The following is a 72089-nucleotide window of genomic DNA, read 5'->3' as shown; positions in this document are numbered from 1 at the left end:
GTTAGGCAGGTGAGGGGGGGTGTTACTCAAGGGGAGGAGGTGTGGTCAAGGTGAAGGACACAGAACAAGATGGAGTCCGCCGGCGTAGGCCCGCCCTTTCAGTACTGCTTTCTCACTGGAGCGCTGCCCCGCCATCCATGTGGCAAAACTATGAAAGCCTCTGAGTGGCCTGTGGCAGGCAGGATCTGGACCAGTGTCCCTCATCAATGCCCGGCAGTAATGCGTCCCAGAGTGGTGCGCGAGGCCCCGCTTTCACGCGTGGCCTCATGTGGCTTGTTGCCTTTTCCCTGCTACTGCCCTTCTTTGCCCTCCCGGGATCACATTTCACGGTGCGGTCCTAGGACTCTGCCTCCAAACTACACCACAGGGCCCTATATCAATCAGTACGTTGTCAGATACTCAAAGAAATATATGCTCAATCTCCGTCTCTTTACGTTAACAATATCTTCATTGAAATGACTAATGATTGTGTCATTAGGATCATCCCTGTGATTGTCACTGTTACTCGCCATGTATTATTATGGTTATCATGGATCTTTTGTGTGATTGTTATGTAATGTTGTGTAAAGCTTCTCGGTTTGCGAAAGCTGTCCAGACTACTGCAGATGATTAGAAGAGTAACCCGAAGACGTACATACACCCAGCACCTTGGGGCTCCTGTACTGTCTTGTCTGGTGCTAGTTCAAAGGATGGGCCCCCTGAAATATTCCACGCTCCTTCTGGATGCAAGGACCTGCCCATACCAGCAGGGGGGGACTTGGAAAGGACACCCTCGTCTTATCTTAGGCTCTGGAAAATATTAGACACATCGTCCACATGCCAGCAACTCTATATGCAGACCTGCAGCCCCTAGAGAAGGCTTCCTTGCATCAACTGGGCCACCTAAAGTTTCTCTAAATAAACTCAGGTCCACAAGCCCCTTATGCCAGCAGGGATGGGTCGTGAACAGTTTCTGTTACCCAACTGAGATCCCAGGGGGAATCAGCTCAGGGCCCAGGAAACACCCTTTTGTGACTGGAACGGGCCCATGTGTTCACCAGAGCCTCCGAAAAAATTTTAAGACTGTTCAGGAGCCCATGAATCCACTGCCACAGGCAAAGGATGCTCACAGAGTGCTTTCCAGAATTCCCGAGCTTCTGGAAATTTTCTAAGTCTCCTCAGGTGTCCAGGGATGGCTGGAGCTATACGAAAATGCACTGAGCAGGTGACTGGCCTGTTGGAGCAAACACAGAATCTTCTAGCAAAGCCGGGAACCACTGGTTTTGTCTGTCTCGCCGCTGCAGGTAGGGGAGAATGGAGGGTGACAACCCCTCCAGCAGCCTTTGGAGGAGATACAAGTACCCAGATGTCCCAGCCATGGAGGGCCACGGAAGAGCAGACAGCAGAAGGGCAGCCAGATGGTTTGGGACGACACAATGCTAGGGGCTTATTGTTTGTCAGAGTCCGTGCTTCTGGGCGCCATATGTAGGTCTGGAGCCCTGCCTTCTTGGGACGGGGCCCTGCCCCATCAGCCAGCTGTCTCATCTCCCCAAAGCTGCTGGGTCTTGGTTGGCCTGGATGCTCAGGGCTTGGGGTTCCTTTCGGGTTCCCCGTGTTTGCACACGCCTACTTCCAGCTGATTTTCTTCTCTTTCTGGCTGGTCACCTCTGCCTCCTAGGACTCCAAACTACCTCATGAGGCCCAGTATCTGTACCTACATTCACTAAGGGAAATCTCTTCTCTGTGTCTCAAGTCCATAGGTTTACTATTATTGTCAATATAGTCAATAGGTATGAGTGTCAGTATCACATGCTTATCATCATGATTGCTGATACGCATCGGTTTTTATTATGACCGATTATTATTGTTATTACCGATTATAATTGTGATTCTATCTTACAGCATGGCATATAGCTTCTCTATTCAGGAAGGGCATCTGGCTGCCAGACACGACTACAAGGGTCCCCTACAGACACACAGACACACAGCTGCCTCAATTGAGGTGTCACAAGGGTGCCCAAAGACCACCCAAGCTCCTGGAAGCATTCCTAGTCCCTTCAGTGGCCCCAGAAATCCTGTTACCACGCTGGAAGGCACAGGAATGTCCACCTGCCTGCCTGAGTGACTTTGGGGTTTTCTAAGTCCCACAGGAAGCCCTCAGTGTCCTATAAGTTGACTACAAAATTATAACCCATGGGGCACCTGGGTGGCTCAGTCAGTTAAGCATCTGACTTCAGCTCAGATCATGATGTCATGGTTTGTGAGTTTGAGCCCCATGTCTGCAATGACAGTGCAGAACCTGCTTGGGATTCTCGCTCTTTCCTCTCTCTCTGTCCCTCCTCCCTCTCAAAATAAATAAATAAACTTAAAAAATCATAATCAATAAGAAAAAATAGATGAATACTGTTACTAAGAAAATACTCGTAAGAATAATAATGACTAACAATGAAAATGAAATGATAATCAACATAATGATTATAATAACACCACCACTACTAATGACAAGAACAATAAACCTAAGGTAATGGGAGGTGAGAGTACAGACTCCCCTGTATGAATGGCAAGGGACCAGTTTCTGGCCTCATGGGATAGTTTGAGGCCAGAGTCCAAGGTCTGAACAAAGAAAAAAAATTAAGGCAGAAAGTAGCAGCAGAGGAAAAGAGAGAGCCGAGGAGAAGGATGTGAGTGAACTTGGGAGCTCCGTGCACAAAGCTCAGAGGGGTGTCCTGAGGAAAACAGAGGGACTTCAGTCCTGGGCCTGCCCATCACTGCACACCCACCGGGTTTCAGAAGTTCCGCCTTCTGGATGACGGGTCTGGGCTCCAAGCAGGGAAGGCAGGAGCCAGACCCACCCTCTGCACATAGAGGCCCCAACTATACCTACGTTATGTCCCAGCATTGCCTCAGCTCTCGCTGCCTGGATGCCCTTCCAACAGCTCTTCCCCACAGAACCCTGGGGGACTTGTTTGGGGGAGGCCACGCAGGGCAACTGCAGGGGGGCTGTGAGAAGGTGTCCTCAATGCTGTTCCTGGACCAGCAGGGGGCGACAGACCAACACAAGTAGTTCAAGGATGCCCTGACCTACTTCATGAAGGCCATCCTTGCTCAGGCCAGAGGGTCATCATCTCTGTGCCTTCCAGGGCAGTACCTGCATTTCCAAGACACCTGAAGGTACTTAGACTATTTCCAGAGGTTCAGAAAGGCCTAGGACACTCTTCGGGTGTGGCAATGGCAGTTTCTGGGCTCTCAGCAGACATCAAATTCTAAGGAGGCACATGCCGGTATAGACACCCTGTCCATCCTTCCCAGGACAACAGGGCAGTTCCCAGGACCCTGAGTAGACTTAGAAGAAAATTTTGTGATAGATCTTCCTGGGTCATCGATGCCAGAACAAGAGGTGCTGGCACCGTGAGGGGACTTGCAAATTTTTAGAGGTTCAGCAGATCAAGAGTACTCCCCCTGGACACCCTGTCTGCCTACAGAAGAGTCTTGGGAATGCCATGGATGTCATTCGTGACTCATCCATGCCTGCAGGAGTGGATCCTGTGCCCCAGAGTTAGCTTAGAGCATTTAGTGCTGACTTAGATGTGACAAGGAGACAGGACAGCAAACGTGGTTGCTGGGTCCTCAGGGGTATTGCCACATTTTTCCAGAGGCTCTGGAAGTGCAAGGATACCCAGGCAGTGGAGAGTAGGGTTGCAGCTGGATTGTGCGCGTCTGAAATCTTCTTCAGTAAATATGCAGCCTTAATCAACAGTCAGCCTCTCTTCAGTGTTGCATAACCACACAAAAATGACTCACAGTAAGAATGGTAATAATTAATAAAAATTAATGGTGAATAACAATCAGAACTATCATGATAATGAACAAAGTGACAGAAATACTAATGAATTTAGTAGTTACAGTAATATTAAACTAAGGAGGTAGCGATCATGGTACATCCTCCTCTACGTGAATGACGAGGCACGCATATGGGGTGGGTTGGAGTCAGAGTCCTAAGACTGCACCACTCCCTGTGTTCCATGGTTGTACATGTGAGCCACAGGAGGAAGGGTAGCTGTCAGTGGGCATGCGTGAGCACAGAGACCCGTGCATGGACCTCTTCAGGAGAAGAATACTGAGCGGAGGGTGAAGGGCTCTGGTCCTGCACTGTTGTCAGTCACAAAACCCAAACGTGAGATTTATCCTAAGACAAGCGAACTTAGGATTTTCTGATATTGGAGCTACAAAGAAGCTTTGAGAATATTCAAGTTGACACCTTCCAATGAGTATTCCAGAATAAATTTCAGAGTAATTACCAGGGAGCCTTGTTCAAGCAGACTTCCAGGCTCCACCCCACCCTACCACACTGAAAATGTTGAGAGTGCATCTACACGTTCACATTAAACAGCAACTTTCCCTGTTAGTCGCACACACAATAATGATTAAGAGACCCCCGATGTGGATTCAACAGATCCAGATCTGTACAGGCGCTGTGGACATCCGAGGAAGACAATCTTCTGCCAACGTCCATACACCTAGTCAGTAGCAGGTCTGGAGATCCAGCACCTCCATCCAGACCTTGTGTCTCCACGTTCAGTGGCATGTCACTGCCCCGCATTGTTCCATTTCATGAGGAGCGTTTGAAAGTAAATGACCATGTGATCCACGCTTCGAGGAGCATAGTGTGATCCCCACAAGTAAGAAGCCCACACCTTCGTGGGGGAGGTACGCGTGTGTTCAGCAGACTAACACACAGGGTGGTAAGCACCGTCCCAGGAGCAGGGCACCGAGGGCGTTCAGACCAGGAGCGAGCGAGGTGGTTATTATTAGGAAAGCCCGGGCAGCATTCACCGACAACATGTCTAGTCACTAACTAACCCGACTGGTTTCTCCTTGTAACTTGATATAGATGGCTCTGTTCCTACACTTTGATCTGCCACCAAGGTGTTTGGAGCTTCTGTCCCCATTTAATAAGCTTTTCTGATCAAACGGTGCACCCACGTCCTCCTACTGAACTGAGTGTCCGACCGAACAAGGATGCCCAGTCTTCCCTTGAAGGCAATTGTGTATGCGTAGAACACCTGGGTCCATGAATATCCCTAATGAGGTACAGAAGGGTGCTTATCATCCAGACAAAGACATTCTGCCAGTGCTGGAGAGCCGCAGACGGAAGTCCTCTCTGCCTCTCGGAAATGAAGCCAAGCTTTCTCCTCTCTCCAGCCCTCCTCTTTACCGTTGTCTATGAGCCAAGTTCTACCAGGTAACAAAAGAAACTTTGCCAAAGTCTTGGTAAGAGTCGAGTGCCTGAGACCTTATGGGGATCCAGTACTTGGAGCAAAATCGCCGTCACCTGAACCCCGAGAAGCGGGCTCGCAGGAAACCGGAGGACCCTGTGGCTGGGACCTGCAGTCACCTGACTCATCAGTCCCCACTAGCAGCTCTCAGTCAGATGAAGGGAAGTCGGGGTGCTTTAAGTGTCTGAAACCCTCTTTGCTCCACCACTGAAGATGGATTTAATTAGGCAAGTTTACCAGTATTTTCTAGATCCACATAACCCCCCAAATGGGGCATTCTTCTAATAATTGTTGGTTTCCAAGGTCCTCTACCTACCTGCAGCAAAAGTCCAGGGTATTCCAAGGTACTGGCGTAAAAGCCCCACCAGAGCTGTATGGGCCCCGGCAGAGGGATGAGCAAGGGGGTCTCCTCGAAAGGCTTACTCTGATCTCAGAAATGTCCAATCCTTTGCTCCTTAGTGCTGCTGGTGTCCTGTGCTTGACTCTGTCCCTTGAGGCTCCACCCCAACCCCTAGTTTTTTCCCCCCTTTCCGACATCTAGTCTTACAAAGTTAAACTTAAACACAGGCATCAGCAACGACACCCCAGTGGAGTGTATCTTCCTGCATTCAGCATGCAAACACGGGTCACGGGTGTGAGGCGCCCTGCACAGACATGTAATTGGATGGGCACTCCTCGCTTTCACCCAAGGAAGTGGCCAGATACCCAAAATGGATCATTAAATTCCCTAAAACTCGGGACCTGTAGCTCCAAGGAGGCACGAGCAACGTAGTGCTCTCCATCAAGTGGAATGTCTTGTCATCTGCTCCTGACAATTCGGGGCCTCGAGGATCGGGAAGGGATAGGAAAACAGGCAGAGATAAGAGGAGCTGGGCTGTCCTCTTATTTGTCAGGGAACTGTTGACTCCTGCGTTTTATGTTGTTTGCAAAAGGATGCTTCCCAAAATTTCCACCAGAAAATATAATGGGAGGCACGCTTAGTCTCGGTGAATCCCGACTTCCCCAGCGAAGCCTGGGTTTTAAGGGACTGCTTACTGCGAACAGGTAGACAGTACTTTAGGTTGGTGGGGAGGGTACGGCTTATAAAGTGGCTGCAACTCGGTTCCAGGAGAGCTACTCTGGAGGAAGCAGCGGGGGCGAGATTCGGGTGCGCAGAGGCTGGGGGTGGGAAGCCGGTCCAGTTTATCAGATATTGTCAGGCTCCCACAGTAGGGGAGGCCCTTACCAGGAAACAGGCATGCCAAGGAAGATATGATGGCCCCTGATTCCCAAGAAGTCACAGGCCAGTCACTTTGGTGGCTGTATAGCCCAGGAGAGAGTCACCAAGCCCCAAAACAGAGCTGTGGCACAGGATGAAGGAGAGCTTCCCTAAATGAGAGGTGGGAGAGGAATAAGACATGACCAAACGAGTGACAAAAGCCAAAGGCAACACAAGGTTGGAATGCTTCAGGACCCCCGCCCTGCAGAAGCAGGCTTTGGATGGAAAATCACGGCAGCAGTATGGTACTGGGAGTGTCTGAGGCTGTCTCTCCAGGGCTTTCATTGCATCTTGCCCTTAGTAATAATCTGTGTGTGTGCATGTGTGTGAAGTATATCCACCGTTCCACACGCACAAGGGTTTGGGCGGGAACAACAGTCTGGAATCATACCTCTGGGTCTGGGGTCAAGCTACTCCATCCCACTGTGAAGAGCTAATATGCAAAAGCCTGGCTGAGCTCATTATGAATTAACTTGAAAATGTTTCTCTTATTTAAAGGGAAGAATAAGTATTCTTTTATTTATTTATTTTTAATGTTTATCTTTAAGACAGAGGGAGAGGCAGAGAGCGAGGGAGACACAGAATCTGAAGCAGGCTCCAGGCTCTGAGCTGTCAGCAGAGAGCCCAGCGTGGGGTGGGGCTCAAACTCACAAACTGCGAGATCATGACCTGAGCCACCCAGGCGCCCCAGAATAAGTATTCTTTTAAACGATGCAGAAGTATTTTCTTATCAAAACAAAAGAGCATTTATCCTTGTTACAATGAGCAGAGAAGCTATGTATGACAGGTGCAGATACCTTGTCGTTGACAAGGTCTCAATGTTCTAGTCTATTGTTTGTATTTTATAGAGGAAAAGTCAAGGCTGTGAAAAGTGAGGGCCTCAGCATAAGAGACTCTTAAAAACTGAGAACAAACTGAGGGTTGATGGGGGGTGGGAGGGCGGGGAAGGTGGGTGATGGGTATTGAGGAGGGCACCTTTTGGGATGAGCACTGGGTGTTGTATGGAAACCAATGTGACAATAAACTTCATATATGGAAAAAAAAAAAGTGAGGGCCTCCCCCAGGCTGCAGGAGGGAGCTGTCACTCAAGGCTTGGTCTTCACCTCCTCCCCGCCAGGGCTCCACGGTCCTGCCTCCTTTCTCGGACTCCCGGACCTGGTGAGAGGTGAAGCCATATCCGAGGACATTAACTCAGGAGCACACAGAGCTGGGAACTTCAGCTTAAAATGTCCACGTGGCATTGCCACAGACCCGTCTGATTGGTACTTACTAAGCAGTCATCCTCACTAACCAGATGGGTTGCATGGAAGATAGGAAATGAAGTCTTACAGCTTCCAAATTTTGAAAACTAATTCTTTTTTGTTTTGTTTTCAGTCACTCAACCAAAAGAAAGGAAAGTAGTGTTGTGTTTAGAAAAGCAGAGGCAAACCCGTTTCCGATACCTGTGCTGGGTGCACTGGGATCTCTCCTGCTGCCCTCAGGGGTCGTTTGCAGCGGGACTGAAGGTTTTCCTTGGGAAGCCAGGAGAGGGGAGGGGGGTACCGAGTGGAAGCATGAAGGGGAAATACAATGGGGCCGAGAACACAGCTCCACCTCTGTCCCGCTCCCGCCCTCACCCAATCATCGAGCTTGGCCAAGGTGCTTCTTTTTCCCTTGGCCTCATTTCCTCACCTGGAAGTTGACTAAGCAGACCAGATCTTCTTTTGTGTGCATGGTGACTCTAGCTTCTGTTTTGAAAGCAAAAAGCTAGATATGACATTGTGCAATCTACAAGATTCACTAGCAAAGAACAATTTTAAAAAAGTAAGAAAAATGCCTTTGGGGTGCCTGGGTGGCATCCGGGCTTCAGCTCAGGTCATGATCTTGCAGTTGATGGGTTTGGGTCCCGAGCTGAGCTCTGTACTAAAAGCTCGGAGCTTAGAGCCTGCTCGAATTCTGTGTCTCCCTATCTCTCTGCCCCCCTCCCCCTCTCTCAAAAATAAATAAATAGTAAAAAAAAATTTGTTTTTAATTCAGGGAGTCTTATAAATAGTTACAATAACCCTCCTTTCTGCACAGCCAGGGGCAAATTCAAGGAGATCTGTGAGCGCCCAAATGGCTCCTGCCAGGAATTTTGCCTTGAAAAAGAAGTCCATGCCAGGCAATGTTTAAATGGCCTAACATGCTGCCTGCCTGTGGGGAATGAGCCCTTCATCAAGCCTACAACACCCAAGGAAAGATGAATTCTTTTTGAAGCTTTGTGTTTCTTTTGACATTTTATTCTCTCTTCTGTGCTCTCTCTCTCTTTCTGTCTTTTCACAGGGATTCTTATGGAGTCCTCAGTAAATAATAAAGCAAAACTAGCAAGCACAAGACCAACTTCAAAAGTTCATCTTGTACATTTTCACTCCATTACTGTTTGGTCCCCATCTTTCTGTCGGGTGTGGACAAGCTTCTAGTTAAGTGACCAGGGTTGGGTGGGGGAGCTGTGATCATACCTATCTTTTGCCAGGCACTGCTGCCCCTGAACCCAGCATCTGGGGGCACCGCTCCCCTTCCCACTGGCAAAATGCATTACCTCCTTCCATGCAGCCTCATGGCATCTCTTCCCTGACAAAGAGGCAACGTACAGGAAATTTTCCCAGACAGAGCAGCACCCAGATACAAGACAACCTCTTCTACATTCTTTCCAGAGGTAGCGCTCTGGCCTGTCCATGTGTTTCTGGCTGAGATCCATGGAATTTCTCAAGTTCCCACTTTCACTGGGCATGGCCATTCAGCTTTCCTTCCATCCTGTAAGCCACTGCATTGCTCCCTCTGCCTGCTCTAACAAATTACCACAGATCTTTGTTTTGTTAAAGCAAAAACAATTCATTATCTGACAGCTCTGTCGGTCAGAATCTAACCAGAGATCCATGGACGTGGATCTCAAAGGGGTAAAATCAAGGTATCAGCAGGGCTGAGTTCCCTTCTGGAAGCTCTACGGCTCCCTTCCTCCATGGTTAGGGCAGCAATGGTGGAATGTCCCTGTGCATGATGGGCCATCATCTTCACCCATCTTTAAAGCCAACACCAGGCTTTAATCCTTCTCACATCCTAACACTCAAAACTAACCTTCAGCCTCTCCCTTCCCTTTTTTAAGGAGGCGTGTCATTAAATTGGGCCCACCTAGATAATTTCAGGCAATCTCCCTATTTTAAGATCAGCCGACTGGGATCTTCAGTTCCAGCTTCCAGGGCAACCTCCTTTGCCATGTGAGGTGACATATTCACAGGTTCCAGGGATGGATGGATGAAGTCAATGTCATACACACACAGACACAATGGAATATTACTCGGCCATGAAAATAAGGGGACCCTGCCATTTATGACAACATGGATGGATCCTGATGGCATTACATACACTAAGCGAAATAATTCAGAAAGACACAGCAAGACAGATGCCATCTGAGTTTACTTATATGTGTAATTCAAAGAAAAAAAATCACAACAAACTCATTGATATAGGGAAAGACTGGCAGTTGCCAGAGGCAGGGGTTGGGGGATGTGTGGTGAAATGGATGAAGGGGGTCAAAAGGTATGAACCCCCAGTTATAAAATAAATAAGCCCTCAGGGTGTCATGTACAGCACTCGACTACTACACGTTTGGAAGTTGCTAAAAGAGTAAAACTTAAAAGTTCTCATCACAAGGAGAACTTTGTAACTGTGTGTGCTGACAGATGTTAATAAGACTTACTGTGGTGATCACTTCACAATACAGACATACATTGAATCATTATGTGGTACACCTGAAGCGAATATAATGTTATGTATCAATTATATCTCAATAAAAATTTTTCTTTTTCGGTTATCAGTAACATGAGAGGACATTCAGTAAGCATATCAAAGATCTGAATAAGATGACCACCAACTTAATCTAATTAATATTATTTAAAAACTTCACACAACCACAGAATAAACATTCTTTTTAAGTTTGTTTATTTAATTTTGGGAGACAGAGAAAGAGAGTGCATGTGAGTAGGGGAGGGGCAGAGACAGAGGGTGAGAGAATCCCAAGCAGGCTTTATGCCATCAGCACAAAGCCCGACATGGGACTCGATCTCACAAACCATGAGATCATGACTTGAGCCAAAATCAAGAGTTGGACACCCAACCAACTGAGCCACCCAGGTGCCCCAAACATTCTTTTTAAGTGTGCACTTACCAATATAAACCACAAAACAAGTCTTGATAAACAAAATTATCGAAATCATACAAAGTATGTTCTGCAACCCTAACAAAAGTAAAGTAGAAACCAATATTCAGTATTGGGGAAATTCCCATATATTTGGAAATTAAACAATGCACTCTGAATAAAAATGAGTAAGCATTTTGAACTGAGTAAAAAAGAAAGCACATCATATCAGAATGTGTGGAATAAAGCTAAATTAGCATTTTGAAATACATTGTAGCATCCATATGTTCACATTGCCAAAGAAGAGAAAATCTAAAATAAGAAAGACAGGAGAGTAATAAGGATAATAAGAAAAATTTATTAAACAGAAAATCAACAGAGAGCAAAGATGAAATCAAAAGCTGGCTCATTGGAAAGATCAATAAAATGTACAAACCCCTTATGTGCTGATCTGAGAGAAAGTCAAGGGAGAAACTAAACACAAATGACCAACATCAGTAATAAAAGAAAGGAACACATCTTGGATCAATAAGAAGGTCTTATTGGGCATAGCTTTATGTCATTAAATTCAACAACTTTGGTGGAAAAGGGTAAATTCCTTTAAAGAAACAAACTACCAAAACTTAAGAAAGAAGAAAAGGCAAAACCATATGGACAGAAAGATAAGTGGTGGTCAAGGGCTGGAGGCCTGAGCCGTTGACTGCACAAAGAGAGGAAGAAAGGTAAGGGAGCCATCCAATGCATGATTGTGATGCTGGTTACACGACTACATGCATTTTTCAAAACTCATAGAAATGTACCCTGAATTTCAGGATGCCTGGCTGGCTCAGTCAGAAAAGCATGTGACTCTTGATCTCGGGGTCATGAGTTTGAGTCCCATGTTGAGTGCAGAGATTACTAAAAAAAAATAAATAGGGGTACCTGAGTGTTTCAGTCAGTTAAGCATCCAAGCATGGCTCAGGTCATGATCTCACAGTTCATGACTTCGAGCCCCACATCAGGCTTTGTGCTGACAGTTTGGATCCTGGAGCCTGCTTTGGATTCTGTGTCTCCCTCTCTCTATGCCCCTTCCCCTGTTGCACTCTGTCTTTCTGTCTCTCTCTCTCAAAAAACAAAAATTAAAACAAATAAATAAAAATAAATAAACTTAAAAAAGAAAGAAATGTACACTAAATTTAATGAATAAAATTTTACTGCGTATAAGGGATAGCCCAATAATTCTGACTTAAAATACAACAGAGCAAATATCATGTCTTCCTGTCTTAGAGTTTTGCTGTTCCCTTTACATAACTCTAATAACTTGTGCCTCCTTTTCATTAAGCAGCAGTGCCATGATAGGATTCATTTATAAGAATCTGTTTTATTTGTCCGCCTAGAACATGGTCCTCCAGAGTAACCACAGCTTCTATCCCCATAACTTCCCTGGATTCTTGAGGCCTGGCTCAACTACAGGGGCAGACAACAACCCCGAGGAGGTCCAGTCATGCAGAGAACCCACCTCATTCTCTCTCACAGTCCAAAGTAAAAAGCCCTGTGCACTGATAACGGGGTAGCAGACAAAGCATCCCGTGAGGCCCCGCTCCGGATACATTCATGTAACCTTCATTTCTTCCTAGGTTCTTTCAAAGTCAGTTGCACCCTGATAACGCTAGAGCCAAGCCTCAGCCCTAAGAATTGGTCCAAACAGCCAGAGAAAAACAAACCTTGCATGAGGATTTAGATGTCATAAACCAGAAGTCCCGACAGGACAAGGTTTGGCCCCAACACAGAACTGGCGATGTCTGGAGACACTGTAGTTCTGACCATTAGAAAGGCACTACTGGTGTCTAATGGCCGGTGGCCAGGGATGATACTAAACACCCTACGGTGGACAGGGATGACCTTGAAGACAGAGCAATAAGAATTATCTGTCCCCAAATGTCGACAGTGCTGAGGTTGAAAAACTGCTATAGGCTTTGAGGCAATGAGAAGAACCAGAAGAAGATCAATGTCTTGCCTCAAGAGCACGTCCTGGCCTCCCTAGGAGACCCCAGATCACCTGTAAGTAGGTATGAGGCACCAACCCACTCCCACATCTATTCTTCTGAATTAAAGGCATAGCCTTTAATTCATGGGCACGCAGCATAGGAAAGAAATTTTTGGACACTCCAGCGTCATTATTAACATAGTTTTTCTTACAGACTGTTTGTCCCTTGCTTTCACTTCTCCATTGTTTCCTAAGCCTACCAGATTCCTGGCCCAACCAGAATCAGGTCTGATTGTCCAAACGAATCTGATGAATTCACTCCCCGTTCCATGCTTAATCTTTTGTGTGATGCCGTGGAACTCTGTTTCCCTAGATGACTTAAAAATGCATCCAAGCAATTATAAATGAGTGTACAACATAATCACTTAAAACATCTGCACGTCAGAGGAAATTATCACTATTCAAAATGTGGAATGCTGTCTCTGCGGTGGCACCACTGTGTCCCAGAGTGATCCGGTGACGCTGGGACAGCGGCTGGCAAACTACGCCTCCCAGACTCCTTTGCTGACCTGCTTCCAGTTGAGTCACAACAAACATCAGGCACTGGGGAGGGGGAGGAGGCTGGAGCCTGGAGAAGAGGGGAAGAGCTTCCTTAACCACTCAGCTGCAGTGTCCCCTTTGTTAGGGCACGGCCAGAGCCAACCTCGTCGTGCCCACACAGAGACACCAGCAACAGCTAGTTCCTGTCCCCTTTCCATAGGAAGAGAAGTCTCTTCTCAGAGCTCCAAGGATGCCCACGACATCTGGGCGGCATGTCCGTCCTCAGGAGCTGGAGAGCTGGGAGACCCCTCTGCAGGCTCTTGGTTCCTTCCATTTTGGTGTCCCCCTGCGGGGTAGCACCTGCTGCCTGCCATCATCTCTGGGTAACCTCAGCCCTCTCTTGAGCCCTTCTTTACCTGTGCAACCAATCTGGTTTTAAATTTGTTCAAAATACTAGTATATTCCAGTCACCTGAATCCCAGCTCCTATAAGTCCTGCTGTCACGGCTACTACTTGTGCCCTTCTGTTGCTGCTGCTACTTACTCGTCATCCTCTAAATCTGTCAGACAGGTCTAGGTGCCTAACGGATAAAGAGACAAAGCGTAATGGAGGCTGTATTTCATCACTGACAATTGATAGATCAAGTAGGTGAAAAATACATTAAGACTATAGAGGATCTAAAACAACAGTTTGTAAAGTAAAATCTAGAAAACATATGTTCAACTCTAAACATTATCAATGTGAGATATAATTTAATTTCTCTTTTCTTTTTTAAAGTTTATTTGCGTTGAGAGAGAGAGAGAGAGACAGCAAGCTGGGGAGGTGCAGCAGAGAGAGGGAGAGAGAGAGAGAATCCCATGCAGGCCCCATGCTGTCAGCACAGAGCCCGATGTGGGGCTGGAACTCACAAACTGAGATCACGACCCGAACTGAAATCAAGAGTGGTACACTCAACTGACTGAGCCAATGGGGCGCCCCTCAATTTCTCTTTCTACAGAACATAAAGGAGAACTGACCCAAGATCCCCAATCATTCTAAGTGAAAATAGCACAGACAAGTACATTTGATCCTCATGCAGTGTAACTGGAATTTAATAACGAAATGAACACTAAGGTAAGAAAGCATAAAATAATTAAAGAACATTCTTAATAACCAGAAAGGAAATGATAATGAAAATCTTCCTTATACTGGTTTACCTAGCAGAGAAGCCAACATTTCTACATACTATACCGGATTATGATGTAAAATAATGTAAAGTGTAAAATGTTATTCAACTGAATGTGATAACAATTCTGATGGTGACTGTGCTCTGCAGTGTATCCACTGAAACATAATTTTCGTGTTTCTTGCTTCTCCACTAGCAGAAGAGCATCACTAAAATCCTCTTCGATATCTACTTAAACATCCGCCAAGGGTTTTAGTACAATTTCAAGGACTTAAAACGTCAATTTCCTCATTATTTAACATATGACACACTGGTAGGTCCATATATGTAACAGAACACAACAAAATCTTACAGGAATTGTGTTTCCTTCTACACCACAATCAATATGTGCTGGGGTGTAAATGAAGAATAAAACAGTGCAGTAAAGGTACAGAACGAATGAAAATAATATTTAGCAAGATAAAAAATAAACAAGACAATATTTTTAAATAGTCAGTGGCTCAGTGAGGTTTGGTGGTGGGAGAAGGGGGGTGAGACAGTAGTCATGGTTGGATTAAGGGAGGGGGAGTCGAGCAAAAGTGAAATGGCCACACTGGGAGGGAATCAGAAAATGTGTGAGATCCGCCAGGTTCAAATCCAAAAATGTGGTGGATTTGGCACTCATAGCTCTTGCTGGCTCAGAATCAGTTGGCCATAAGCGCTGATCTGTCTGAATCTCTGAATGAAGCAAAGAGAAGAAACAAAGAAGCAAAAGCTGTTAAATGGGTATTCGTGTGCTTTCTTTCCCTGTGATTATATAGCTCCTGGTGACATGAAATGGACTTTGCAACTGACCACTGTCATTGTCTCTGCTCACCTCCTTATTATGGTTATTACCAATAGCAATGATTTTTTTTTTCAGCAAGATCTAAAATGTCTCTTACAGTTTTATCATGGAGTATTCATTGTTCTTCCTTCTTTCAACAACGAACATAAAGTTGAAAAAGAAACAGCAATGCTTTTTTATCACAGGGAACACTCCTGAACCAATCATTTTTTCCTGATGGTATTTCTTTATTCTCTCTCTCTCCCATCCCATCGTGCGCTCTCGCTCTCTCTCTCTCTCTCTCACACACACACACACACACACACACACACTCAGACACCTAATTGTACACAAGGTTGATAGGGTCATTTGCGTGGCGATTTTACATATTTTTATACGTCCCCCTCTTTAACGCGCGGCTGGAAAAGACCCAAAACACAACTGTGACACGTATGGCATCCTCACACCTGAACTCATGCCCTATGAAAGCATTTTTGCCAGAGGACAGATGCACTGTTGTATTATTAGCTGTCTATTGTCGCACAACATATTACCCCAAGCTTAGAAGCCTGAAAAAACAAGAATTTACTATGTAAACAATTTATGTGGTGAGGCTCAGGTGAGTGCCTCTGGCTCAAGGGCTCTGATGAGGCCCCCATGCACCCACAGTCCAGCTTTTGGCCCGGATTGGGGGTTCACCCGGAGGATGGACTGTGAGTGCATGGGAGGAATCTGCATCCAAGCTCACCTATGTCATTGTTGACAGGGCCCAGGTCTTCATTAGCTAATTGCTAGAGTCATCAGTCCCTTGCCACAAGGGTCTTTTCATAAGGCAGCTCAGAATATGGCAGCCGCTTTACTCAGAGCAACTGAATAAGCCAGAATAAGGGTTAGAGAGGGTGCCCAAGATGGAAAAAATGTAACCCAATCTGGAAAGTAATATCCCATCCATTCTGCGGTATCCTATTCCCATGTCCAGCCTCCTCTGAGGAAAGGAGACTGCACAAAGGCATGAAGAAAAGGAGGCAGGGGTCACTGGGCACCATCAGAAGAGCTGAAAATCATAGTATCCAACAGAGTAGATTTTTATCTACAGAGTGCAATGTAGTTTAAAATGAAGTACAATTATCATAGTGATTATTCTGCCAAGATAGCAAAGGATACCTATACTGGGAGAAATTTCCTAAAATCTTAAGCTATGATTGAATTTCAGTAGTGGAATTCCAAGCAATTTAATGTTTTTATGCTTTTCCGTGTTTTCTAGATTCAATTCCAGGTTTTAATTAGAATACAAATACTTAAATAAATACTAAAAATACTAAAAAGTTAAAAGGATATAACATATAAAAAGAGATTGGATTATGCTTTCAACATAACAGTGTTGCTATAAAGATGAAACACAAAGGTGATACAGAGCATGCTTCACGGAACTCTTTTGAAGCATGCTCCGTATCACCTTTGTTACGAAGCCTTTCCTGACATTCTCGTTACCCCTCCCCTCTCCTACCCTTTGGTAGAAACTAATACTATTGATTTATATAAAATAACCACCGTCTCTTCTGGGTTGTGTCCTTTACCTAGACTACTGCCCACACTCACTTAACTTTCCATCTCCCATTATCTGATTGTGATGGATTTGGTGTAGCCCTGGGTTTTGCTGTACTGCCTGATGCATCACAGATACATAAGGCATGATCGATGATTGTACATGCATGCATGCATGGAGCCTACTGGAGAACAGAGCTGACAATGAGGAAGTCCTCAGTGTGTGGGAAATGGACAGTATGACCTTCTGCTTTCTCGTCCATGAGTTTCACCACCTTTGTGTACTTTGGCCCTGGAGATTTCCTGTGGGAGCCTGACTTATTCCCTTTTTGTTAGGCTCTACTAACCAAGAACAAACCACAGGCCCAGGAAGCATCATGAACAGCCATGGATCTGCCCGGCTCAGCAACCCCAGGCTCTAAGCATGTCGATGCCTCTTTTCTTCACTGGTCGTTCAGCCATGGGACTCCATGTGTTTCTCTTCACACTCCTCTTTTTGACACTCTTATCCCCAGGTAAGGCGGTGGCTAATTGCTCAGGTCTGCTATCTAGAAAGCTATCTGGCAGGTCAGACAAGATTCATAAACCTGATATCAACAGCTTCGTTAGTATGATTATAACGCGGTGAAATAGGAAAGAGACAATTCCTTTGCCTGATGCAGTCACATTCTGTTTATCCTTACTCTGTACTTAGGACGCCTTGGGGAGGCATGACAATTGATTCATAGACAGGCAGATCTAAAAGGATTGGATTTCAGAGGCATCTACCATTAGATCTACTCACGAGGTCAGAGGAAGAGAAGGATGGAATCCCATCAATGAGATCTAGTGCTAAGGGTGTTTCTTGGGGGAATCTGTCATGTAAGTATTTGGCTCCCAAAAGAATTCAGAGTCAAAATGAAGTAACGATACACAGCTCTCATTATGGGAGAGGTATGCTCATAGTTGTAAAAGTAAGGTTAGGTTGATCTTATGTCTTTTTTTTTTTTCTCATCCAAAACAGACACTTTTGGAAAATAAAGCAAATGGAGCACTGTTACAACTGTATCACAAGAGCAGACAGAAATTAGAACTATCCCAGCCAAACTGGCCACAGGGTCATTCTGCATAAATGGCATAGACCCAGAATAGGGTTTTAGAAAGAGGATTACAGTCCCCAGGGAAGGGTTACTGAGAAGACCGAATACTGGTCTGCCAAAGCATATATCTGCTAAAGAATATAGGTGCCAAAGCATATATCTGGTCCCCAAAATGAAGCAAGTAGGAGGAGCACATCCTTTGGAGTGCTCATCCACAAGCTGTGTGGAAGAAATGGTTGAGCTGGGAAATGGAGACAGTAACACCAAAGGAGATGCTCTGCTATCATAAATCCTTAATGCTAAGATGGAAATTAAAAGTTATCAGGATCAGGGGTGGCTGGGTGGCTCCGTCGGTTAAGGAGATCCAGCTTCAGCTCAGGTCATGATCTTGTGGTTCATGGGTTCGAGCCCTGTGTCAGTCTCTGTGCTGACAGCTCAGAGCTTGGAGCCTGCTTCAGATTCTGTGTCTCCCTCCTCTCTGCCCCTCTGTCACTCGTGCTTGCTCTCTCTGTCTCTCTGTCTCTCTCTCAAAAATAAAACATTAAAAAAATTTTTTTTAGGTTATCAGGTTCAAACTCATCATTTTCAGATGAGATGACTGAGGTCCATAGAAATACTTCACAATTCTATAATTTAAGTATTCATACATGCATCTGAAAAGAATATGTCAGAGTTGCAGAGGCTGATAATCAACTATGTGGAAAGAGTTTAAATAATTTGTATGCCATACAAGATGAGCTGCTATCAGTTGGACCAAGCATGTTAAGAAAACACATATCAGGGGCACCTGGGTGGCTCAGTCGGTTAAGTGGCCGACTTCAGCTCAGGTCATGATCTCACGGCGAGTTCGAGCCCCGCGTTGGTCTTTGTGCTGACAGCTCAGAGCCTGGAGCCTGTTTCAGATTCTGTGTCTCCCTCTCTCTATGACCCTCCCCCGTTCATGCTCTGTCTCTCTCTGTCTCAAAAATAAATAAATAAATGTTTAAAAAAAAAAAAGAAAACACATATCAGACAAAATAATCAGTATGTTTGCACTTGGAAATACTTTCTTCTGACATTAAAGGAGAATTTGTTTAGGATATACTAACTGCCAGGCACTGTTCTAAATTTCATATTAGGTAATAATATATCAAGTGGACTATCGTGTCCACTGAGGAACTATACTGTGACAAAAATAGGGACATATTTCCTGCTTTGATGGAGTTTCCAATGTTAATCTCCCATGTTGTCCACACACTGCTCTTTTTATCCTTTGCTAAATTTGTTGACAACTCTAAGGATAGGCTGAATCAAGAAGAGTACATCCATGGGGCGCCTGGGTGGCTCAGTCGGTTAAGCGCCTGAGTTCTGCTCAGGTCATGATCTCACAGTTTGTGAGTTTGAGCTCTGCATCAGGGTCTATGCTTACAGCTCAGAGCCTGGAACCTGCTTCTAATTCTGTGTCTCATTCTCTCTCTGCTCTTCCCCCACTTGTGCTCTGTCTCTCAAAAATAAATAAAAATGTAAAAAAAATTATTACAAAATAAGTGAAAAGTTAAAGCATAGATGTTTCGGAACACGAGGTTAGACAGGAAGTGAATGAATTATTTTTGTGAGATTAGTCAAAGTACAAAAAAAGCCCACATTGATTTAACAAGAAATCACGATTGTATATGCTTGCAAATGAAAGACGATTTGCAAAGTGAATTTGAGGACTGCAGGGGGCTTCAGACACATGAATGGATATGAGTAAAGACACCAAGATATGATGGTCACAGTGTATTACAGGTTCAGCACGCAGGGATGTTGAGGCAAAGTGACTGTGCCTGAAGGCTGGCAAAGAGAATCAGAGGCAGCCTACAGAGCGCCACGTGCTGGGGCAGGAGGGGCTTGCCATGTACTGTGTGGCTCTGATAATGGAATGGACAGACTCATTTACCCTTAGAAACATCTCTTTAAGAAATGAAGAAGATGAACAGGAAGGGGCAGCCTAAAAGGGAATGATCATGGGACTTTACCTGTAAGAGAATACAACTGAGCAATAACTCTGGATGAAGAGAAGGGACACGTGGAGGGAACGTGAAAGAGCTATCATTGATTATAGTTAATGAATAAATGAATGCTCTGGAATGATAAATCTTGGGTTCCTGGATAAAGTCAAAGGGTGTTAATCCAGAAAGAAAATACAGTGAGGAGGATGTTTTCATGTGTCTTCATTTTTGAGGCTCAGACAAGGACAGAATGAGGACCAGATTCAACATCTTGAGTTTTAGGAACCTAGGCATCTTCCAGGTAGAAGCATATAACCTTGAAGACATGGGCCTGATATTCAGATGTGAAATCCCTGCATGAGTCATGTCACTGTTCTGTAATATGTGTCTAAATCTTCAGGAGTATGTGGTAATGCTTAGGGGAAGCCAGTAGCATGAAAAGAGAAGACAAAATAGAGAAGATAAGAAAATGGAAGTAAGGACATGAGAGAATAAGACAGAATCGGAGAAGAGAAAGGAAGAGAATACCATTGAAACAACCAGAAAAAACACCACACAGACTGAGCAAATGGAGAAAAGTTGCTAGGAGCCTGTCAGTGAATTTAAAATATTGAGCTGGTGAACATCAAACCATGTCAACTAACAGCAACAAGACTTTCAAGAAATCACATGCCACCCGAAGATTTGGTAAAGCTGGAACTAAAATAAGGTCATCAAGGCTATTTTTACAAGTTTTTCCCAGCTTTCTTGAGGTATGATACACAAGTGTAGATTTATATATTTAAGGTGTACAGCATGAAGATTTATCCATATATTTTCAATACCATGGAGGAACCTGAGGACGTGATGCCAAATGACAGAAGTGAGACACAGAAAGACAAATGCTGCCCGATCTCACTTATATGTGGAATCTAAAAAGTTAAACTCATGGAAGCACTGAGTAGACTGGTGGTTCCCAAGAGCTGGGGGTGAAGGAAATGGGGAGGTCATAAGTTTTCATGGAAATATACATATGTGGAAGCTGGGATGCTTTCACCATTTTCGTTGCCCACAAACATCAGTCCCCTGTTTGTGACAGTGTGCCAGTCTCTTTCTTCCCTTTGCTTACAGCTCTGGAGTCCTTCAGAGTAACCCAAAAACTAGTATTCTGAGTGTCAAATTGATTGGTATGAAAATGAACTCTTATTTAGAAGAAAATGTGGTTCATGCTAGCAGTTCAATCAGGAATGAACTATATAGTCAAACATACATGCTCAATAAATAATAATAAGTAAACACTGAATAAACAAGAAAAAGAGTGTGGATAGTTTTTTTTTTTCTTATTTCACATAAGGCTAACAAGAGTTGTGATCCATCTTGTCATTTTCCAGTCCTTTAAAGAGAAGTATCTATAAAACTAATGAAGAAATTGAAGATAACCTGGAAACTGAGGATAGCTTATTCTTCTAAGAATAAATATAAGACCTTCTGGAGGTTCCTGAGAGAGTGTAAGACAAACATTCTAATAAATGGAGCCTATAAAAGGACTTTCAGCATTCCCATCATTTTTGCTTAGAAATCACCAAAAAACAACATGAATGAGAAAAAGAATTGAAAATAGCATCTTCAAGTAAACTAGGATATAGATGGAATGTGAGAAAAAGAGGCATATGTCTCCATTTCTTATGAGGTTCCAGCAAAGAACACTTCTAGAAGGTAAGGGCACACCCTAAGAACAAACTCAAAAACATTCCTTAGCAAAACAAAAACAGAATTCACGGGCTATTAGTGAGAGCATCCCAGGGGCCAATAGTGGACTTGACAAACAGATAATTCAGATTAAACCAAGAATGGTGTAAAAAAGCTATATATATGCAATACATAATCTATAGGTGAATCTGGAAGGGTAAGAGAGACATTGTATTGTGAGTAATGTTATACTTGCTTATCTCTATTGGTCTGAATAAAAGTAAGAGTTAACACAAATTAATTCCTGGCACATAATGCCACACAAAGCTTTAGGTCTGGGAAAAACTCATCTCATTCAAAAACAGAAGTAATGAAAAGTGAACAGTACTGGAATCTAAACATTTTTTTACATGATGAAAGATGAACAGGCAACAAAATTTTTAAATGCTTTAGACCCAGCAATCCATTCCCATGGGAATATATCACATATATATATATAGATATATATAATCTATATATATCTATATATATATATAATCTACCTATCTCTATATATATATCACCTATATATATATATATCATATATATATATATGATATATATATATATATATATATGTATCATCTATATGAAAGCAGCATGTGTATAATGTTAATCATCACAACTTTATCTATAAAAACAAAAGATTGGAGATCCCATACCTGATTCCCATCAATCAAAACACAGCTAAATAGGTAATGGCCTGTCTATATACAGATGCTCATAATTATTATAAAGTACAATGACAAATCAATAAGACAAGAAAATGAATGAAGTAGAAGAACTAGAAATGAAAAACACTTGACTATTCTTATTTGCAGTTGACACAACAGTAATGACACACTTAACTATTGCAATCTTGATGGAAATTTCTTCTTTTTTTTTCTAGTTGCTGGCTATTATAAACAATCTTACTCTAAAAATTCTCTCACATATGTCTTGGTTTCCCTGGAGCACCATCTTAGGGATAGAATGGAATCTTATGATATGAATCCTCAGCTTTACTAGGTGAAAATATACTCTTCTCAAACTGGGGTGAACAAATTTAGAAACCCATTAAGTGTTTGAAAGTGGTAGGAATTAAAAACAGTAGTAGAATTGAAATAGTTGACAACAAAAGTAAATAATTGGGAGGAGTTCAATGATGATGACAAAGCTGTAAAGTCATTGTATTGTTTAAGGGTAAATATTTTGATTAAATTTAGACTTTGCTATATTAAGACCATATATATATATATTTTTTTTTTTTTAATTATTGAGAGGGACAGAGTGAGCAAGCAGGGGAGAGGGGCAGAGAGAGAGGGAGAGAGAGAGAATCTTAAGCAGGCTCCATGCCTAGGCTCCATGCTCATCTCACAAACGATGAGATCATGACCTGAGCTGAAATGATGAGTCAGTTGCTTAACTAACTGAGCCACCCAGGCACTCCAAGAATATAAGTTTTAATTCTATGAGAACTACTCTAAGAATGGGGACAAAGGCTTAATTTCCCAACTAATAAAAAAATGTGATGCTTAAAAACAATCCAGTAGAAAAGAGAAATTGAGTGAGAGAAAAGGAACAGAGACTAGGCAAACAGAAAAGAAAGATGGTAGAAATAAACTCAAATATATCAGTGATGACACTAAAATGCAAACAGGTTACTTTTCTATTTCAAATCGAAGATGGTCAGTGCTTATTTTAAAAATAAACTCAACTACATGGTACTAAAGTAAAACAAAAAACAAACAAAAACACCTACAATGTAAGCAATCATAAAGGTTAGAAAGAAAAGGAGAGTGTTATGAGCTAAATTGTGTCCCTCCAAAAATGCATCTTTTAAGTTTTTTTTTAATGTTTATTTATGAGAGAGAGCCCCCACACGCAAGCAAGTGGGGGAGGGGCAGAGAGAGGGAGACACAGAACTGGAAGCAGACTCCAGGCTCCACAGGCTGTCTGCACAGAGCCCCAGATGAGGCTTGAACTCACAAACTGTGAGATCATGTCCTGAGCCAAAGTCATATGCTTAACTGATTGAGCCACCCAGGAGCCCCTGGTGTTTGTTTGTTTGTTTGTTTGTTTGTTTTGAGAGAGAGAAAGAGAGAGAGAGAGAACATGTGAGTGGGGAAGGGGCAGAGAGAGAGGGAGACAGAGAATTCCAAGCAGGCTCCACGCTGTCAGTGCAGAGCCCAACACAGGGAATGATCCCATGAACCATGAGATCATGACCTGAGCCGAAAGCAAGAGTTGGACACTTAACCAACTGAGCCACCCAGGCACCCCTAAAATTGCGTATGTTAAATCCTAAGTCTTGGTACCTCAGAATGTGAGCATATTTGGAGACTGGGGTTTTACAGTAGTGATTAAGTTAAAACGAAGTCATTACGGTGGGACCTAAGCCAATATGACCGGTGTCCTTAAAAGAGGAGGAAATTTGGACACAGGCACATACAGAAGGAACACAGTGTGAAGACATAATGAGAAGATGGCCATCTACAAACCAATGAGATGGAACCGATCCTTCCCTCGGGTTTCTCAGAAAGAATCTGAAAGCACTACATCCGACTACAGAATACACATTTTTCAGTTCAGCCAAAGAATTTATAAAAATGACCATACACTCAAAAATAAAGCAAGCATCAAAATTTTAAAAAATCTAAATTATTAGCATATTAAATCACCATTATACATTTCTAACTTACACGATGTTATATGTCAGTTTTATCTCAGGAAAGCTGGAAAAAAATAAAATAGTAAAATTTTGCAAAATTGGGGAACAACTTCTTTGAACCTAATTTGTTTAAGCCAGAAATCATTAACAAAAATATAAATATTTGGAAATGCAGAAATATACTTCTACAAAAAGCACACATCAAAGGAAACATCAATATGAAAATTAGCAAGTAAATTACACTGAAATAAGCTACATGAAGGTAAGTTAGAATTTAGAGAAACACATGAAAGAGACACAAATAGGTAAAAGAATCACCAAAACAAAAAGTTGGTGTTTTAAAGACTAATAATCTGGGGACACTGATCAAGAAAAAATGAGACATACTTAAAGTAACCACCTCAGGATTGAACAGGCTGAAATCACAGCAGATGCCCCAGACAGCCAGAGAAAAGGAAAGGGTAGGATGAATTTGCACACTGGGTCCCATTCCCTCTTGTGCATTTAGAAACCAATCCCTAGTGGCAATTCTTCCCTCATGTTCATATCATCAATTTTATTTCTGCTGGATTGTTACTGTTAGCATACAAGCATGCTGTTCTTTCTCCTATTAAAAAAAACAACAACAACAAACTTTTTTTTCCCTCTTCTTCCAATGCCAGCTAGCACCCTCTTTCTTTGCTCCATTTGGTAGTAAAGCACCTCAAGATAGTCATCCACATTTTCCACCTCCAGTCCTTCTTCTCGAATCCCTAAGTATATTCTGAGCAGACATTCTCCCGACCCTCTCCCTGCTATGTGAGCTGTGCTTGCTGGTCACCAAGGGTCCCCACATTGCTGGATCTAACGGTCACCAACTGTTGTGACTTTACTTGGCCAATCATCAGCATTTAAAACAGATGGTCGCTCACTCCTTCATCATATACTTTCTTCAGTTGGCTTCCGGGGTAGTGCATTCACCTGATTCACAGCCTGGACCTGCCTCCTCCATTTCCTTAGCTACTCCCACCTCTTGTCCCAGTGTTCGCCATACTGGGGAGACCCAGCTCTCAGTTCCTGGGCCTCTTCTCTTCCCTCTCCCCATCTACTCCTTGGGGCTAGTCCCATCCTTTTAAATTCTCCTCTTGGACTTCTCTTCTCAACTCCAGACTTGTAACAAATATCCAATGGCATAATTTCTATCTCTGGTTTAATTTCAAAGGTAACATATCCAAATCTGAATTCCTGATATGCCTCCATACAGTTTTCCCCCATCACAGGGTGCCGTAGCTGGCACTCCATGGACCTACTCTTGGCTCTGATGCATCCCCTCCACCCTCAGTAGGCCTCCACATGTGCACCTTAGGAGGTCCCCCTCAGGGCTCCTGTCTATGTCTAGCCTTGGACAGAAGCTGCTTCATACTCAGTGAAAGGTCAGAGTGTCTCCAGAATCTCCCTTGGCATCCCTGCCATGCATCAGACTGCATTAGACTCTCTACTTGTGTACCTGTGAGGGAATTCTCTTACCTTCTCCACATCCTCTACAGTTTCACACAGCTGCTGCCTTGTACGAGGCAGGGCAAGACTTTGTCTCAGGGACAAAGTCTCTGCCTTAGGGTGAGACTTCACAATTCTGCTCGGGTTCAAATTTCAGTAGCCCCTACGTGCCTGTCCCTCCAACAGGTCACAGACCTGTTGCTCTCCACCCGATTTTCTAAAAAACACTCAATGGAATGGCATGACAAAAGAGTGAGTCTGATGTATCTGGGACCCAGTGATACCATAATGCTACAAAAGCCCACACTCAGACCTTAAACATTTGTTTGAAGTTCAGCTGTTTCCTTTTTATCTCCTGAAGGGGCTGATTCCTCTTTCCGTGCATCCACACATAAAAACACATGTGGGCCCCCCTCCCTTTTACTTCTTTTAATTTTTAATTTTTCAAGATTTACTGAGATGTCAATGACATATAACATTGTGTGAGTTTAAGATGAACAATGTGATGATTTGATACACGTTAATATTGTGAATCGTTTACCACACATGGTAAGGTAATGTCCTTTACCTCACATAATTACCATTTTGTTGTTGTTCCCATGAGAACATTAAATCTCTACTCTCCTAACAACTTTCAAGTATACAATATAGAATTGTTAACTATAGTCACCATGCTGTATATTACATCCCCAGAACTTAATTCATCTTATAATTTAGAGTTTGTACACTTTGACCAAGATCTTCCCGTTTCCCCACCTCTCAGCCACAATTCCACAGTCTGTTTCTATGAGATTGATATTAGATTTCATATATAAGTTAGATCATACAGTATTTGTCCTTCTCTAATTTTACACAGCATAATGCCATCAAGGTCCATCCATGTTGTCATGAATGGCAGGATTTCTTTTTTGTCTGGCTGAATTATATTCGATATTTATATACACAACAGATTTCTCATCCATCATCCCTCATCCATTGATGGGCTCTTAGATTGTTTCCATGTCTTGGCTATTGTGAATTGAATAATGCTTTGATCCACATAAGAATGCAGATATCTCTTCAAGACAGTAATTTCATCTCCTTCACTCAAAAGTGAGACTGCTGGATCGTATGGTAGTTCTCTAATTGTTTGAAGAGTGGTTACACCAATTTACATTCCCACCAACATGTACCAGTGGGCCATGTCTTCTCCACTTCCTCACCAGTGCTTACTATCTCTTGTCTTTTTGATGATAGCTATTCTAACAGGTATGAGGTGACATCTCATTGTGGTTTTGATTGGCATATCTCTGATGATGAGTGATGTTGAGCACATTTTCATGTACTTGCTGGCTATTTGGTAGTCTACTCTGGGAAGATGTCTATTCAGGTCCTCTGCCATATTTTAATTGGATTACTTGAGGGGTTTCTTTTTTTGCTTTTGAGTTGTTATGTGCCTTCCTTATATATTTTGGATATTAATCCCTTATGAAATACATGATTCGCAAAAATTTTCTCACATTCTGTAGTCTGTCTTTTCATTTTGTTGAATATTTCTTTAGCAGTGTAGGAACTTTTCTGTTTGCTAATGTCCCACTTGATTATGTTTGCTTTTGTGGCTTGTGCTTTTGGTGTCATCCAAATAACCACTGCCACGACCAAAGTCAAGGCAAATTTTTTCCTGTTTTTTTCTAGGACTTTTACAACTTTGGGTCTTACACTGAAGTCTTTAATCCATTTTGAGTTAATTATATAGATCATATATATATCATGTCATCTGCAAACAGAGACAATTTTACTTCTTCATTTCCAATTTGGACCCATTTTTTTTCTTTTTCTTGCCTGATTGCTCTAGCAAGGATTTCTAGTACTTATGTTGAATAGGAGTATTGACAGTGGAAACCCTTGCTTGTTTTCTGATCTAGAGGGAAAGACTTCAGACTTCTACCACTGAGTATGATGTTAGCTGTGGGTTTGTCATATTTGACCTTTATTATGTTTATGTATGTTACTTTTACACCCAATTCATTGAGTGTTTTTACATGAAAAGATATTGAATTTTGTCAAATGCTTTTTCTTCACTTATTGAAATAATCAGATGATTTTTACCTTTCATTCTATTAATGGGGAATAGCACATTGATTGATTTGCATCAACTAAGCCATCCTTGCATCCCAAGGAAAAGTCATTCTTGATCATGGTATATGATCCTATTAATGTGCTGTTAAATTCAGTGTGTCTGTATTTTGTTAAGAATGTTTGTATCTATCTTCATCCAGAATATTGGTCTGCAGGTTTTTTTTTAAATTTTTAATGTTTATTTATTTTTGAGAGAGAGACAGAGAGAGAGACAGAGCATGAACAGGGAAGGGGCAGAGAGAAAGGGAGACACAGAATCTGAAGTAGGCTCCAGGCTCTGAGCTGTCAGCACAGAGCCCGATGCAGGGCTTGAACTCACAAACTGTCAGATCATGACCTGAGCCAAAGTCGGACACCCAACCGACTGAGCCACCCAGGCGCCCTTGGTCTGTAGTTTTCTTAAAGTGTTCTTATCTGGCTTTGTTGTCAGAATAATGCTGGCCTTGTCAATTGAGTTTGGGAGTGTCCCCTCCTTTTCAACTTTTCAAATCCAGGTCTGTAAGCTGCTGTGGGGCCCTTGACTGTTGGCGTGCATTTTCATGACTGCAGGATCTCACCATCAGCGGACACAGCAACGGAGGCCAAAAACAGGCATCGGACCAGAGGTGTGCAAATGCACAGCCTCAAAGTGCACACGTGGCATGGGGGTCAGTTGTGGGGGTCTACGCTAATGTCTTGCACTAGAGAAGCCACAGAGGCCTAGGCTGGATGCTGGTGCAGGTTCCCAGCTCTGGTGAGGGCAGGGCAGGGCAGGGCAGGGGAAGGAGTAGGAAGGGACTCAGTGGCTGGCATCAGTGACCAAGGACCTCTGTGGGGTGAAAACCCGGTGAAACTTCAGGGTTCTGTTTCTTCTGGCCACTGGTTTCTTCTATAGCAAAAGTTGCTGGGGTCCTGGCAGAGCAAGTCACTGGGGACAGCAGTCACCAGCTGCATGTGGTGGTTATGGTAGCCCCTGCTTTTCTCCTCTGTTCCTAGCCACCGCCACACATCACGGCTTTGCCAGTCTGGGTGGGGTAAAACTGAAACAGCTCCTTCAGGAGGCCCCCCAAAGGCTAGGGAAGTTGTGGCTCACCTGCCTCTTCCCTTCCCTGATAGGGGGGCTCTTTCTAGATGGGGACATCCCCCTTGGGGCTGAGCATGCTGACCTTGGGGATGGGATGGCACAAGTAATCTGATGCCATTCTTTCCCTTCGTGTACGTTATTCTCAGGGTTTTGTTTCGCTGTCTTGCTCTGTGGCTTCTTGAGTGCACAGGCAGAGCTCTTCCAGGGTGGTTTTTGCTCACAGATAGCTAATTGTTCATCTTCATGGGGGGACGGAAGCTGGGCTCTCCCACACCCCCACCGTGGTGATGTCACTCCCTCCCCTTTCAGTAGGGCCTTATCACTTTGGATTTTAGTTAATTAGCTTTCTCTGAGCACTCAGCTCTGGGCTGAGCTTTTAACAAACTGTGATCTATGAATTATCCAGCTTGCTCTCTTTTTCAGGAAAAGAGCAATTCCTTTTGTAACGTTTTACATCCTAAACAGAAGTAGAAGTTCACTCCTGTCCTTTTTCAAACCTCCTATGTTGGAGAGTATTATTATTACTGTCATCAATTTCATGGTATTTACTAGAATTCTACCTTGGCTCTGAGGCCACCTTCTGTCTGTGTTAAATTCTTTCTTCATAGTGTATGTCCTCTAGAACTTCCTTAGAGGTAGATATATTGGTGGTGAGTCATTTCAGTCTTTATGTGTGAATCTGTAAATGTTATCCTTATTCTGGAAAGAAAGCACATCTGAGAACACAATTCCATCCCAGCAGGTATTTTCTCACAGTCCATCTTCTTTGACTTTCACTTTACTGCCATAGCTTATCATTTATTTTTTTATTTTAATTTTTAATTTTAAGTTTTTATTTATTTACTTTGAAAGAAACAGAGTGAGTGTGAGCCTGGGAGGAGCAGAGAGAGAAAGAATCCCAAGCAGGCTCAGCCAAGTCAGCACAGAGCCTGATGTGGGATTCGAACCACAAACCGTGAGATCATGACCTGTGCCAAAATTAAGAGTCAGAGGCTTAATTTCATTTTAAGTGTTTTGTCCTTTTTTTCCCCAAAGTTTTTATGATCTACCATTTGTTTTGTTTTATAACTTAATGTGAATCTCTTTTATATTATCAGTTAGGAGTGCTTTTTTATCTTGAATCTGTGGATTTGTATTTTTTCCATCATTTCCAGAGAATCTCTTTAAGACTTCCTCCTCTTATTCCTCTCTTGTCTCGGCTTTTAATTTAATAAATGTGAGACCTTGTGTATCAGTACTAAGTTCTGGGTAAATAAATTAGATGTATCTATTCATTCATTAATTCTCTTGTCACTTGTGTCTAATAATTGGTCATTAATACCTTCATTTCTTTTTTCAAAAAAGTTTTTTTTCACTTCTAGAAGTTTCTATTTTTTGAAACTGCCCACTTATTCTATCATCTATATTACCTCCTTGTTGCTCGTACAGCTTTGTGATAGCAGGTTTTATTTCTTTAAACAATGTGATACATAGATGTTTAATTATTTGTCACATTGGTCATGCCAATACTTTTAGTCCTTGAGGGCCCAAATATGTTGTTTATTTCATTCACTTTTGCTCATGGTACCTTACCTTGCTGATCATGTCATGGTGAAGTCATTGGTTGTCCTTAGTCCACCAGTATCCTATGGATCTAAGTTGAGAATGTGTCTCTGTTACCATCCAAAGCTACCACCATGAAACCTCCTCCATGATCTTCTCAGTGCAGGAGCTGCAGGCTTAACAAACTGCCACTGCTGCTATTCCAGGAGTAAGGACCGCCGTCAGCACTGCTGATAGTAGTAATGACCTTCTAGAAACCCCACCCCAGCCAGCCGACCAGTGCAGAGCCCCACTGCTCAAGCTTCAGTTCGAAGACTTGTTTTTCCTGAAGGAGCGAGTAGTCTAGGACACTGGCCTACCACTTTCAAGAATAGCGGTGTTTCAGAGATACTACGATCCATTTGTTTCATGACGGCAGTCACTTGAGAGTATCTAATTTGCAATTGTGGCCAAAAGCCTAAATCGTTCTTTCAGTCTCATCATATTTGTTCTGCATCTTCCAGGAACTTCTGTTTCTGATGTACTGATGGTACTCTGTGCCTTGGGGCACTCCTACAGATTCTTTCAAAATGCTACCCACATAATTCCAATAGCATCTGGGGAGGAATAGAAGGAGAGCAAAACCAGTATGCTCAAGTCATCACTGACCTCTTATCACTGATGGTGTTGTCCACAAATTTCAGAACTCTATTTGTAGCAGGATTCTCATGGGACATCAAGGCCTTTCCTTCCAGGAAGCAGCTTTATTCGTGCTAGCACAGGCTCAGTGGGCTAAGAATCAAAAGGCTGAGCCCCGAATGCAGCGGGGTGTAGCCTTTCATACAATTTCTACTTCTTTGTCTCCCGCACATGGTAACATACAGACACGCTATCTGATTGGGTGGTCTACATCACAGGGTCGTGAGGAATGTCACATACAGACATACAGTCTGGATGGACACAGGCAAAGTTACTGAGTTGTGTCAGAGCTATGGATATGTGTATAGGAGTTGATTGGGCTACGTTGCCTTCCTTTGTTTTGAGAAGGCCTCCACCACATTCCTGAGGAAGGGGCTGTTCCCCTACCACATATTAATACACTATCAACAGTGGACATTCTTCTTTGCCTTCTGATTTTCATGGGACTAAGGCTAGTATTTTACTATGAAGTGCTATATGGATATTTTTTATGTTCAGATGAATCGAAATTTGGTTAAGGTAATATTCTCCTCTTCCTATTTTTAAAATAATGTTTATCAGAAATCAATGTTGATTTTCTTTTCAATTCTCTCCTTCCAAATACATATTTAAATTACTCGATCCACTGGGTATATTGTATATGTCATTCTGCTACAGTAAACAGGGACATTATCACCAAATTTTAATCTAAAAATACTGTCTTACCATTCTTAGCTAGGAATGGCCTCAATAGGCAAATATAAATAAAAGTAATGTGACAACTGAAAAATTCTTATTTGATGGGATCTATTCATTATTGAATGGACCTTCAGTTACATCATGGGTGGGAAATCCTTGACACTATGCAAATTCTCAATACAGAGGTGAAACCAATTGGAGCTATTAACTGTCTTCTCCTACCTCTTCCTTAGGTGGCTTTTCTACTGGACAGTGATTTTGAGGATTGTACTGCCAGGTCATCAGCTCTACCATTAGAGAGTTTCCTATTAAATTAACTTGGCTCTAATGTGAGTCATCTGGAGAAAAGAATGGCCTGGACATGATGACAAATTTTCAGCTTTTTAGAGTCAACTGGTGTGTGTAGAATAGACGAGTACCACCACAGATCCACACGATCTGTTTTCCTGAAACTTCACCTTACCCCCGAGCTAAACAGATAGGAGAAAGAAGGAGATGGGAACGGTAAAGAAACAACATTTAAAATTCTTTTTAATGTTTATTTATTTTTGAGAGAGACAGGGACAGAGTGTTAGTGGGGGAGGAGCAGAGACAAAGGGAGACAGAATCCAGAGCAGGCTCCAGGCTCTGAGCTATCAGCACAGAGCCCGACGCGGGGCTTGAACTCACACACTGTGAGATCATAATCTGAGCTGAAGTCGGACACTTAACCAACTGAGCCACCCAGGTGCCCCAAGTAAAAAACAACATTTTAAAAGGAGAATGGGCATACAGATTCTTAAGGCAGCTGTTGCATCAGGTCCAGGAACCTGCAAGCTTACTCTGGCCTGTGAACCACACATGATCTTCATTCTGTCTTATCTCATCTCATTTCTTACCAAACCTTTTTTTTTTTTCCATAGTGCTCCACCTACACAGGTCTTTCTGTTTTTCCAATACACTAAGGAAGGGACCTAGCTATTCTATATGCTTAACATGCCCTCACACGAATACGTGCTTGGCTTCTTCACACCCATCATTCAGACCTCAGTTCAAATGCAACATCCTCAGAAAGCCTCTCTCTGTCCGTTCCATTAACTGCATCCTCCAGACGATATCTGGTCAGTTACTGTATTATTTTGTTCTAAACACCGCTTTCCTAAATTAGCTTAGCAACCTAATTTTGCATGGTCAAATTTTATTCACTGAAGTTAAGTCCTGTAAGAATAAGAAACATTTCTTCCATTTTCACTGTTCTGTTGCTAGTGCAAAGAAAAATATCTGGTGACCGGAAGATGCTCAGCAAATATTTGTCGAAGATCCATATAAAGGAGCAACAACGAAGGAATCGGTGTGTTTAGAACATATATGTGAAAGGGAAATGAAATGGGGTCACTTATGTTAAGGGGTTTTAAAATGGAGCCAGGAGGCCCTTTAGGAGGTGGGCTGTATGCACGCCCTCACCTGCAGAGCCGTAAACTTTTGATCTGGGCCAGTCGCAAATATTCCACGGACTCAGCCCGAACACCTGGCTACAGAACGCGATTTTGCTTAGTGATGGCCTTAGCAACCAGCCATATTCAGTCAAGATCAGCTTTGCTGCCGCCAACACCAATCAAAAATTCTTTGTGAACGACGTATATAACGCGTTCCCTTTTTGCTTTGAGAACCTTTTTGCTCTAGGCGCACCTGGGTGGCTCAGTCAGTGGGGCGTCTGACTCTTGATTTTGGCTCACGTCATGATCTCACAGTGTGTGGGTTTGAGCCCCACATCGAACTCTGTGCTGACAGTGCAGAGCCTGCTTCAGATTCTCTGTCTCCCTTTCTCTCTGCCCCTACCCCAATTGTGCACTCTCTTATGCTCTCTCTCTCAAAATAAATAAACATTAAAAAAATAAAAAAATAAAAAAACCTTTTTGCTTTAAGAACTTTTGCTTCCTAGTAGGACACTCTCTGAGTTGCCACTCAAATCTGTGTACCCCAAACTACAATTCTCTGATCCCATATAAACTCTCTTGCTTAATTTTTGCCTCCTCACAATTTTATGTTCACATGTATTTTTGCCCACCCCCTTGTTCCAGTTTGACATTTACCAAAGTTCTTACTGAAGCAAAAACTAGCAATGCCAGGAACTTATGAGAGAAGGAAGGAGGGGGTTGTTAACATTTGGGCTGTTGGGTAGAAAAGGACAGTGAAGGTGATGGGACAATTGAATAGGTCCTCTGTCCAGCTTCTTTTCTGCACACAGAACTGGTCCTGCCAGAATACGTCCACCCTCACACGTGACAGGGCTCAGGGTCTTACACTCCACTCGTGAACTAATTATTTCACTGCCTCTCTTCTTCTGCAGTAAGAAGTGGTATGGCTTCTGCTGAAAACCATTGTCTAAATCTGTCTGGCATTTGCAGAAGAGACATCTGCAAAATCACAGAGGATCAGATTGGAGCCTGTAAAAGAAGATGGAAGTGCTGTAGATCTTGGTGGATTCTGGTTCCAATTCCAACCCCACTTATCTATTCAGATTATCAAGCACCCCTTAAGCATAAATTGAAATGAAACTAGGGAAAGCATCAGAAGGGAAGTTTCTGCATCTAAAACATTGGAATATATACATAAACGCTTCCAGCTTTATTACCAATTCCTATTATCCCTTGTCAATAAAAACAAATAAATATGGGTTTCAAATCTCCAGATACTACTTCTTTGTGACTCATCTTCAGATTCACACAATCTCTTTAAAAGCGAGAAAGCCAGGGTGCCTGGGTGGCTCAGTTGGTTGAACGCCCAACTTCTGCTCAGGTCATGATCTCATGGTTCGTGAGTTCAAGCCCCTCATCGGACTCTGTGCTGACAGCTCAGAACCTGGAGCCTGCTTCAGATTCTCTGTCTCTCTCTCTCTGCCCCTCCCCTGCTCATGCTCTCTCTCTCTCTCTCTCTCTCTCAAAAATAAACATAAAAATTTTTTTTTAAATTTTAAGTGAGAAAGCCCATTTATGTAACAAAAATGTTTTTTGAATTTGTCACAAAAGACCAAAAGGTTAACAAAACCTGAAGATACAGTTATACAAAATGTAATTAGACACACAGAGACTACAAAGAAAATGCACAGGCAAAATACAGAGGAAATACAGAAAATAACAGGGGTGGGAAGAGCTGTGGCTTGGGAAAAGGTGGAAAATTGGAATGGGGCAGGAGAAAATCATTTTGGGATAATACACAAGGATTTTCACTTTATGGCAGATAATTGGAAGGAAATGAAAACAAGAAAGGAGAGAAAATGAGAGCTTGAAGATTAACAAAAATGTGTATTATGTACACTAAAAGGTAAAACCTCAACCAACAAAGAGACGTTTATGCTTCCCTCCTGTCAAGAAACATCATGATCATTTAGAGAGTCTCCAGCTATTACTCCTTAAGATAAATAACTCCTTTTCATAGGACCTAAACATTTTATTGTAAAAATATAGTGACCTCTTTTGAGAGTGTGCTGTCAGTATCCCTTTCTAAATAGACATTCTAATACTGCATAACTTTTAAAAAATTTTTTTTAATGTTTATTTTTTGAGAGAAAGACAGGGCATGAGTGGGGGAGGAGTAAAGAGAGAGGGAGACACAGAATCTGAAGCCGACTCCAGGCTCTGAGCTGTCAGCACACAGCCCAATGAGGGGCTCGAACTCAAGAGCTGTGAGAGCACCACCTGAGCTGAAGTTGGATGCTGAATTGACTGAGCCACCCAGGCACCCCCTGATGCTGCATAACTTCTGACTATAAATTCGTCTTCATCTCGAGTGTCATGAGGTCTCACCTTCCTGTCCCGAGTGTTGGAAGGTGTCAACCCAATTACATAACTCAAAGCAGATTCTCAGGAGGAGTTTTCCTTTTCACTCATGTAGAAAATTTTGATAACTAAATAGATATGGTTTGGTAGTAGGACCCCCCTTCTTTCTTCTTTAATGCAGTATTTATGAAGTCTTCTTTGGTTTTGGTTTTTCATTGGTGGAGTGTGGACGTTTTCTACAATCATTTGGTATAGTCTTGACTCACGTTATGGCCAACTTGACCTTAAAACATTGGAGACATAAGACAGGTTATCTGTTCACTGTGTAAACAGGGACAGACCCTGATTCTCTGTCTTTCTCTCTTCCTCCTTCCCTCCTCTCCACCATTCAGGGATGAACTGGATAAGCACCACACCTGAGTTGCATTTATTTTACAAAGACTAGGCCTTTTTGGGGGGTGATATGATAAACAGCCTCTCAGCCAAGTCAATATAATCCTATGTTACTTATCCATACCTAGACTCCACAAAATAGGGTGCACAATATTTGTTCCTCAACTAGACTAATTTCCTGTGAGTGTTCCACAGCCTAATAGTTTAGAAGACACCCTTAATCTGACTTAATTCACTTAAAACAGTATGGCACCCATTATTTACACTTCGGAAGTGGCATGCTAGAGACGACCCAAACTACCTGTTATCCTGATTTATCCTAGAACCATTACATCTCATATAACTAAGGAAAAAACCCAAGAGACTTAATGAGATGGAATCTTAATGAGATGGAATCATAGTTTTGGGGGGAGGAGGATTACAAGAGAAAGATAAAACCCTTACAGATACACGGGAAAGAGTTCACAACCTTGTAAGAACAATAGGCTTTGGCCGCATCACAACTGCCATCAATGCGAGATGATCAGACTCTGTAGTCCTGAGGAAAGAAACTTGGAGGCCGGTTCCAGAAAGCTGCTGGACAGACTGATATATTCGGCCCACCTTTCACCTAGTTCTCTCTTGCTGATGAAAGAATAATCTCCTAAGTCATGAATATCTCCCTATAAGTATCTTTTAATTAGTCGTGTACAGTAATAACATCTTCTGTCTCTTGGTACGTTTTAAATCATTTTAATCAAAACATTCTTCTGATATTAAAGTTATACCAGGCCTCCACATCCTGTCTAAACCTTTCTGATTGTTGAACATGCCCCACCTGGCTTAGCAAGTCAATATGTTGACTAACTTCCATGAGACAGAGGGTGTGTGTATGTTGCATGTTTCCAACTATGTTCAGGCTCTAAATACTGGACTAGGAATACTGAACTATAAGGGATCATTATAAATAGTTCAGGAAGTACGACAGCAGAGCAAGAGGTCCCAGATCTTGTCTTTCCACAGAAACACTGATTGAAACATCAGCCATGGATGAAAATAGCTTTCTGAGAGCTCTGGAGCCCCAATGAGAGATTGTAGCATGCCACTGTTGTACAAAATGTGACAACAGCCATATGGAAAAGGGTAAGGAGAGTTATGCTTTACCTGTCACCTGTCGTCCCTGCTTCAAGGTGGCAGAGCTCAGCATGGAGAGAGATGCCCTCAGCCTCTGATTTCTCTCATAGGGGAGGTAGTTCAGTGAGCAACAGCTTCCCAGTGCTTTGGGGGCACTGCCTGACAGGTCCATTTATGTCTCGACCCACCCAGCATGCTGAGGGGATCTACACATCATCCAGGGGCACATGAGGACAAAGAGAAGTTGCAGGACTCACAGCCACCAACACATGGATCTCAATAACTAGCCTGCAGATCCCACTCTCCAGCCCATTCATGAACGCCAGCAACCAGCCTGAGTGCTCACACCGATGATGCCCTGTGTGCCCCCTCCCTGCCCCCCCCCCCAGCACATGGAGCTCACCAGCTGGTTGGACAATGTGGCATTAGTAAAAGGTGAATTAACTCTGAGACCTCTCCTTCAGGGAGGGAGGGAGAGTAGTGGAGATGTGCCCAGCTCCTGACATGTCAGCACACTGCCCTAGGGAAAGGGGTGGGGATTCCCAGCACCTGGCACAACACAGTAGGGTCAAGCTGAGAAAAATCTTGGCTCCACACTCTACCCTTCAGACCCACTGGGGCACAGGAGGTCCCACCTTCCAGACACACTAGGGCAGGGTTTGGGCCTCTAGGGCTCCAAGCATCCCTGCCCCCACATCTCTGGGTGTCCCCACTTTCATGCCTCCTCCAGGCACAGCCCGTGCAAGGGCTCTCATGCATTGGTGTCACATGCCTACTGCCCCCGTGGGCTATAATGCACACTGCTTGCTCTACCAGTCTGGAGTCTTGGGGACAGCCATGCCCCCCATGGCTCCACTAAGCATCACCCTATTGAGGGATCCCTGTGGTGGCCCCACACTCGCAGTCGTTTTCTGCCTGGGGTCCGCAGCTCTCCAGGGCATCTCTGAAATCTAGGTGGAGGCAGCCATGCTCCCACAGCTTGGCGAGGCACAGTGCCCACCACACTGAGGCCTGTAGGGCACCTGGGTCTGCTGAGGAGCCAGGAGCTTGAGGACAGGGAGCAGAGCCTCCAATGTGAGGTGGCAGCAGGCACCAGATGGCTCCTTAGAAATCATGCCACCCCCCAGGCCTGTGCACTCTGGGCCAGAGATGGGAGCTCAGTGCTGTGATCTCTGAAATGCCTTCAGGAGTGAATTTTCCATAGGACGGTGTCCTGCTTTCTGCGGAGATGCTGACTAATCACCCACGTCTTGAGGAATAGCTGGTAGCTTTTGCTGAGGTGGCCCATCCTTCCTAATCTTCTCTGGTCTGGCCACACCCATGTGTTCTCTCCCGAACCGGCTTTTGTTCACTCCTTTCAACGGGGTAGGCTGAGAGTTTCTAAATGTTTAGATTGTGCTTCCTCTCTGATTAACAATTCTGTCTTTCAGTCATTTCTCTCTTTGCATTTAATAGCAGCAGTGATGAGAAACCAGACCACCCCTTCAACACTTTGCTTAGGTATTTCCTCAGCCAGATATCCAATTTCATGACTCCTAAGTGTTGCCTGATGAGGGTGCCACAGACGCACCCCTCTCCCCACCAGGTGGGAAGTGTGTGATACTCCTCAGGCTCTCCTGGCTGCCCAAGACAAAGGAAAGGGGAAAAACAAATGGTTAACTCATAGAGATCAGAGTCCTGCAGGACCTGGGTCTCCATGTATTTACAAATATCTTGGTAAACCACAAGGAAAAGGCAATCTTATCAACAGCCTAATCTCCAGAAACCTACAGACTCCGATTCTTGGAGCCCCAACATCACCCCACCATAGTGATGTTGTAATAGGTCAACTTATAAGATATCAGAAAGTTTATTGTATATGAGTTCGGTTTAAACTCACCTTTCATGAATAATTGAGATAAAAGCTTATGTAGTTCCCTTTTAGGGTTATCAGAAATTACTAACTGCCCAATCTCGCTTCTGTAACTTCGTCTGTTTGCTAAATAGATAACTTAGGTGGCAAATGCTCCCCCACCCCGTCTACCAAGATCTAGCCTAGGCAAGACCAACATGTAAAAAGTCACGAACTCACTGCCCCACGGTATCTTAGGTGTCTATGATTGGTCATTTTAAACCCTCTTAGGACAAAGAACTTTAAATTGATAGGTTCCTGCCAAAACTAACGTCTCTTTGTCACAATATAATTGGCTACCATGAAATGTTGTAAATTGTAATTGGTTAACTAAATAATGATGTATTCTCACTTGCTAAAATCCATATAAGCTCACTGCTACCTTTGTTCGGGGCCATTCTCTGCACTCTTCTCCTTAAGATCAGGAGATCAGGTTTGGCACGGCTGTGAATAAAATCTTGTCTCGCTTCTATTCGGTGTCTGGTGGTTTTTTGTTTGTTTTTTCGACAGCACCCTGTTTCAATGTGGGAACAAAGGCAGAAGGATATGGCAGATAGAACTAAATTTCCTTACACCTTGCAGCCCACTGACAAATACTTGAGGCAGGCAGAGAAAAACCAGAGAAAAACGCTTTTCCAGGAACTCCCTGTGTCTTAATGCTAATGCTTTGCTAGAGGGCAAACAACCCCAGTTTGACAAAAGCTAGGCCACCAGTATCCTGGGAGTCTTCTTTAGCATATGAAAATCTCACTGGAAACTTCCCCTGGGCTTTACCTCCCAGACTCCATAGTATATAACTAGTCTCTCCTCATGGTCCCGGGCAGCTCTTTCTGCCCACAAGTCCTGTCCCTGTGCTTTCATAAAATCACCTTTTTGCACCAAAGATGTCTTTGAGAATTCTTTCTTGGCCATTGACTCTGCACCCCACAAACCCCACTATCACCCAAAAACCTCATCACTGCCCTCTGCAAAACCCTGGAACATGAACACGACTCTGCCACATCCTTTGCCATGGATGGCCTTTCCTTCATTGTCCGATGACACGCTTCTCATTTCCGGTGGAGACCTCAAAGATGGCCTTCAGGGTGGGTCTCTGCTACCCTTCGGTCCAGGGCTCCTTGTTAACCTCTAAGAAGGCTGAGGCTCACGCTTCCACTTTGTTTTCTGACCTTCCATCTGCATCACCTTTAAAGGCCCTGTTCCTGGCAGTGTGGATGTTTTCAAAACTCCTGCAGCCCATTACCAGTTCCGAAGCCGATTCCACGTGTTCAGGCGTGTGTCATGGCAGCACCTCCATTTCTTGGTATCTGTTTGCTGTCCTAATCTGCTTGGGCTGCTGCAACAAAATACCACAGCCATTCTGGCTTACAAATGACAGGGGTTTATTTCTCACAGTTCAGGAGACTAGAAATGCAAGATGGATTTGCCAGCATGGTCAAGGTCTGGTGTGATTCTCCTGTCCAGACTGCAGACTGCTGACGTCTGGCCATATCCTGACACACGGAAGGGGGAAGCAGGCTCTCTGGGGATTCTTGAGATGGCACTCATCCCCTACTCATCCCCTGCCTTGTGACCTAACCACCCTCCAAAGGTCCCACCTCCTAAATATCATTGATGCGGAAATGTTGGGGTCCGGAGCCAAAAGCCAAGAAAGAATTCTTGAGATGTCTTCAGTGAAAAAAGGTGGTTTTCTTAAAGAAGCATGGGGACGATGATAAGGAAAAATTGTTATGAGATGGCCAACAGGACTGATAGGGGAATTCCAGTCCCCACCCGAAAACTGCCCCCCCCCCCACCGCCTCGTTCTGGGTTCTTCTTCCTGCCCCGCTTGCCACATGCACCAAATTAATGAGGAAATAACAGACTACAAATTGTCCCCTCTGTTTAAGCTCAGGACTCAGACCTCTGGAGAGCAATCGCCTCTGAGTCCGCCGGGGTGAAATAAACCTCCTGCCTTCCACGATCTCTGAGTGCCACTTGGTTCTTCCGCCAGGTGATCCAGACCAGGTTCTGTAACAATGGAACACATGGGCAGAAAGAGCCGCACTGGGGTTGTGAAGGGTGACTGATGGTATCCTTTCAAGTTGGGAGGGAGTTAGGGACAGCACAAGCCTCTAAGGAATTTGGGAAATAAGGTATCCAGGACCCTTTGGGGGGTAGCTATGGTTAGGAAAAGGTCATTTATTACTGGTTAGTAAACCCTCAGTCATGAGACCCTTCAGATGTCTATCAGTGGGTCCATTTGCTCTGGAGGATGTTTCATAACATATATCTTCAGGAAGTAGAGATAAAGGAAGTTTCCAAAGGAATTTCTCTATGTTTAAAGTGGACCCCCAGGTATGTGTTAAGGATAATGTTAAGCTAAGACTGCCTTTTGCCCTTAGTGTCAACATGAAGGCAACTGAGTTCCCAGAGGAAGCCTATTTCATGACTTATCAATAGGCTGTAAGCAGTAAGGAAATGTAATTGTTTTTTGTTTGCCTTTGTATCCCACATCATTATCACTTAGCATCATTAGGATTTCAACATATGAATTGGGGGGGGGGGAGGAATACAAATGTTCAGACTATAGCAGTATCACTGTCAAATTTCAATTGACTGTATTTTTGTGGATCTATGTCTGTACTCTGTTCTGTCCTATTACCTATATGTCTATCCTGACATCAAACTATACTATCGCGGGGCAGGCTATACTGGGAGGCTCAGTTGGGTGAATGTCTGAATTCAGTTCAGGTCATGATCTCATGGCTGGTGAGTTTGATCCCCATGTCAGGCTCTGTGCTGACAACTCAGAGCCTGGAGCCTGCTTCAGATTCTGTGTCTCCCTGTCTCTCTGCCCCTCCCCTGCTCATGGTCTGTCTCTCTATTTTTCTTAAAATAAACATAAAAAAAATTAAAATAAAAGCTATACTATCTTGATATTATAGATATACAGTAAGTTTTAAAAGTAGTATAAGTCTTCCAATATTCCTTTTCTTTTTCAAAGATTTGGCCACTGTATACATTTTCATTTCAGTAAAAAAATTTATATTCAGTTTATCAATTTCTTAAAAAAGTAAGATCATGCTGGGAGTTTGGTTGGCATTATATTGTATATATAGATCAATTTGGGGAGAATTGAAATCTTGGCCATAAACGGTCTTCTATTCCATGAACACTGTATGCCCTACCATTCATTTAGGTCGTATAGAATTCCTCACTTTAATCTTTTGTAGTTTTCAGGATACAAATCTTGCATACATAGTTTTAGATTTATCCCTATTATTTCAGGTTTGTTGAAACTATTGTAGATTTTGGAGGCGTTTTGTTTTGTTTCAGTTTTCAGTTGTCCATTGCTTGCATAAGTAAATACAAGTGACTTATATACTGTTTCCTGCAAATTTACTAAACCCGCTAATTATTCTAGTAGCTCTTTGGTGTGCTTTGAGATTTTCTACATAGAAAGTGAAACACCATCACCTGTGAATAAGATAGTTTATTTTTTTGTTGCTAATCTGTATAAATGTTATTTTTCTTACCTTATTACACTGTATAAGACCTCCAGACATAGGATTGTTGCTTAAGTTTTTCATAGATATTGTTAACAGGTTGGTAAATCCCTATTTATTTACTATTTTGTTGAGGTTTTAATCATAAGTGGATGTTGATATTGTCAACTGTTAGTGCTGTCAACTGTATATGTGGAGACGATCAAACATTTTCTCTTTTCTGTCTCCTGATATGTGGAAGTATATTAATTTTTGAATGTTGTACCAATCTTGTATTCCTAGAAAATACCCCATTTGGTTATATTATATTATCCTCTTGATACGCTAATGGGTTAAATTTGCTAAAATTTTATAAATAACACTTGCATTCATGAGAGATAGTATTCTATTTTAAATTTTATTTTCTTGCAAAGACTCTGTCTTGTTTGGGATTAATATACCATGGCCTCAAAAAATAAAACAAAACAAAACAAAATTAGTTGGTCAGTTTTATCTCATCTAATTTTTGCAAAATTGGTATTATTTATTCTTTCAATGCTTGAAAGAATACACTTATCGATGACACCATTTGGTCTTGAATTTCTTTGCTGAAATGCTTTAAATTGCACATTAGATTTCTTTAATAAATATAGGACTGCTCGTGTTAACTATGACTTCTTATGTAAGCTTGGTAGTTTAGGTATTTCAAGAAATTTGTCTATTTTAAATAAGGTACAGGTTTCCTCCCACTATCTAAAAAGAGAGCATTCCTATGAAATCTTTCATAAGCTAAAGTGGCATAAAGTAAAGAATAGCTCCTTTTTTGCCAAAAATCACATTATAGGGGTGCCTGGGTGGCTCAGTCGGTTAAGCGTCCGACTTTGGCTCAGGTCATGATCTCATGGTCCGTGAGTTCGAGCCCCGCATTGGGCTCTGTGCTGACAACTCAGAGCCTGGAGCCTGTTTCAGATTCTGTGTCTCCTTCTCTCTCTGACCCTCCCCCATTCATGCTCTGTCTCTGTCTCGAAAATAAATAAACGTTAAAAAAATTTTTAAAAATCACATTATAGTACTTTCCTTTTATGAAAAACCTACATTAGTACATGAATGCCTTTTTTTGGTAAAAGTGAAAATCCTCTTCAGATTTCTTTTGGTTAGTCAAACGGTTAATAATGTATAATAGACTTTAAACTAAAAATGGTTTAAAAAGACAAAGAAAGTCATTATATAATGATAAATGGGTCAGTTTGTCAAAAATATATAAAAATTATAAATATTTAAGCACTCAATATCAAAGCACCAAAATATATATAGCAAGAACTAATCGAACTAAAAGGAGAAATAAATAGCAAGACAATAGCTTTGGAGCTTTGATATCCTACTCTTAACAATGGATAGATCATCCACACAGAGAATCAATATGGAAATGGTGGATTTGAACAATATTATAGACCACTTGGACCTAACAGACATAAATAAAACATTCTATCTGACAATAGCAGAATACACATTCTTCTCGGATGCACATGGAACATTTACTGGCATACCATTTTTTAGGCCACAAAACAAGTAAGAACTGGCAAGTTCAAGAAGACTGAAAACATACCAACAACCTTCTCTGACCACAATGGTATAAAACAAGAAATCAGTAATAGGAGGAAAACTGATGCATACAGAACAATTAAACAATACTGTCCTGAAAAGTCAAGGATCAAAGAAGAAATTAAAGGGAAAATAAAAAAATATCTTGATAAAAACAAAATGGAAACACAACACAAGAAAACTTATGGAATGTGGCAAAAGCACACATTCCTTCTCAGAAGGAAGTTCATAGCAATAAACAAGAAAGAACTCACATAACAATCTAACTTCATGCCTTGAGGAACTAAAAAAAGAACAACAAACTAAGCCCAAAGTTAGCAGAAGGAAGGAAACAATAAAGTTTAGACCATAGACAAATGAAACAGAGAACAGGAAAATAATAGAAAAGATTAACCAAACTGAGGGTTGCTTCTTTGAAAAGATAAACAGAATTGACAAAGCTTTAGCAAGATTAAATGAGGGAAAAAGAGAGAGAACCCATCAACAAAATTATAAATTAAAGAGAAGACATTACAACTGGAAACAGAAATAAAAAGAATCATAGAGGCTACTATGACAACTATAATCTAAAAAACTGGACAACCTAGAAGAAACAAATAAATTCTTAGAAACATATAACCTACCAAGGCTGAATCAGGAAGAAATATAAAATCTTAACAAAGTAATTACTAGTAAGGACATTGAATCAGTAATCAAATGAAGAAAACCCATAACCAGTTGACTTTACCGGTGAATTTTACCAAACATTTAAAGGTGAATTAATGATAATCCTTCCTATTCTCTTCCAAAAAATTGAAGAGGAGGGAATATTCCCAAACTCAGCATTACTGATATCAAAGCCAGAAATGAACACTACAACAAAAGAAGACTCTAGGACAATATTCCTGATGAAGATAGATGCAAACATTTTTAAGAAATACTAGCAAATTGAATTCAGCAGAACATTAAAAGAATCATCCATCATGGTCACATGGGATCTTTCCCTGGGATGCAGGCATGGTTCATGATATGCAAATTAATAGATGTAATACCACAAGTTAATAGATGAATGAAAGGTAAAAATCATATGATCATCTCAATAGATGAAAAAGTATTTGTCAAAATTTTATATCCATTCATGACAAAAAAAAAAAACTCTTAACAAATTAGGTATATAGAGAAAGTACCTCAACATAATAAAGGCAATATATGACATACCCACAGCCAACATCATATGCAATGATGAAAGGTTGCTAGCTTCCCCCATAAGATCAGGAACAAGACAAGGGTGTCCACTTTCTCCACTCATATTCAACATAGTACTGGAAGCCCTAGCCACAGCAATCAGGCAAGAAAAAAATAGAAGACAGTCAGAATTGGAAAGGAACAAGTAAAATTATTTCTATTTGCAGATGACATGACTATATATACAGAAAATTCTGAAGACTCTGCCAAAAAACTGTTTGTTCTATTTAACAAATTCAGTAAAGTTGGAGGATACAAAGTCAACATAAAAAAGTCAGTAGCATTTCCATGCACCAACAAAAAATTATCTGAAAAAGAAAATGATTCTATTTACAACAGCATCAAAACCAAAAAAAAATTGAAAACTTTTGGCATAAAAAATAGACACAGAGGGGCGCCCGGGGGGCTTAGTCAGTTAAGCGCCCAACTTCAGCTCAGGTCATGATCTCACGGTTTATGAGTTTGAGCCCCACATCACGCTTTCTGCTGTCAGTGCAGAGCCTGGTTCAGATCCTCTATCCTCCTCTCTCTCATCCCCCCCACCTCATTTTCTCTCCCCCCCCCAAAAATAAATAAACATTAAAACATATTTTTAAAAAATAGACAAGAGACCCAATGGAAGAGAATAGAGAGTCCAGAAATAAACCCCTGCATATAAAGTCAACCAATATTTGAGAAGGAAGCCAAGAACACTCAAGGGAGAAATGATAGTCTCTTCAACAAATAGTGTTGGGAAAACTGGACAGCCACATGGAGAACAATGAAATTAGACACCTATCTTCCCACTCAAAAATTAACTCAAAATGGATTAAAGACTTAAAACAATACGAGACACTGTGAAATTCCTGAAAGAAGACATAGACGAAAGCTCCTTGACGTTTGTCTTGGCAGTGACTTTTTTGGATGTGACGCCAAAAGTACAAGCAACAAAAGCAAAAATCAATGAATGGAACCACATGAAACTACAAAGCTCTTCACAGCAAAAGAAATAATCAACACAATGAAAAGGCAACCTACGGAATGGGAGGAAATATTTGCAAACCACCTGTCAGATAAGGGGTTAATAAGCATCCATATAAATATATGTAAAGAACTCATTCAACTCAATAACAAAAAAATAAGCAATTGAATTGAAACCATGAACATAGGAACTGAACAGACATTTTTCCAAAGAAGACATATAAATGGCCAGCAGGTACCTGAAAAGATTCTCAGCATCACTAATCATCAGGAAATGCAAATCAAAACCACAATGAGATATCATCTGTGACAATGGCTGTCATCAAGAAGACAAGAGGGGCATCTGGGTGGCTCAGTGGTTTAAGCGTCCATCTCTGGATTTTTGGCTCAGGTCATAATCTCATGGTTCATCAGTTAGAGCTGCACATGGGGCACCATGCTGATGGCACGGAGCCTGTTTGGGATTCTCTCTCCCTCTATGTTCCTCCCCTGCTCATGTCCTCTCTCTCTCTCTCAAAATAAATAAATAAATAAACAAGAGATAACTAGCATTGGCCAAGATGTGGAGAAAAAGGGGAGCACTTGTGCACTGCTGGCAGAATGCAAAATGGTTCAGCTGCTATGGAAACTGTGGAAGTTCCTCAAAAAATTAAAAATAGAAACAACATATGATCCAGTAATCCCACTTCTGGGTGTATATCCAAAGGAAATGAAGAGACATCTCCACTCCCATGTTTATTGCAGCATTTTTCATAACAGCCAAGATACAGAAGTAACCTGCATGTCCATCAGCAGTAAACAGATAGAGAAAATGTGACATATATACATTGTATGTATAATACACATACATGGAATATTATTCAGTCATGAGAAAAATGAAAATCCTGCCATTCGTGGGGTGACGGGGTGGCTTAGTAGAGTCTCTGATTCTTGATTTTGGCTCAGGGCATAATCTCATGGTTCATGAGATTGAGCTCTGTGACAGGCTCTGCACTGGCAGGGTGGAACCTGCCTGGTATTCTCTGTCTCCCACTGTCACTACCTCTTCCCTGCTTGAACTCTCTCTCTCTCTCTCTTTCTTTCTCAAAAATAAATAAAGATTAAAAAAAAAGAGAGAGAGAAAAAAAAAGAGAGAGAGAGAGGCGTCTGGGTGGCTCAGTCAGTTAAGCGTCTGACTTTCAGCTCAGGTCGTAATCTCACAATCTGTGAGTCTGAGCCCCATGTCAGGCTCTGTGCTGACAGCTCAGAACCTGGAGCCTGCTTCAGATTCTGTGTCTCCCTCTCTCTCTGCCCTTCCCCTGCTCATGCTCTGTCTCTTTGTCTCTCTCAAAAATAAATGAACATTAAAAAAATGAAAAAATATAAATAAATAAATAAATAAATAAATAAATAAATAAATGTGGGGATAAGCTTAGGAATACCCTGGGTTTCCACCAATGGGTTAACAAGGCATAAAGAAATACAAAGTCATAAAATGCTCACACTCGAGTTTGGGTAAACCAGATTGGCACTCCAAGTATAGGGGGGTGCAAAGACAGCCCAAGAATAGGGAGGCACAAAAGTGCCAGGAACAGGGAGATGCAAAGGCACCCCAAAATACATAGGGAGAGGCAAAGACCTGAAATAGAAACGGCGCAAAGGTGCCCAATACATAGGTATATGAAATAAACAAGATTAGATGTTCAGGGTGGAAGCATCCTCAATTCAGTACTATGGCAGAAAAGCTGCTTTCACAGGAGGATAGGGCCAGGTTAGGTAAATGGGTGAAATGGACTATGGACCCTGTGCTGCAAGCGAAGCAGCCCAGAGCAGAGATGGTTAACAAAAGAAAAGGTGCCTTGGTAACCCTGAGGTTATTCCTCTGTCTCATCCCCTAGGCTAGCTAAGTTAAACAGACATGGCACCTCCTGTCTACCGTTAACAACCATCTACCCATCTGCCTGGTGCCCAGATTTTGTTTTATATTGACCCAAACCCCAAACACTGCATATCTTCAGAACCCCCCTTTTCCCTCACATCCCCAAACTAATGTTCTTAGTTACTTTATCTCTTTGTACACACCCATCACATGTGTAAGCCTTCTGATCTGAATAAATATGGGGCAAGGACCCTTATTCGGGGCTCTTGTCTTTTCCCGGACATTAGCCATCTTTTGCTTTAATCCTGCATCTGCTCTTTTGCTGGCCAAAAGAAAACTTTAGACTTAGAGTCTATGACAAATGAATGAATGAATGAATGAATGAATAAGCTGAACTCATAAAAACAGAGACTATAATGGTGGTTACCAGGGGCTGAAGGCTGGGGTAAGTGAGGAGATGTTATTTAAGGGTACAAACTTAACAATTAGTAAGTATGTTTTGGAGATTTAAAGCACAGGTTAGTGATTATAGTCAGTTATACTGTATTACGAACTTCAAAGTTACTAAGAGACTAGATATTAACTGTTCTCACCACAAGAAAGATGATAATTGTGTTACCTGATGGAAGTATTATCTAACACTATAGTGGCAATCATATCGCAACATACAAATGCATTGAATCAACTCACTGTACATCTTCAAATGAGGCATGTTAAATGTCAATTATTAAAAATAAATAACACATTAACAACAAACATGAAAATGATCAAAAGTAGCCAAAATAGAAGACATAAAAGTAAATAAAATATTTCTCAAAAAAGCTGATCTCACATATGAAAGTTTACAAATGAAAACATAAATGAATTCACACACATGTATCATTAAGCCATTGATCAGTAGGTAAATTTAGCTTTAGATGATTTGGTTTTAGGTCATTTGATTCTTAGCCAAAGGCATGTTCTCATATTTTCAGTATTTTGTTTCTACATGGTGAGGCAGGATGAGAGGTTAGGAGGTCTCTGGAAACTATGCATATAATCTTTTGACAATAAATGGTTATCAAAGAAATAGTGTGCTCTTTATGTTTGATTTTTAACTCTTCTGATCTCACCATCCTTGTCACATGGAGCTGTTATACAAAGGATTAATAATAGAGGAGAAAATGTTAGTTTTCAGTGCGATCTAAGCCTACTTACCTTCCAGATACTATTAAGAATATCTTACATATGTGACACTAGTCTCTCCTTTCAGGAGTAACTTAAAAATACAGCTTCTTCTTTTTATTAATCTATTTTGAGAGAGACAGAGAGAGAGAGAGACAGAGAGACAGAGAGAGAGAGAGAGACAGAGAGAGAAAGCAAGAGAGAGAGAGAGAGTAGAATAGGGGCAGAGAGAGAAGGAGAATCCCAAGCAGGCTCTGCACTATCAGCACAGAGCCCAACGCAGGAATTAAACCCACAAACCATGAGATCATGACCTGAGCTGAAGTCAAGAGTCAGAGGCACAACCAACTGAGCCACCCAAGTACCCCCTTCTTTTTTATTTTTAAATGATCCTTAGGCAATTCTCTTATCCTTATTGTGGAAAAGAGTGTACTGTAGACGAGTTCCCTTGCAAGTCAGACTACTTCTGGTAATAAAGACTTTATACTCATGTGACCTTCCTTTTGGCCCCCTTCAAAAGACAATTGGCCAGAGGGACCGACCTCTGGGGAGTTTGAGAGCCCATAGAAAAAGTAGAGGGTTAACCATCTGGTTTCCTATCATTAGGTTAATTTGTCACCAAATTTAGAGACTCCAGGGTTTGGAAATATTCCAACGGAAGCTGTTTTATTTTCTCACTTGTTAAGCTTCACTGACCACAAGGAACCTTAGTCCCCCAGAAGTAAATAAAAGGCCCTGTGTCCCACTATCCCTGATCATTCACCTTTCTGCCGGGCATTCTGCCATGAGACTCCATTCTCTTTTTCTGTTCTCCTCCTCTTTGTGACTATAATACCAAAAGGTAAGATGGTGAATAACTGTTGGTATCTTAGGAGTTCTACTGGGATGCTCCATTATATTGTGGCCATTTTAACTCAGACCCTAATGCACAGCCTTAGGAATTCAGAAGCCCATAATGATCATCTCCTTTAGAACTGATGAAGCCAACACTACAAAGTAGAATGACGATTTCCATCAACAGAAAATGGGATCCAAGAGGTTCATGGTTAGAACGTGAAGCTCAAATAAAGATAGAGGTGAAGAAGCTATGACATGTGACTTAAGCCTTAGCAAACAAATCAAGTAGCCTTTACCAGGGTCCCAATCTCCATAAAGGAGAGTACAAATGACTGCTGGTTTAAACTTGGTTAGTGAATGGAAGTGATGTGGAGTCTATTGGAGAAGTTAGGTCCCTAAGACAGAGCTCCACAAAAAAAAAATGACTGCACCAAGTTATTAAAAACAAACAAACAAGCAAACAAACAAAAATAGGGAGCAGAGGAATTTGGAAAAAGCATAAACAGTGGAATAAAACATCAATGGCAAAATTTTAAGCATAAGGCAAAATATGAAGAAAGCATTTTAAGAATATGAATTATATCCTTAGAACCCATGATTCAGAAGTTTGAGTATTAAAATGTAGAATCAAAGGAAAAGGGGGAATGTAGTCATCTTCAGTCTGGTTCAACCAGATCCTTGTAAGAACTGATAAAATTCCTTTGCCTACTGTTAATGACAGGATGTCCACAACTCTCAAAATTATGTCTGTGGTCATTGAACACAGATCAGGTCTGGATAACTCTCTTTATTTGTTGGTTCATCTCTAAGATTCTTTATAATCAACAATACTCATTTGTTTGACCTTCACCTACTCTGTGGATATGTTGGGATTCACCTGACATACAGCTGTCTCCAAATGAGGGAGTTTATGTAATTCTCATCTGGTTCTCAATTCTCTCAGAAGAAGACACAGCTTTAGGGAGACACACTTGTAGTGACATCTAATGTAAAATCTCACAATGATCATGGATTAAAATCAGAAGGCAATTTAATGGCTAATTCTTTAATTTTACAGATAACAGAATCTGTTTCCACATAAAGAATATGATTTTACTGAGGTCACACAGGCGGTGGCAACATGGCACCTAGAACCATCTTTAACCTGGGTCAGTGTTGTTTCCATCAATCTACAGGTTTGGATAGCCTATAAAATAGTAACCCTGATTTCTGTCAGGCTTTTTACCTCAAAATCTCCTCACTAAATACTGAGGAGCCTAATGAGATTCCTATGTTTCCTCTTTTGGAAGACATAATGTCTGTGAAACATCTTATTTTACTTACCTCCAAATTCTTTCCTTCAGTGTCTGAGGTAGGCGTGTCAAATGGGATAAATGTTGTGGCACTATTATTGGACTATTAATGGTAGTCTTTAGATTTTCCTGATCTGTGTTCCTTAAAATTTGATAAATGGCTATAAGTTCTCAGATAGCAGAAAGCATTTGGCACCAGAGAATTACGCCTGCATGGTTGATAAGTGAACAGGTTTTGCTCATGCTTGTTCTCCCCTACCTGAGCTAAATTCAGTTCAGCATAAATCACTGTCTCCTCCCAAAGTCATAGCCTATGTTATGAGCTGGATCTTTTTTTAAAAAAGGTTAATGAGAGATAGATCTCCTTGAAGTAGAGTTTAGCCAAAACCCTCCATTCTAGTGGAAAAAGGGATATGGCAAGGGCGGGAAGCAAATTGAGAAAAAGCTTGTCCTAGACCAAAGGCAAGAAATAACTTATGGGAAAACAGGATTCTAGGAAATCTAGGCCTAACATTTAGAGAAGGTAAGAAAGTAATGACAAGACTGGAGACCCACAAATACAATAGTACATCCAAAAGCAAGGCAGTCATAGATACTACAGAGTCAAAAAAAAGTAGACCGCAGTCAACAGGTGTTAGAAGGAATAGGAGAGTGAAAATGTGTGTGGGGTCAAAGAATACCTTATTGCATTCAATGGTAACAAATATTTATTGAGCACCTCTTACTATACAAACACTGTGCGTTTCAAAAACACAGGATATAGTGGGAAACAAAGGAAAGTGTCTTCCCATGATATAAAAGACAGATATTTGTCAAATGATTACACAAATTAATATATAATTATAAACGTTAATAAGGACAATAGAGAGGAACAGAGTATTACAAGTGCCTATAACATGTGGTCATTGTCTTGTTTGCAATGTCAGAGACTGCCTTGAGGCATGCCCAAAGCAGAAAGAGAAGTGTTAGTTAAGCAGTCAACACCTCTGGTAAAGAAAGAAGCCAGTGCAATGTCCCTGATGTAGAAGAACACATAGCATGCCCAAGGAACCGCAAGAAGGCTGCTGTACGAGAGCACTGGTTTATACTACAGAATGTGCCAGGCATTGCATGGAATTACGTGCAAGTGAAAGTTGGCACAAACACTAAGTTTGTAGGAGGGCATTTTAAGAACAAGGAAGGCAAGACAATCAGATGTTATACATGGGTAACAGAAATTACTGGTATCTAAATCACATGGGGGTTCACAATTTATGCACCCAGAGTGGGCTTATCTATGGGTTCTCAGCAGCCTGAGTTAATAGCAGCTTCCCTCTTTTCTAATCTTGGGAGAATCCTCTTTTGAGGTAAACACAATGAATTAAGCCTGAGAAACCACGAGCAACTGTGTGAAAATAGAGGAAATGTATAAAAAACAATCATAAGGAACCAGGAAATCAAAATTCCTAACTTTTCCATCCTACACTTGCTGTGATCTAATGGTAAATAAGCCTACTCTAGCTCTGTGGGGATTCTCTAGGTCATGATCTTCCTTGGACTTGAGAACTTGTACTGTCCCAAATTCTTCCATCTTTTGTGCCTCCATCTTTAATTTGAATAAGGCCCCTCTGGAGTCTTCCCAAAGCAAGTTCTTACTCGAGGCACCAAGATCTGCACTCCTTAAGGTAGGATTCTAAAGTGTAAGACAAATCTAGCAAAAGTGGTGAGGAAAGTGCATCACTGAAGGTGTGAGGGACTCAGAATTTACAGACAGAAACCATCGGGGCCAATGATAATAGATGTGGGTCTGGTTGAGAGGGCGCACAACAGACCCTACTTCAACACTAATCTCAGTGATAAGCCTGGAGGACACTGTGCTAAGGGAAATAAAGCAAACAAGACAAATACTGCATGATTCCACTTATATGAGGTATCTAAAATAGTCCAGCTTCTAGAAATAGAGAGTAGAACAGTGGTTGCCAGAAACCAGGGGAAGGGAGAAGCATGGAGTTGCTTTCAGTGGGTGCAAAGTTTCAGTGATACAAGATGAATAAGTTCTGGAGACAAACGGTACACCACTGCACCTGTCGTAACAACATTGCATTGTGCACTTACAAATTTAAGAGGGTAGGCCGTTAGGGTTCTTACCACAATTTGAAAAAAGGAAGGGTGAAGGATAGGAGGGTATTTGGAGTTGGGGGCAGAGTTGGGGGTGGAGTCGGGGGCAGAGTCAGCCTCCCCACAAATATGACAAAATCCTTCAGAGGTATGCCTTTCAGGACATGTTCTTCCTGCAGATCACCTCTCCTTGTGTCTCCCAAATCACTTATGCCAAGCGGACGGATGAGACAAAGATTCCATAAGTCTGCAGAGGAGGGAGTAACTTTCAAATGGCCAGGTCTCTTGTGAACAGAGGATACTGAAGTTGCACGGGAAGGTCACGATACTTTACTTTTGCAGTTGAGCTGTTCTTAGCCACATTATGAAATAAGGCCTAGAACCCTCTTTTGGTCAAAGAAAAGGAATTTCTTTGTTAGTTGGCTAGATGTTGCCTCTTGGTACCGATGGTTAATTGCCAAACTGTTTGAGCAGTTTAATAATATCACATTCTTCAAAATCCTAATTTTGATCCCCACTGTGACCCTTGAGGATCTGGAATCTATTGGGTGTCTAAAATAGATCTCATAATCTTAGAAATTCAGTGAATAATAAATAACTTTTACTCACAAATTTTCTTTTGAGGAGAATTGAGTACTGAGGTCATGAAGAATTTTATTGATGGCATTTACAAAAAAAAAATCAAATTAAAAAAGTCACTGTCTTCATGAAGGAAATTTCTCCAAAGAAACTACATAATCCAAACAAGAAAATGTTGGGTTTATCAACCTACAGTCCAATGAATGTTAAATAATCACTGCTTGAGCATATCTTCATACGACTCTGAAAAAGAATCCATGACATCCTATAAAAGAATATATACATATTTTATATATATGTATGTAAATTACACACACACACACACACACATATTCTTGAGAGTAGGGACATAAAGAGGTTAGAATGGCATAACTGTTAAATTGATTCATTAGCCCCCTGAGAATTAAGAAAATTATAGAATTCTTCTTATACTGACTCTGGAGAATAACATAATATTTAACCAGCACGTTGGACAGGAGCAGAAGAAAGCTTGAACTCTATTTTACCTACAGAAAAGAAAACTACCCATCTATTTCTTAATGGGTAAAGTTCCAGGAAGAGCCCACCCCATTGAAACCCTGTCCCCCATCACCAGAAGAAAGAGAACAGCTAATGACTCAATGTGTTCTCATGCTGAGAAAATCATGTCCTTTTTGAGGTTAGAAGTACGTTCCATTCTGTGGTCTTTCTTTTAGTGCAATTCTGAGTTTTCCCCATTTCATCCATGGAAATTTATGTTGTGATACCATATGAATACCATATCTACATTTTCTTTACTCAACAGCAATTATTAAACATGTATCTCTTCTCCCACTACATGTGATATAACCATCTGAACACATTAATATCATATAAATTCTGAAATCTAGATCATTCTCCTCTATTGCCCTATTGTTCCAATAAGTGAAAATAAGTGTCGATATCTAGGGAGAAATTCCCTTCTTTATGAACCAGGTAATTTACTATCATCTTCTTGACTTAAAGTAGTGCCTAGCAACAAATGTATGTCAGTCATTGTTGGAAGGGAGACTATAACTCTTTGGTTTCCTGTTCAGATGACACTTTCTGAAGTTAAGCTTCATGTTTAGTGGAGGGCACATCACTGGGAGGATGAATTGCTCTGATCCTTTCGATTCAAGCAAGAGGCATCTGCCAAGAAGAGAGACCGGTACTACCCTACACCACACACTATGTCGGGAAGTTGAACTTTCCAGCATAATGGGTGCCAAGACTACCCTACCGCTTCCCACTGTGGCCTTCCCCATTCCAAGAACTCTAGACTTTAGCTTCTTTAGAAGACCTGAAAATGTCCCCACAGGTGACATTAAGCACACGAATAAATTTATCGCTGGAGAGACTAGTAGCCATCTATAGGACCAATGCACAGCTGAGCACAAGCCTTTGCTCAGTGTAGATGAGGCTGCCAAGCCAGTGCCTCGCACAGCTACCTGGTGGGAACTTAGGTTCTCTCCCTGAAAGACAGACACTTCATCCTCCAGAACTGGCAAAGCAGGCACAGCGCTACAAGATTTTGCCCAACTCCCCAGCCTGAGGACAGGATGTGTCACGAGCTGGCACCAGACAGGATCCTGTGGCAAAGGTACAACTGTCTCACACAGGTTCTGAAAATTCAGTTGTGTTGGTTTATTTGGCTATTATCTTTCTTCAGAATGGAGAAACCAAAAAGGAGGTAAAACTCTTAGTTAAGAGGTAGAAGTGAGGCAGCAAAGGAGCCAGTTAAGGTTAATATGTTACAGGTTGGTAAAGACAACATGTGGGTTGACAGGATGGTTCAGGGACTAGTGACTATTAATGAACATGAACGGTGTGTCTTTTATGTAACATCCACCAGGTGCACGGGGGAAAGAAGGAACCCTAGTTGTGCCTGAAAGGCTACAGGAAGGATCTAAGACTAAAGGAAGTTACTCTCTTGAAGCACGTACTTAGTCACATACTTCTCAGTGGCCAACTGAATTAGGAAAACATATATTTAAGGAAAAATACATTTCAGCTTTCGAGAGAAATTCTCTTCATGTATCTACAGATAAGGGGCACTGAGCAACGTAGAAAATGTGTTTCTTCCATAGCTCTGTAGTGGGGGAATTAGGGAAGGTGGATGCTGTAGGACTGGTAAACTCTCTATAAAAGGCGCTGGAGGTGAGAACACATTCCAGAGGACAGGGATGTTGTAAGCCTGGATGGGGTGGTCAGCACAGATGTGGAGATTGAGAGATGCATACTTCCTCTGAAATCGTACTTTTAGTGAAGATATTATTGGCATTGGGGCAGGACAATTCATGAGGTGGGAAATCCAATTGCCTTGTACTTGACCCACTAAATACCAAGGATGCCTCCCTAGTCATGGTGACACCAACAAATGGATCCATCTCAAAATGCACTGCCCTCTACGAGGACAACTCTCTCAAGCTTCTAGAAATCAGCCTACCCACACCAGGATATGTATAGCCCTGCACTCGAAGCCCTCCTCCCCCCAAAGGACACTACGCTTTTGCCGAAGGGCCTGGGCTTTTCCTATAGGTAATATCATCTCTTCTATCCTCAGGCCGTCCTCTGTAAATGTACTGCTTTATGTGCAACACGATAATTTGATGGTGGTTTAATCTGATGCTGATTTAATGATATCCAATCTCTTTCTGTGCAGCAAGGCCTGGCATGATCTCGGGGAAGAAACAGTGTGTTCTTCTGAAAGGGGTGTGCAGAGACGGAGGGTGCACCTCCACAGATGATACCATTGGTGAATGCAATGATGAGAAAAAGTGTTGTAGAAAGTGGTGGATATTATATCCCTACGCAACACCGGCTCCCAAAGCAAAATCTCCTTAGTGCGAACAAACTGTAAGCCCTTCGAACTCCAGAACACAGGGATGAGTTTTGTAGCTCCCTATTTAACCTGGCTTGTTTATCTCCCTTGACTGGAAATAAATGTCCTAAATCCACATGTACTCCTTCCTGGGGAACTTCTTCTTGATGTACATGCAAGCCTCTCAGGAGCTATAAGACCAAACTTCATGATAGAGGAGTCTCATACCCCAAAGCTATTTATAGAACATTTCTTAAGAATGATAAAGATAGGGGCGCCTGGGTGGCTCAGTTGGTTAAGCATCCGTCTTCAGCTCAGGTCATGATCTCATGGTTCGTGAGTTTGACCCCTGTGTCCGGCTCTGTGCTGACAGCTCAGAGCCTGGAGCCTTCTTCGGATTCTGTGTCTCCCTCTCTCTCTGCCCCTCCCTTGTCCCCGTCTCTCTCTCTCTCTCTTTCTCTCTCAAAAATAAATATTTAAACAATTATTAAAAAAAGAATGATAAAGTTAAGAAATTTAAATATGTAAAATAGTAAGGATACGAAATAGCAGGCAGGTAGTGTTTGATTATCTCAAGCGGATTATCAACCTTCCTCACACCACCCGATTCTGTACAAATACCATCTCATTACCGATAGAGACCTCCCTGAGTGATGGGGAGGAAGGTGTCCTAACCACGTGATCTTGCTGGCACTGCCTCCGGGAATTAGGCACACTGTGCCAGCCAAGGCAATAGGGAACTGGGGCTGGCCTCCCCAGCCTGGCCAGACAGCACTGGTGGAGTGGCACAGGACAACTGCTCCCAGCCAGTAGGCTGTCTGCTCAGAGGAGCTGAGAATCCAGCGGGCCCTGATAGTTCTTTCCGGATTTCAACATCAGATAATTCCACCTTCCAGCTGGAATAATTCCCACCATAGTAACAATTCTGGATGATTTCTACTTTATGGCTAAGCAAACTAAAGGGCAAGGGACCAGGAATGTTACATGACATGAGTTCCACAAAGACGGAAACAATTACCCCACAAATAATTTTCAAGGCTTTCATTTCTGTTTTTTTATACATTAAAATTTTTTTTAATGTTTATTCATTTCTGAGAGACAGAGCGTGAATGGGGGAGGGGCAGAGAGAGAGGGAGACACAGAATCTGAAGTGGGCTCCAGGCTCTGAGCTGTTAGCACAGAGCCCCACATGGGGCTCAAACTCACAAACCGTGAGAAAATGACCTGAGCCCATGCCATCCATGGGTAAGCCATCCATGCAGCCCTTACATTTTTTAACGTTTATTTATTTTGAGAGAGAGAGAGAGAGCACAAACAGAGAAAGGGAGAAAAAGAACCCCAACCAGGCCCCTCACTGACAGTGCATGGCCTGACATGGAGCTCAAACTCACATACCTTGAGACCATGATCTGAGCCAAGATCAAGGTCAGACACATAACTGACTGAGCCATCCAGGCTCTGAAGACTTTTCGTTTCTTGACCATAAAGCCTATGGACAATCAGAGGAAGGTGGGTTATCCCTCTTAATATTCATTAGGATTTTTTCTATTATTCACGTGGATATCAGTTGTCCACAGACCATAAATGTGTTGCATACAAAAGCCACCTTCCTCCCTGTCTGTGTGGTCAGGATACCACACTTCAGTCTCCTAACACCCTGTGTCTATGAGGGAAGATTCTGGAGTCAGGCATACTTAATTTAAACTGTGGTTCCCTTGCTTATCAGTCACATGACTCTGAACTATTTATTTAACCTTCATTTGCCTTAAAATTCTTCTTCAATAAATGAGCAAAATAAACACTTTAACTTCTGGGCTCGTGTTAAGGACTGAATGAGATCGAGGACAAACCGCATGTGGGACACACAGGGTGAAACCCAACGGAATCCAGCCACTAGTGGTTTCTCTTGTTACTAAAACACTGGAGGGGAAAGAAACCATCATGTGTAGTCAGACAGTCATGTTAGTATATTATTATATGAGACAGAGTTTACTAATTTAAAATGAATAAAATGCCACAAAATACATTCAATATTGAAAGAATATACATGGCGGGGGAGGGTGGGGGGGCATGATCTTACAGCTCTTGGGAGTTCAAGCTCCTCACTGGGGTCTGTGCTGACACCATGGAGCCTACCCGGGATTCTCTCTGCCTCTCTCTCTCAAAACAAATAATTAATTTTTAAAAAATTAAAAAAAAAGAATATATGGGAAAACAAAGATTTCTTTGACATTTCAGGAGAAACTATATGCGAAAAGTTACAGTTTATATTATAATTACCATTACTTTCTGATAGTCAAAGCTTTATTTGTTTAACAAATATGTCTGTTTACTCCTATGCAAACTGAAATTAAATAAGCAAATCGGAGAAAAAAATTAAAAGAAAGTTTCACCATGACTGATAACGAAGCTGAAATACACACATTTCATTAGCATTAGACAATCCTTTCTAATGACATCACCGATTAAAATAAGTAACAATACCAAGGGGGAGGGAGTGAGATGACAAAGGAATCTAGAATTTTATTTTATTAATGGTGTGAAGGATGGTTAGCTTCTCTGATAAATGGTTTTTCCCAAAGCCTCAGTTCTCTGTTCTTTCTGGTTTTTAGATCACATAAAGAATTCAAAGGTTTCTTTTCAGCTCTTTATTATTACTTAAAATGCCTATTACATAGGCATATACGTGCCTATGCACACAGTAACGCTTGGTTTCACACCTGGAAACACATACAAAATACAATTTGAAATTATTAGCCATAGAAAAATGCAATAAGCCATTACTGAAGCCAGTATATGATGTCAACAGTGTACTGACTGGAACATTAATGAAACTTCAGAGTGTCTCTTCTCCTTTGATTCAGAAGGACTCACAGGAACAGCCTATGCCCTTTGTCTCGGTTAGACCCAGTTGAGGCATCATTTGAAATGTGTGAGCAGGGACGTAGCATCACAACTGGATCCCACTCACAGTTCTAGCCAGATGCACCAGCAGAGTAGGAAGTGATCTCCATCAGTCATTTCAGAGAGAACATATTAAAATTTCATTAAAATTCAAATATGTTTTCTGGAAGGGGTAATAATGATGGGCAATTATCCTTCACTAATATGCTTGTATATTTGATGCTAGTAGTTAGCTACTCCATTATTTCATAAGCGTTGGAAACAGCATTAAAGAATATCAGTAAAATATTAAAGAACATCAGTAAATTAAATCAGAAAGCCTTGAGTCTACACTCTAGGGCAGCAGTGTCCACCAGAACTTCCGATGAGGATGGGAATTCTCTATTTCTGCATTGTCCACTAGCCACATGTGGTTATAGAGCATTTGAAAAGTGGCCAGTGACTGAGAAGATGACTTTTTATGTTAGTAAATCTTAAACAGCCACATGTGGCTAGTGACTCACATCACACAGCTTTAGAGCACTGAACTGGTGCACGGTGATACCTGGGCTCTGGACCATACTGAAGTCTGACCGCACTCAAATCTCAACTCCATTCCTACCAGTTGTGTGACGTGGGTAGGTTATATGACCCTTTGGTGCCTCAGTATCCTATTCTGGAAAAATAAGGACAATGATGGCATTTACTTCATTACTTGTTAGGAGGATCACATAAATTTACATATAAAAAGCCCTTAGCCGAGTTGTCGCATTAATCATGAGGGCAATGCTCACCCATCCTGGGTGTTGGGGGGTGGGTGGGTGGTGAGAAAAGAAAGTGGAGGGGCATTGGAGACCCCGGGGCATCTAGTTCCTTTCCAGTTTCATCCTAGAGCTAGCCTTCCAATCCCTGAAACAGTTACATTATTTTTTTTATGAGTTCAAAGAGCTCTAACTGCAAGGTACCAGGAACGAAAATTGAGGACATGGCTTTCCACAACTAAAGTTACGCTGGAGAGATATGTTCTTACACACTGAGGAAAAGTTTTAGATTTAAAAGAATCACAAGCCAAAATTTGTCAGCTCCCTCAAGAATCATTTGGAGACACTGTATTCCTAAGCTGCTTATATGACACCTGTGGGAAGAGAATGAAAGGAGTAAGTTTTAGGAGCTCCCCTGAAATAATAAGGGAATGTACAAAAGAAAAGGAACCAGTGTTGGCTGAAAGGACACAATCTCAAGGGCAGACTCAATCCAATGTGGGAGCAAACTGGAAAATCTCTGACTGAAATGAACTCATTTTCTCAGCCTAGTCTTCTCCACAGAGAATACACTACTACAGATTAGAAATTCGGTTGTGTTGACAGGACTCCTATTCTAAACTCTGAGTAACCTGGGGGGAAAAGAGGGCCTATAAATCTTTCCTCTTCATAGTGAATCTGTTTTATGGTCATGTTTTCTTCTCAGCCAGACCTGCCATCAAGCCACTCAGAAGATAGAAATTTTGGGGGGGGGGGGAACCAAAGAAGAGACTCAAAATTCATTTGGATAAGGGGGTGTCTTCTAGGGGTGTGAAGGTTTGTGCGTGTTTGTGTGTCAGTGTTGGTGCCTAGGGGTATGGGACAGGGCATCTCAGGTAAGGAGAGAAAGGGGAGTTTGGAAAGGTTTAGTCACACTAAAAGGCTGAGAGTGAAGTACAACTTTGGTGAAATATTAGAACAACTGGCAATAACAATGCAATGAGCTACCTTTTCCAGGGAGGGGCAGAGAGAGGGGGAGAGAGAGAATCCCCAGAAGCCTCCACACTGTCAGCGCAGAGCCTGACGCAGGGCTCGGTTCCATGAAATGCGAGATCATGACCTGAGTGGAGTCGGATGCTTAACTGACTGAGGTGCCCAGGCACCTCAACATAACTTTTAAATAACCACCTTGACGACTAAATGTATATGTGTGCCTACTGGGCACTGAACAGCCTCTTCAAATCTCAGACACAGATTTCCTGCTCCACATTGAGCAGGTCTGTCACTGAAAGGAACCTCGGCCAGGTCTGATGTTGACACTATGAAGCACTTTGAACTAGCCATTCTTGCAGTGTCCAACAAACACTCAGCTTCTGCCTTTCCACTGAATTGCTTAAATATTTCATGGTACCCTTGGAACTGCCTGGGGAGCACGGGGATACCTCGTCACGCAGCTTGTGAACCACTACTGCTGTTGTTTTTTAAATGTCTTCCCTTTGCTCCAGATTATGACCATCCTGAGGACAGGAACTGTGTTTTATTTGCCGCTTGTCTATGCAGATTGCCACACTGTGGGTTGTTAAAAATTGTTGAATCAATGGATGGTATGGGCTGAGCAGACAAGCGGCCATAATTTTTGGGTTTTACTGTTACAATAGATGACCCATGAAAACTTGCCTATTGCACTTCACTAATGACCCAGAGAAGGCCGTCACTGACTTGATGCAGAACAAGAAGGCTGAAAAGTGACACATTAGGAATGTGGACCAAGCCAGAAAAGGGAGTTTCTTAGTGCCTGGCCAGAGAGGAAACAATGACCACTGGAGACAGAATCATAGGGTTACTGCCTACCAGGCTTGGCCTGCACACCAAGAGAACATTCTCTGATCCCGTAAGGATCATACACTCGGTGGCAGAAAGGACTTCATCAGCAACACCAAACGTTCTGCTCAGAGTGATACTCCTCCCAAAAGCTGAGTGGGATATGCCGGGATCCCTCAGCCCAGGAGCTAGTTTCTTTCTAGGTGCCGAGAGTTCTGGAGAACTGTCTTCATGGTCGATCACATTCAGTCTACTGTTCAACACTGTTTAATGTTTTAAACAGCATTTCTTGAGTTATTTTCTGACAAATATCACTGCTCTAAGAGATGTAAATAAATATGCTGTGATACACATTTGAGAGCCAGAGGACAGCAAAATCCAGCTCTTGAGAGAGTCACAATAAAAATCAGCCATTAGAAGACTAGAACTAATTCAGGACTTCTCATAGTTTCTGATATATTCTTATATATATTAAATATGTATAATAAAATTACTATGATAATAAATTATTGTTGAATGCTTAATAGGTGTCAAGTTTGGAAAACTGTTTCTGTAAAAGGTCAGATAGTAAATATTTTAGGATTTGCCAGCCACATACAGGCTCTGTTGTGTATCTTTCTTTGTTTTTTGTGTGCTTGTTTATTTGACATGAAAAAACAAATCTTAAATCTCTCAGGTTTAAAGTAGGTTTTTGGCTCCTGAGAAAATTCAACAGCAAACAATAACAATTTTCTTTTTAAAATTTCTTTATTTTTTTCATCACAAAAATTTTTTTAATGTTTATTTATTTTTGAGAGAGAGAGAGGGAGACAGAGCATGAGCAGGGGAGGGGCAGAGAGAGAGGGAGACACAGAATCTGAAGCAGGTTCCAGGCTCTGAGCTGTCAGCACAGAACCTGACACTGGGCTTGAACTCATGAACCCTAAGTTCATGACCTGAGTTGAAGTCGGATGCTTAACCGACTGAGCCACCCAGGCGCCCCAAACAATACCAATTTTCTACTTATGTGGAACTTTCTTACATTCTTGTGGGAGAGAAAGACATTAAGCTAATGACCAACTAATGTATATACATATACACATATACACACACATATGCACACATGTACACATACATATGTATATACGTATACACAACATGCACACACACACACACGCATACACAATTTGAGCTGACAAGAGTGGAGGGGTGTGACTTTACAGCCCCTGGCAGGAAAGGGGTTCTGAAAAGCTGTTGTGAGTGAGCCCTGCAGGACAGGAGGGTTGAGCTGCGCAAGTGTCTAGGGAAGAACATGAGTGGTCCTGGGGTGCTTCCATGTTTAAAGACTGAAAAGAAGCTGATGCGGCTGGAATAGAGATGGTGAGGGGCTGAGTGGGAAACAGAGAGCTCAGCAGGGGAAAAGTGAAATCAGGCTTCACAGAACATAGTCAGAGCTCTGCATTTTATTCTGACGGTCACGGGAAACGTGGGGGTGGATTTCGGCAGCACGGGACTCGCCCAACTGTGCTCCAAGAAGACCACTCTTGCCTCAGGGTGAGGAACAGACTGAGGGTGGTGAAATGGAACTGAATCAGAGAGACAACAGAAGCTGGCGACAGTGCAATGGGGGTGGAAATGGACTGGATTTATAATATATTCTGGAGCTCAAGAAGCGACGTTTTCTAAGTGATTGGAAGTGACCGGAAGAACTGTCGAGGCTGACTCTCAGGTCCGTTGGCCAGAGCAATGCATCCTCCAGGGGGATGGAGATGACGTGGGCGAAACTGGCCTGCAGGTGGGCAACCCCGTGTCAGGTGAGTTTAGCTCCAGGTGTGTAATGACACACAACTGGGAAAATCAGGTGGGTCAACAGGTACTCAGGGTTGCAATTGCGGTGAGGTCAGCGTTGAGATACACATTTGGGAAACAGCACTTACTTAAAGACAGGGCACTGACAGATTCCTTCAGAGTCAGTAGAGACTAAATTCTGAGGCACTGCCCTGTGGAAGGGTCAGGAAGAGAAAGAGGAGAATTAGCTTACTGAGAAAAAAGAAAACTAGAGTGTGCTGAAAGCCAAGAAAGAAGTTTCAGAAAAGAAGCAGTGACTCTAGAATGTCTTTTTTTAATTTCCCTAAGAAACACCTGTTACCACCAAGTTATAATTTGTCATCACTTGCTAAGGCTGCTGTAACAGAGTACCACACACTCAGTGACCTCAGCAACAGAACTGTACTGCCTTCCAGTTCCGGAGACTAGAAGTCCAAGATCAAGGTGTCTGCAGGGATGCTTCCTTCTGAGGCCGTGAGGGAAAATGTGTTCTAGGTATCTCTCTCAGCTCTGGGAGGTCTGCTGGCATCTCTGGTGTTCTTGGCTTGGGGAAGCATCACCCCATCTTTGCCTTCCCATCATCAGGCGTTCTTCTGTGTGTGTGTGTGTGTGTGTGTGTGTGTGTCTGTGCAAATGTCTTCTCTTTAGACATATGCTGGTCATACTGGAATAGACACCCACCCTGTGACCTCTGTTAACTACTTACAGCTGCAATGACCCTATTTCCAAATAAAGTCACGTTCTAAAGTATCGGAGGTAAGCACCTTGACATGTGAATTTTGGAAAGATTCAATCTATAACCCTACTTCTACATGTAATATGATTTGGGAATAGCTGGTTTGTGCATATTTAATAAAGCCAACGCTTGGAAAATATAGGATTAAAAACGTTTGCCATGATATTATAATTAAAATTTTTTAATGTCTATTTATTTTTGAGAGAGAGACACAGCATGAGTGGGGGAGGGGCAGAGAGAGAGGGAGACACAGAATCCGAAGCAGGCTCCAAGCTCTGACTGTCAGCACAGAGCCTGACGCAGGGCTTGAACCCATGAACCATGTGATCATGACCTGAGCCAAAATCAAGAGGCGGATGTTCAACTGACTGGGCCACTCAGGTGCCCACAATCTTTTTTTTGGTTTAAATCAAGTTTGGTTTAGTTCAGTCACATTGAAATTTCCTGAGATAGCAAACTATCAGATACTAATATTTCAATAATAAGGTACCTAGAACATTCTGGAATTTTTTTCTTATGAGTATAAATGGTTTGATTATTCATAATTGTGAAGATATTCTTTATAACTGAGGAACTTCATATGTATCATGCTGAGTACTAGTTATGTTTAAGGGGAGACTAGAGATAAATGTCAAAGGTTGAAAAGACAAGCTGGTTTTTTATAGCAATCTCTAGAAATGGCATTTTGAAATGAATACTTCATTTCTGTTTGGTTATTATAATCTCTTTCTTTCCCTTACAAATCAAATGCACTCAAAACCAAACAAGGATTCAATAAAGAACAGCTTTGGCTAATGTAGGCCCTATTGGATTTGAATAATTCAAACCAATCTGTTCCTTTTAAGTTATATTTAATTGATACTCTGTCATTTTATTAAATTTTCAAGAAAACCTAAACAATTTTAAAAGCTTTTAAATATGACACAGTTTACCACAGAAGGAACACTTATTTTTTTTAATGTTTATTTTTATTTGTGTGTGTGTGTGTGTGTGTGTGTGTGTGTGAGAGAGAGAGAGAGCGCACGCGGGCACGTGGGCACACACAAGCAGTGGAGGGGGAGGGAGAGAGGGGGACTGAGGATCTGAATCAGGTTCTGCGCTGACAGCAGAGAGTCCCATGTGGGGCTTGAACTCATGAACCATGAGATCATGACCTGAGCCAAAGGCAAATGCTCAACCGAGCCAGCCAGGCGCCCTGGAGAGTATATTCTTTTAAATTCTTATGCTCATTAAACCCAGAAGGGGCACACAATTTGGGAAATAGTATGAGATGAAGAATAGGGGCCATGAGGCTGTAGGGGTGAAGCAACCTGTCGGTGTAGCCGGGCTCAGCACAGCAGACTCTGCCCCTCAATCCAGGAGGCTTGGCCAAACTCAGCCAGTCACAGTTCCTGCTCTCAAGAAAGGACAAGCAATGACATCTTGTGGCTGCCAGACTTTTTCCACTTTTGACAATTCTGAGTTTCCAAGACAGCTAAAAGTTGTAGCTGTTTTGGCAGAATACATAGCATTTCGTAAAAGAATTGGAAATCTCTAATAATACGAAAAATAACAGGTTCAGATTGCATGCTAATGGAATTGAGAGATTTAAACATAAAACTGAGTAAGACACATCTAGTTTCCTTTTCCCATAAAACTAACACTTAATGTGATTCAAAACTGACCACCATGGGGCTCCTGGGTGGCTCAATCAGTTGAGGGTCCAACTCTTGGTTTCGCCTCAGGTCACGATCTCACGGTTCATGGGATCGAGCCCTCCGTCAGGTTGACAGTGCAGAGCCTGCTTGGGATTGTCCCTCCCTCTCTCTCTTCTCCTTCTGCGCTCTCTCTCTCTCTCTCTCTCTCTCAAAATAAATAAATAAACTTAAAAAAACTGACCACCTAAAGTAAAACAATAAAAATAAATTAGAAATGGGTATTTTAAATTCTAACAATGTATACAATTTAACATCAATAAATATAGTAAGTTGACAACCCCAAGTACTTGCTACAGGTTCATGACTCAGTTAATAGAAACCATTAGCACAATGTCCATATTATGTGAAGCAGTCCAAAACAATAATCTCTAAACCATAGTTCTTTGGTCAAGATTCAAAAAAAAGCAACAAGGGAGGAAAAAATGTAATTGTTAACTTTACCTCCAACAGCTGTGCCAGTCTGTCGTAAACACATATGCACCCATCATATTTAGTCAAAACACTAAAGAAAAAGAAAGGCTTAGATTTCTCCCATGGTTTCACGAGCTTCTCAGACTGAATGAAAGTATTTTTATATGCCAACTCATTATTTAGGAACTCTATTAAAAGCCATCATTTTCTTATAGTAAGTATTAAAAGAACTAGGAAGTTTCAAGGGCACCTGGGTGGCTCAGTTGGTTAAGCGCCTGACTTTGGCTCAGGTCACGATCTCACGGTTCATGGGTTGGAGACCCACATTGGGCTCTGTGCTGACAGCTCGGAGGCTGGAGTCTGCTTCAGATTCTGTGTCTCCCTCTCTCTCTGTCCCTCCCCTGTTTGCACTCTCTCTCTTTCTCCCTCCCCCGCCCTCTCTCAAGAATAATTTTTAAAGAAATAGGAAGTTTCAAAAATATTTATTGTACTTTGTAGACAGATGGATTTGAGAGGTAAATGAGAATCATGTTGTTCTTCCCATGCTTACCTGGATCTAATTTCAGTCTCCTGAGAATGCTTCTAGTTAAAATCATATGAGCTCTTCCCAGGATCCCTGACTGGGAAAAAAACCCTCACCCTGTTTCTATCTGAACTGTTTCTTAGTCCCTCACATCTGTGATTTTATTGAAAACCACCCAAAATCATTGGTGGAGCAAACAGGTGAGGGAAAAAACATAATAAACAAAGAATGAGATGAATAATTCTAGCTAAGTATGACAGAAAACCTACCATATGGAAGGCAGTGTTCTAAGTGCTTTCTATGATTTAACTTTTTCTTTTTTCCTTCCAAAGACTCTATGTGGTAGACACTATGCTCATTTCACAGATGAGAAAATGGAGAAAAAGATTGTAGAGTTATGTGGCCATGCTGGGCTTCAAATCCAGGTTCCTAAGGACTGCCACCCTGACTTAGGAGTACAGGGAAATGCTGTTGATATCCCAGCCTGGAGACGGGTCAGAGAAGGCAGTCACAGCTCAAAGCGGAAACCTCAGACAAGACTCTTGGCTTCCTAATCTCCATGGGCTCCTGTGCAGCAAAGCACTATGTATCTTAAGTTTCCTAGGAACTCAACGAGCTTTCTCTAACAGCTTTTGCCAGAAGACCACCACCCAATTGCTAATAAAATGTTTGGTAAGAAAAAGTATAATTTAATTGCAACATGCCCAACATTTCACTTGAAACCCTTAAGCTCCTAGACAACAACATGTTTTGTTTCCCCAAGCATTGTGATCATTTAACAGATAAACTACTAGTTCTGAGAAAGAGCAAACAGAAAATCAAATCACATCTAGGGTGTTTTTTTCTGTTTGTTTTGTTTTCTTTTTTTCTTTTTTTAGTACAGCCGGATTTATTTCATTGTTCCAAGGCATGTCACTAAATGCCCAAGATATTCCCTAAGAGACTTCTATTTAAATTGCTTGATTTTTAAAATGTTTGTTTTTTTTTGAGAGCGAGAGACACAGGGAGGTGGGGGGGGGGGGAGAGATTGAGAGAGAGAGAGAGAGAGAGAATGAATCTCAAGCAGGCTCCACGATTGCACAGAGCCCGACATGGGGCTCAATCCCACGACCCTAGGATCATGAGTCGAAATCAAGAGTCAGTTGCTCAACCAACCGAGCCACCATGGCACTCCTAAATTGCTTGATTTTTTAAAACAAATATAACCCACCCAAACTGTGAAGGAGTCACAGATCCCACCATTTAGTGTATTTACTCTATGGAGCCTGAGGAATTTGAGATTAACTGAGCAGTTTGCAGTTGTTGGGTAGGGGGTGAGGGGTAAGCAGGAAGACTGTTAAACTACAAATAAAAAGGTTTAACATATTTTTCAAAATTCTTGAGCATTAGAATGTAGGATTTCATACTCTGATGAATGGGATTAAAATGGTCTATAGAGTAGCTTGGAAATGAGTGAGCTGGAGTTTTTCACAGTGGAGTAGGCAGTTCTGATTCCACCCTCCTTCAGGGTAGAAAAGTCCCATAAACTCATCTCTATCTCCAGAGCATTGACACCAGGTAGAAGCTGTGTATAGTAATTAAAATAAAGAGAAACAATTTTCAAAGTCTGGGCAAGGATCAAGCTGCAATAAAAATCACCAATGCTTGAAACACTCAAGTGCTAATGGGAGAATTTGCTTTTAATTCCCAGTTTAAGTGGGAATGCTGCCTAATAAGGAACAGATGAATGTTTTAATATTGCTAAGGGCTGACAAGAGGTTATACTCCAAAGTATTCCATAGTCTTCCTTCATGACTGTCACTCTTTACTTCCCCTCTGGCCCCAAATTCCTCAGTTTCACCCTCAGTAACCTTCCTATACACTCATCACTGCCCCACACCCCACCCTAATCCTTGTTCTCCTTCCCCAGAGTTGCTCAGTTATTCTAAGAAAAGGCTGAAAGCTGGGATCACATTGCCTGCAGGCCTAAGGAATCGGGTGGTCCATCATTACTAATCTAAATAAATATTCTGAGGAAACTGATTAGTCGCCTCTGATGATGCTTCTCTGTATGAGTGCTACCCATGCTCATAACCCACTATGGCATCTTAGGTGTCCAGGTGGGTTTTGAGGGTGGGACAAAGATAGGATTGTCAGATCTAGCATATAAAAATGTAGGGTGCCCAGTTAAAATGGATTTTAGATGAACAATAAATAATTTTAGCATAAAAATTATACTATATATGTCTTATGCAATATTTAGGACATAGTTACACTAAAAAATTTATTCATCATTTATCTGAAATTCAAACTTAACTGTGTGTCCTTTGTTTTATCTGGCAAAGAGTGGGTGTCTTTCAGTGCTTTTCAATTCCCCAAACAGACACAACTACCTGTTTTGCCAGCTCTTGTTGCTGGGGGTACAAGTCAGTGAAATGGTTTAATTAGAAAATTTTATAGCATACAAAACTCAGAACATACCTTTCTTCCTTAATAAATATGTGCATCAAGTCAACTGAATGGCCTTTTGGGAAGAAAAGCCTCGTTCTTGGTACTAAAAGTAGTCCCTGGACCAGCATCCACATCAGCATACCGGGGTGCTTATTAGAGAGGCAGAAGTTTTCATGGTTCCATGAAATTTTAAGGTTGTTTATTTCTATTTCTGTGGAAAATCCCATTGGCACTTTGATAGGGATTGCAATGAATCTATAGTCGGCTCTAAGTGGTATGAACGTGTTAACAATATTCTGAACAATCCATGAACATGGAACACCTTTCCATTTATTTGCATCTTCAGTTTCTTTCACTATGTCCCATAGATTTCAGTGCACAGGTCTTTTGCTTCTTTGGGTAAATTTAGGCCTATTTATTTTATTCTTTTCTAAGCTATTGTAAATGGAATTGTTTTCCTAACTTTCCTGTCAGATAGTTCATTATTAGTGTATAGAAACGTGACTAATTTTTGTATTTTGATTTTACACCCTACAACTTTACTGTTGATTTGCTAATTACTGTTTGCTTTGTTCAAACTGAATGAGTAAAACTGATTTACCACTTACCAACAAGTTTGGTGTATTTGAAAACTGAAATAATTAGAATGTTATGGGAGTTGTGTGGGAATATAAAGAGATAACAAAGGAACAGAATTTTAAGAATTTGGGGGTGCCTGGGTAGCTCAGTCAGTCAAGTGACTGACTCTTGATTTTGGCTCAGGTCATGGTCTCAGGGTCATGGGATTGAGCCCTGTGTCAGGCTCTGCACTGAGCATGGAGCCTGCTTGGGATTCTCTCTCCCCCTCTGTCTCTGCCTCTTCCTTCCTGTGCTTTCTCTCTTTCTCAAAACAAATTAATAAACATTAAAAAATAATTTTAAATTCAAAAATGGCCAAAGTAATAGGTAAATTGTATACAAAGATAAAGTTGTATTTTGCAATCACTTAAAAAGGACACACTCTTCCACAAGTGATGTTTAAACAGCTAGCTAACCACTTCCAGTACACCAAAACAAAATCCAACCAATCACACTTAGATGGCGAGTTAAGCTATAGAATTAAAACTCTAAAATTACTTGAAGAAAATGTGAACAATTAACCATATAATCAATAAGAAAGGATTCTAAGGGCTTCAGAAGAAGGCTTTTCAGAATACTCAGTCCACGATACTGATGATTGAAATAGAAATAGATGTCCTCTTTTTTCAGAGCCTATAATTTTAATTTGTACAAACTATATTTGGTTCTGTTTTTCAAATAAGTCTTAAAAAAAGTTGTAACATCCTCATCAAAAAAAGGCACCGTTTAAAACTGTTTATCTAGTATTATCTAGTATTAACTGTTTATCTAGTATCGAATCTTATTAATAGTATTTAATACTAAGCCAGTATGATCTAGTTTATCCAGTATTTATCTAGTATTTGCACTTATTCAAGTCATGTTCTCATTGGGCTCCACTTAGAATGTATGTCAAGCAGTGGCAGTTCAGTGACCAAATCGAAAAGTCATAAAACATCCTTATCGTTAGAATTTAAGGTTGTAACTTATGAACTATATTAGTTTCATAGTAATGCTACACTCAGTTACCATAAACAAGGTGGTTTAAAACAAAAAACGTATGATCTTAGAGTTCTGTAGGTTAGAAGTCCAACATGGGTCTCACTGGACTAATAATCAAGATGTTGCTAGAACCACATTCCTTCTGGAGGTTCAAGGGGAGAATCTGTCCTTGCCTTCTGCTTCTGAATACTACTGGCATTTGTTGGCTTCTGGCTCCCTCCTTACATCTTTCAAGCCAGCAATGGAAGATCCAGTCCTTCTCACATTGCAACTTTCTGACCTTCCTCCCTAGTTACATCTCCCTCTGACTCTCTTTTGCCTCCATCCCATTTTCCGCTTATAAGGACCCTTGTCATTACACTGGGCCCATCCGGATAATCCAGGATAATCCCCCTATTTTAAGGTCATCTAATTATCAACTTTAGTTCCATCTGAAACTTTAATTACCCTTTCCTTGTAACCAAACATTTCCACAAGTTCCACAAAGTAAGGCACGAACATCTTCTGGGGGCCATTATTCTGCCCATCATCAGAGCCCTGATTTATACCCTCACTTTACAAAAGAAATGGACGCCCAGGGTGATTGTGCACTCGGATTACACATGTTAACACAAAGGCCTTTGATCTCTAGCTCATTAATTAACATCTTTATTGGCATTCCAGTGATCTGCTATTGTAGTAGGTACTGTCAGAATATAAAATACTTAAATAAATCACAGTCCCTGACCTCAGAGGACTT

General features: G+C 41.8%; 3 protein-coding genes across 3 annotated transcripts; all 3 read left to right on the top strand.

The window, feature by feature from the left end:
• Positions 1-6652: 6652 nt before the first annotated feature.
• Positions 6653-8735, top strand: DEFB108B (defensin beta 108B). The gene is made up of 2 exons (XM_049630100.1): positions 6653-6758; positions 8572-8735. The coding sequence occupies exons 1-2, from the start codon at positions 6653-6655 to the stop codon at positions 8733-8735; spliced, it is 270 nt and encodes an 89-aa protein (XP_049486057.1).
• Positions 8736-13422: 4687 nt separating this feature from the next.
• On the top strand, positions 13423-34183 carry DEFB109B (defensin beta 109B). Its single transcript, XM_049630099.1, has 2 exons — positions 13423-13555; positions 33978-34183. Exons 1-2 carry the CDS (start codon positions 13423-13425, stop codon positions 34181-34183), a joined length of 339 nt encoding a protein of 112 aa, XP_049486056.1.
• Positions 34184-49858: 15675 nt separating this feature from the next.
• Positions 49859-56851, top strand: LOC125923476 (beta-defensin 130B-like). Its single transcript, XM_049631801.1, is given in 3 exon segments — positions 49859-49878; positions 49881-49919; positions 56546-56851. Coding segments are annotated over 3 exon segments (237 nt in total). The 5' UTR covers positions 49859-49862; the 3' UTR covers positions 56728-56851.
• Positions 56852-72089: the final 15238 nt, after the last annotated feature.

Source organism: Panthera uncia, chromosome B1 (genome assembly GCF_023721935.1).
Source record: "Panthera uncia isolate 11264 chromosome B1, Puncia_PCG_1.0, whole genome shotgun sequence".
NCBI classification, from domain to species: domain Eukaryota; kingdom Metazoa; phylum Chordata; class Mammalia; order Carnivora; family Felidae; genus Panthera; species Panthera uncia.
Note: the sequence above shows the minus strand (reverse complement) of the source record. Positions and strands in the feature narration are given on the sequence as shown.

What these genes read in the sequence shown, in the direction of transcription:
- DEFB109B (XM_049630099.1), top strand. Translation starts at nt 13,423, where the DNA reads ATGCCCACGACATCTGGGCGGCATGTCCGTCCTCAGGAGCTGGAGAGC. An exon ending in CTGCCTGCCATCATCTCTGG is followed by an intron (nt 13,556 to 33,977) that starts GTAACCTCAGCC and finishes CTTCTTCTGCAG; the next exon opens with TAAGAAGTGGTATGGCTTCT.
- DEFB108B (XM_049630100.1), top strand. Translation starts at nt 6,653, where the DNA reads ATGACCAAACGAGTGACAAAAGCCAAAGGCAACACAAGGTTGGAATGC. An exon ending in AAAATCACGGCAGCAGTATG is followed by an intron (nt 6,759 to 8,571) that starts GTACTGGGAGTG and finishes CTTTCTGCACAG; the next exon opens with CCAGGGGCAAATTCAAGGAG.